The 72,089-nt window shown below is 41.6% G+C and overlaps 1 protein-coding gene across 1 annotated transcript; it reads right to left on the bottom strand.

Moving 5' to 3' along the window:
• Positions 1-13,504: 13,504 nt before the first annotated feature.
• On the bottom strand, positions 13,505-53,467 carry TSHZ3 (teashirt zinc finger homeobox 3). The gene is made up of 3 exons (XM_053448653.1): positions 53,302-53,467; positions 51,575-51,752; positions 13,505-18,347 (listed from the first exon to the last, which is right to left on the bottom strand). Exons 2-3 carry the CDS (start codon positions 51,612-51,614, stop codon positions 15,151-15,153), a joined length of 3,237 nt encoding a protein of 1,078 aa, XP_053304628.1. The 5' UTR covers positions 51,615-51,752; positions 53,302-53,467; the 3' UTR covers positions 13,505-15,150.
• Positions 53,468-72,089: the final 18,622 nt, after the last annotated feature.

The raw sequence follows: 72,089 nt of genomic DNA, 5'->3' as shown, positions 1-72,089 counted from the left end.
ATATCGTTGGCCGTTCTCCTTTTCCTTTTTCTGTACCAAAGCGGCACATCTATCTGTGCATTAGACGGAAAAAGAGCCAGCATAATATATTTTAGAGTCAGAGAGGGATTCAGCCATTGGTCCAAATAACAGGGCAAAAAAGTTTAGGTCAACAATAGCTTAAACCTCCTCGAATTTAACGTGTGGTGATAATTACATTAAAATCCCCCTTGCTATTTCATTGAAGACGGAAATGGTGCAACAAACGGTGAGCAGTAAATAGAAGGCCCTGTGTGGTTTGGACAGCAGCATGCGCCGTGCCGGTGTAAAACACCATGATTTACATGAAAGATTTATAAATCTACTCCTCTGGCACTTGTACTGTGACTCGCGAATATTTCTTCCAGTTTACCAAACTTGCATTTATTTTCAAACCACAAAGGTTTGATTTGTAAATCATAACGTTGGCCCCGAGGTTTGTTGATATATTTAAATGTTCCATAAGTTAAGAAATCAATTTCGGTATTTTGCTCTAGATATGCAAATCCAGCCGCAAATCTGCAGCCTCTGTCAGGTGAACCTTAAACTGGGAGTTTTGATTTACAAATCTCAGCGTTACACAAATGACAGGAGAAGTGAGTTTGTAATACACCACTTTACAGCATTAAACTTTGCCAAACCGGTTTTCATTTTTATTAAACATTCTGATTTACGGCTTGATTTCGACATAGCATTTTCATAAACAGCAGAGAGATGGTTTTATGCCGTTCTCTCCTCTGTGCAGAAAACGGAGGACAGGGAAAAATATAAAAATATTATTATAAAAAAAAGATTAACAGTATAAACTGAATTCTGCCACAGCACAAAATATGACCTGTGCTCACATCCAGCATCATGGAGCTACCACCCCCCCTGTGTATCCGCTCTGTGAAATGTTGGCCTTCTCAAAATGATTATAAATCGAAACGAATGCTAATCTGTGTATACGTCACGTCTTGATAATTCCTATCATTTAATGTTTTATATAGTGCCATCATATTCTGTAGTGCTGTACAATGGGGGGGGCAGGCCATGACAAGTAGTATAGAACATAACAAGTAGACTTACGATCTAGAGGCAGCAGCACATTGCTTTAGGTGACTGATAAATGTAATTTCAATGATCTCGAGTTTATTTGACATGATTGGAGCTCGCAGCCAATAGAGAAGAGGTTGATTTGAAGGCTGAGATGGTCAATGATAAGGCATGAAGACAACAGAGAAAATGGGCATTTGCCCAGTCATTTGAGACCCACCATTTGTGGGGTTGATTGGGCTGACCGCAGAGTCTGGTGCTATCCTAATACTTACTTTATTGTTTGAAGTAATTTGGTGCCTTGATGTGTATCCAGATATCAGTGGTTCTGAACAGAAGGAAGCCTTGTCCGTGTCTTAAAGCGTAGGGCTAGATGTGTTGTGGAAGAGCAGGACGTGTCATTGGCGCATGTTTTCTCTCGCTGTGTGCCCGTTAAACTTTATAACACATCAAACTAAATGTGTCAGATCCCGTCCGTCCTTAGTTCAGGAATCCCAGAATTCCTGTGAGCTGTCATTTTCTACTGAGCATGTGCTACAGACAATGCTTATTAATGTACGTTACGCCAGCGCACGTACTGACTGAGCCCCCTAACTCAGCACAATGCTTTATATTGGGGGTACACCGAGTGTGAAAGCCAATGCAACGGAGATTCTCACTTCTGATAGAGAGACGCTTTAGAGTAGAATGTCACAGTCCATCCCTACAGTTTGCGCATGATTTCTGCCCTGGAATACGGGTTCTGCAGGTTAGATAGCGAGCAGCCTCCATCGCCACAATCTGAGGTCACCGAGAAATCACCTTACGTGGGCCAGGCAGTCCCAGGCTTACTTCACAATTCCTCCAAGACACTTTAGCATCGATTCTCAGATCCTATTAGTCTGGTTCTCACTCATGGCCTCTAATCTCTGTTGCTTATATCATTGCAGCTGGGACAGCCCCAGCCAGCGTACAGTCCCTAATTGTAACAGTATATTGCTGTTTCATAGAAACGTACGGTCGCAGTCATTGAGGTCACAACTCTGGTCAATGTAATATTGAATACTTTTCTTCTCAGAGTGTTACAGCATATCCCGAGCAGATCAAATGCTAAACAGCAAATGTTACAAAGAGACGCATTTAATACATACTTGAACTTATCCTTTCAAGCCAATAACAGAATAATACACGGTTACACTGTAATTATGTTCAGAATGTGTGCATGTGTCGAGGTTGGACAACGGTTCACTAGTACAGATGGGAACTTTGTAACAAGATTTATAAAATGTGCGGAAAATATCAGGATGTCAAATATCACTTGTACATGGATCCAGCTAGGCTTAACCCAGGATATTACAGACACCTCCAACAGCCGAGACTCGAGAGGTTATGTATGAAGCCTTTCCAAGGCCGTCTGTGAAAATCAGACAAGCCTAACCAAGTAATTGCTACAGAACAGCCCTGTCTGATAAGCATTGGCATATGTGATATTTCCTTCTGTGTATATGTAGGTACGTGTAACATGCATGTATGTGTATAACCAGAAGTATGAACGTGATATGCGTTCGTACAGTATACGAGTCATTAAGTTAAGCACGGGAGCATCGGTTTATATATTTTTGTAAATATGGCCTTAAATAAGCAGGAAGTAGTTTATTTTATTACAGTTTAGCTGGGTTATTAAATCTTGGCTGTCAAGCTCATTTTCAAAACCGTGGAAATGAAAGATATGACAAAATCAGCCTATTAGACAGTGGAAGAAGAGTGATTTCCATAAAACTAAGGAGATGTTCCTCAATTTCACACTCCGAGTCTTTTGGGTCAACTAAATTTTTAAATAAGTGATAAAATTATATTAGTGCAATCGCATTTTTATAGATATCTTTGGTCATTATTCTCATTTTTTTTTCTTTGAGCTTTCGCATAAAGAGGGGATCCTGTATCTTATATTTTTAATTGATCATCACAGGTCAGATAATTTTGGCAAACGCATGGTGCGCCGCACAACACTATTGCCAGGGAACCTGCGTCGAGAAATTAGACTGCCCACCGGATATAGTTACAGGGAAAGCAGTGCCTACTGTCAACAGAATATGTAAAGGAAACAGAAGCTTCTATTTCGGAACCTGCCAGTAAATGTAACACTCCGCTAAGAGACAGTAAGGACGTGAAGATTATAGGGGCGGCCTATCAAATAATCCAGGCGAAGAGACAAGCTTCATGTAAGCTCATCTCTCCTCTGCATCTGATGCGTCTCATGTTTTCATTTCTTTGATGAGGGTTGGAGTCTCCAGCGTTGATACACAGCTTGTGACATGCTGTTTAAACATTGGCCTCTTGTAATTGGCCATGTCACTGCATATTAGGTTTACGACGTAGCCAGGACTTTTCTCAAACTATCACGGTCCTTCATGTATCAAAAAGCATCCTATCAACCCTCATATTCTGTATCAAGTCTAAATCAAATGTAATGGCTGTCTGCAAAATAGCCCGTTTAGGGTATTATTATTTTAGGCCAGCTTTGTCAGAGACAATTCCTTGTGTTTAATAATAATGGCAGCCAGGAGTCAACTACAACATTAACCATAATCAGTTACACAGTTTTTGGCTGCTTAATAAGAACCATCAGCCCTTCGTTAAATCAATAATAGAAGAACTCTTACCAGAAACAGATTTTTGGAACAATGGTTCTAGATATACGACTATAAAAGGTGCTTTAAAAAAAATGATAAGCCATAGATCAAAAAGCCCTCTTAAATATCTTCATGGAAAACAAGTACATTTCTAGCTGTAACATAATTTGCAAAATGGTTTTCTAACAATCAAGTATCATGTAAACTTAAACTTAGATAAGCGAACACAACGTGCCATTGGAACACAGGAGTGATGGGAGTGATAAAGGGCCATTGGAACACAGGAGCGATGGGAGTGATAAAGGGCCATTGGAACACAGGAGCGATGGGAGTGATAAAGGGCCATTGGAACACAGGAGTGATGGGAGTGATAAAGGGCCATTGGAACACAGGAGTGATGTGAGTGATAAAGCGCCATTGCAACACAGGAGTGATGGGAGTAACACAAGAGTGATAAAGGGCCATTGGAACACAGGAGTGATGGGAGTAACACTGGAGTGATGGGAGTCATAAAGGGCCATTGCAACACAGGAGTGAGTGATGGGAGTGATAAAGGGCCTCTGTACGTCTATGAAGATATTCCATTATTTCCAGAAACAATAGTCAATTACAACATTAACCCTGTCTGCGCTGGGTTTCTGATCCATTTCATGTTATTTTAATGGGAAAAATGTCCGTCGCCCCAAACATTTGTGTAAATGCAGATTTTGTGTCTTGTAGATGGTGTGGAGAGGACTGATGTAGAAATTTATCTTAGAATACGCGTTGCCAGGTTTTGGTATTAGAATAATCGACATAATATGTTATGTGCCAGGCCAACCATCTGTAAAGTCAGCTGTATGTTCAACAGCAGTCCCCCCCCCCCGTTAATGAGAGGCGTTGGTTTAAATGTTTCCCTTGCACATACTGAAATTAGAATGCATTGTCCCCATGTGCTTGGGAAGCCTTTCTATTTACACTCTCCTTTTACAACAGATCAGACTTTTTGCTGAACTGCCACAGAATGCAAACCCTTCCTGGCAGAGTCACAGAGGGCCGGGAGGCCGACGGCCTCTGAGAGAGCGTGGAACTCCCAGCCTCCATGCCTGCAAAACCGGCTGCTTTAAAACGAGTCACTCCATTTCTAACCATGTCTTTCAGCAAAAGCAGACAGAAAGTGTTTCCTTGGGCTTCTGTTGCACACTTTAGCCAGTCAATGCAAACCTTTATATATATAATGTGTCATTTACCGTTTCATAATTTAGTATGTCTTCTGTTTTAAAGAAACAAAGTTGCTCTCCATGAAGCAGAGAAGGCTGGAAGGCTTCCGGAATTAAATCGAACTCCCACTTTGCTGTGTTACGACTTTGTCATACAGCACATTCAGCTCTAATGGTGTCTCCTCCAAGCATAGACTGTGTTCACTTCTAAATCCCCCATCATCAGATACCAGCAATCAGCGCAGCTCCGATCTGATGGACCTCATTTCCACAATCTTGTCTCTGGTTCCCCTCTTCATAGTCTCTTGTAAATCTGACACATCACGTCTCATTATTTCATTCCCACTGCATGCGGTTGACATGGATGGAGATACAATGATTGGCACGTGATGTGTCTGCTTTCCCAGCTTCCGCCGGTAGGAACGCTAGATCGCTCTAGCTTTGTGGGCGAAAAAACCCTGTTATGTTGCAAAAAGCAAGATTACAGAATAAAAAAAATTAAAAAAACCCTGATACATTTTACAAAAATTAAAGAACATAAATAGCTTCATAAATTCATATAGTGCGGGAGACGTAGTGTCAGGATACATTACACAATCACTGGTACGTTGCTTCAGAGACTTCCAGCACAATGACTAAAGTCCCACTTATTGCTCCCATGAGCCGCCTTGCTGCTCCCTAGTCCCCCTACGGGCAATTTTCCGTTTAAATTTTTATTACGGCACTTGTATACTTAGTCGATCACTGTCCACCTTGTGCTATTGGAAGCCTTAATTGCACACCAGCGAATGGAAGTAAATACCGGAATAGACTTCTTTTTGCATAATAGACATTATTGCATAAATGTATTTTACATTGTTTGGCGTGCGGTTCGCCTGTGTTCCTCATTACACGTCTCTCGAGGATCTTAATACCATAAAAATCTTTATTTTCTTGTAGTGGGGGGGAGAAAAAGTTTATTAGATGCTGGCAAATTTAATCAGGAATAAGTCACATATACAGTATTTATATTTTAATTTGTCAAATGCATATAAAGCCAATCCTATACTTATGTTTTCCTGGGGAAGAGTAAATGCTTAAAGGAATAAAAATACTATAGGTTTTAATGTAAAATAATGAAACAGAAGTGAGTGTCTGGTGTTAAAACAAATCGGAACCTTAGAGCATTAGACGCTCTTGCGCAGGGTGAGCGTGGGGTTAAGGAAGCTCATTCCAAGAGCAAAGGTCACAACACAAAATGACTATTTTAAACAAAATGTTGTACTGCAGCGAGGACTCTACGCTAAGGAGACTGGAGCCAAGACACAGTCTGGCCCCTTGTCCGTTTATCGAGGCTCCAGTTAGGACATGTTAACTAAAGAGATGCATAGGCTTCCTAATGGACCATTTGCACGGAGAAGCTTGCGCTTCCTGTGACGTAGCAGCCGACATATTACATGTCGGTCCTGAGCTCCTCAATGGCGTCAGCTGCTGCCTTGGATGAGTGGAGGATGGCGCAGCATGCAGCACCGTGAATAGGTTGTGCTGTGAGCTGTGCAGCCACAAGCCGCAGGTGCTGACATTCCCACCGCGGCAGAATAATGATATTAATTCCATTTTAAAATGGCAGTAATGTTACTGTGATTTATTATAGGCCGGGCCGCACTGATTTTGTCACGGTTATGGCTTCTAAGGCTGTCACTGTAGTGTAGTTGCCATTGTGCCTCACGTACCCCCACCGTCAAAAATCTGATTCCTGCCACGCATGGTTTATGGGCAACTAGGTGATCATTTTATAAAAGGGGCATTTATACCCAGTAGACTGTCTGTCTGTCTAGTGCCTATTTTGCACATCTGATAAGCAGACCAAGCAGCTTGTCTTTTCCCCAATAATGCTATTTTTGGCTAGATCATTAACCCCTTTATTGACAGCCCCTCAAACAGTAGCACTGAGTGCAGCACTAAATCGGTTAAGGAGTCTGTCGGGAGCCCGTGTGCAGGGAAGACATTGTCCCGCTAAGTCCCCAGCTGCACAGAGTGAATGCAGAGACATGGAGCTGTTAATAAGGGTATTCATCATGACACTGGTTATTTTTGGCTTTGTCTTTGACAGTTTCCAAATCGTGGAATTGTCCCTTGAATGTGAACTTATCAGTTAATTACGCGCAGAGAGACGAGTTAGTTAACGCAGAGCTATTCTCTGCGTGTTCCCTGTGTGGCCGGATGCCTCCCGGCGGCGGAGCCTGGTGTGCACTGTCAAGGAGCTTTTGGGTTGGCTACTTGTTTCTCCATCGGAGCCAATGGCAGGTTCCAGAATGGTGTATTTTAACCATTGCAGTGCCATAACTGCACACATATATTCATGGAGACCTGTAACTACTTGAACACTTCCCGTGTGAGCTCTGATCGTGTCGAGTGCTTGCGCGCACACCCCAACCTGCGTGGCATATTGCCGAGGCACAGATGGGGCCATGCTGGGCACTTTGCTAAACCCAGCCCCTAGAAGGGCATGTGAGAATGTGTGCAGGACTGTGGCGGTGGCAGTTTGTTTGGGGGCGCTGGGGGAGTCTGTTATCAGACTGGCGGGGATCTGTCGCACTGCATTGTCTGAAAGTCTGTAAATGTCAGTATGTTAATTCGCTGTCACTCGCTGATTGTTTATATAAGGTGTTATCCTTTCATGAATAAACATGGCAGGAGTTCCTTTCAGCAAATAGAATGAGCCAGTTTGCTACAGGCAGTAACTGAGCAGTAATGGGAGGTCACGATAACATCTGCAGCACACTGTGCTTTTAGGTTGTGGACGTTAAGATGTGGGAAATTCTGCGCTAGATTCCAGTTACTTTCACCAGAAAATATTCATTTAAATTGTACAGGTAGATGGAATACCAGGCAATCCAGGTGATGGATGCACTGGGATGTCCAATCAGGCGGCAGAAATGCAGTCACTGGAATAATGGGGCAGGGGTCTCTCCGCACTGGGACTGGTACTCATGCTCAGAGCGTTCACAGTAATTTGGCTAAGGATGTGGACTTGCGGTAATCAGGGGATTCTGTGTGGTTTGAATAATATTAATCCCCTGTCTAGCGAAGCTTTACTGCGAGGTATACACTTTCACAACACACTATCAGGTGCTGCAGGGATCTCTGGGTTGTGTAATGGACAGGGTGATCAGCCGCTGGTGGAATCATCTCATCTAGACGAGATGAAGCCTGCCTGACTTGACAATAACTAAAACCTGTTACTTGTTTGCCATATAGCTAGATATGCCCTCTTCACCCAAACTGTACCCCGTGCTTCACCTCTAAATGTGAGCACATTGCCCAAATACCCCCATTCATATAGAACCATCACTTTAAACTTCCATCAACCGCCCCGCTATTGCTACAAGGGCTGTAAATGGACTTAGAGGGGATTTAGGACATACACAGTACTGCTTTATAACTCTGCGGCTCTTCTGCATATCTGGGCTCTTGCATCACCTTTTGTCCTTCGACAAACACACAGCTCTTTGTCAGAAACCCAGAGAGGGATTTAATACAGCCATTACAGGAAAGTGGAGCAGGAATTTGTATTTGAATTATGAAACGCACTTCATTCTGCTACCCTGGTGGCAAATGGATTTCAGAATTTCGGCTGAAATGCTTTGTAAATTTTGTTATGCTGTGCTGATAATAAATCATTATAGTCCTTAAACACTTCTCTAGCTCGGAGCCTCAGTCACAAATTATCTTGTCATTCTGACCAAAACATTCTCCAAAAAAGCCTGACAAGTGCTAAAATCCAGAACATGAAACCATGTGTTGTTGAAAAAGCAAGATTCAGAAATGTCAATTAATTAGATTAAGAGGCTTCTTTTAGTTTTAGCCTTTGTTGCCAAATAACCCTTAAAATATGCATAGCTGTGAGAGTCTACCTCATTGTAGCGAGCGCGGCCCCGGCTAATAGGAGGAATTACTATGTGTGTCAGTTTACGCTAATCATCTTCCAGCGCCAGTTCACGGGGACCACGGAAGCCACGTTCGAGCCGTGGATCCACCTAACCATTAATGAGGACAAAGAATTATTGTTAAGGGAAACAAGCAGAAAGTGAACTAAAACATTCTTGTTAAATACCCCTCACCAAACAGCTAGTGGCTGCGGATCGTATAACCATTGATTATTGTTTAACATAAAAACAAAAAAGTCCCAAAGTATAGGAAATCGATGTGTGCGGTGATCTTCTTGCAGCGGTGTGTAAATTCCCCGTGTGCACGACCCCTGCCCCCAAGACATTTGGGGTGTAAGTGCAGGTGCACTCGCAGTCAGCAATATATTAAACATTCAAATTTAATATCTGACCTTCTTGGTTTCGCCTCCCAGCAGAAGGGGTAGAGGGTAATACAATGAGGGGATTTAAACACACATGGGATAGACATACGGCTCCTGAATCTAAGACGAGGCCAACGACTGATTAAGGTTTGAGTCTTTACAGCACGAGAAACAGGCAGACTAGACGGGGGCCGAAAGGGGCCGATCTGCTGGCAGGTTTTATGTTTCTATGAAGGATTCCAGACGTATTTTGTAGCGGTTGGTGGGGAAGCGCCCGATTCCTGATATTACTACAAGATACTCTATACATCACTCAGCTATGACCTTGGAAACCTCTCCTCGTCTTTAGCGTGTTTTAGGGCCAAAGCTGAACATCCAAAGTGATTTCACTGCCTCACCAAACAGATTTAACGTTTTCTCCGCAGCAGCTGTGAGCTTGCCAGGTGTTCCCCATATGTTCCCCATTACAAGGTCAGGTAAACGTTACTAGCTGGAATAATAGCGTCTCTCGTCGGAAAGCTGTGAAGATGTGACGTGTCCATTGGGTTCTCCAAGTCATTAGTTACTGCCATGTTAGCCGGGGCTCATGCATTATAGCCACCTGTACAGCAGCATTTCTCTACCCCACCGACTACTGAGTAACCAGTAGGGTCAGCTCTCTGCCAGTGTAAGGGGCATTCAAGAAAATAGATAAATAACTAAAAATAAATGTATTAACAGGATTACTCAAAACATTGCAACCGGTCTAGTGATGGAGGAGTCTGTTTTATAGAGGTAACTGAGTTAATGGCAATTTAATACTTGTACCAGGGCCCTGATGCACTGCCGGCAGGGCTTTATATTAATACAATATATACATTATTTCCCATTTTTTTGCCCTCTGTCCTCATCCAGCATCATTTGAAGTGATGTTATCTTTCCTCTCTCCTCCCTCCTAAAGGAGAAATATCTATCATTTCCATTATCTGAGCCTCTGCTAGGGTTTTGCTCACAATGTTGCTTTAACTCTACAAACCTCGATGAAAGATAGTGACCATTAAAGCCTAACGGGCCCATCCAGAGCTGACAGGGTTAATAGCTCTGTCAAAACAAGCCTTCAAAGCAATTTGATCGGGATGGGGTTTATCACACTGTCACCAACTCACTTTTCATTAGGCTGTTGCTCTCCGTTAGCCTAGCCAAGCAGAAGAGCTCAAACACATGCACAAATTAAATCGACATCCAAATTCCACCAATATACAAAGCAATTTAAATGATATTCATTAGAGCAATGACAAGTCCTGATGAGGCTTTCAGAAGCCGAGTCCTTCAGCTTTTGCCGACTCGGTTTCATGGTCACTGAGGCAGAACTGCAATGACTGTACCTCCCGATTTTAAGACAGAATCACAGTGTCTGTATCCAGGACTCATTCCAGACCCACCTACCTCATCCCAAACCTTAACCCCATCGTTTGGGCCCTGACCGGCTGAGAATCCTTTCTGCCGTAGCATAAAAAGGGATGTCACATCATAAAAAATCATTTTTTCTTCTTTTAGCCTTTTATGAATTCAGCAATTAAATAAAATTTCATTTTCAAGAGGTTTTCTCTCTCTTGGCTAAAAAGGTCACTAATTTATCGTTATGGCGTTATAAACGTGTCCCCGGTTTCCTGTAGCATAAAACAGATCTGCCAATATTACAACTAAGTGGAATTAGGGATTTTTTCTATGTTAAAATTTAATGATGAAATGAAAAATGCTTATTTTGATCCGCTGCCCACTCTAAAGCCAACTTCCTCTTGTAGTATTTCTGATGGTCTCTTATTTTTACGGTTAAAATAAAATAATCAGAGTAAAACTCTGGATATTTTCATTATAATTAATATTAGCCGATGCTTAGGTCGTCCTTCTATCACCCGTCTCAAGGGCGCTGGTGTCACTGTGACATTACAGTGTGATGCTGAGACCTCCCAAGCTTTTTTTGGGTCACATGATAATCCACCATGTTCCCGCTATTTTTATACCCTGATGTTAGCTGTGAAAATGGTAAGGTAACTTGGGGCACTTTTAATCTTCATTTTGTTGTTTCTCCTAGTTTTGGATTGTGGGTGGAGGGATAACAATGACCTGGAATACTATGAATTCTGAGCCAACAGTCTAGAATGCCAAGTCCAAACGATAGAGATCTGGAGATCAGAGAGATCTGGAAGCACCACAAATAGGGAACTTGTCAACTTGAGGACACGTTCCTGAGTTATATTTTGACACTAAGTCTTCTTCTTCATTGAAATGTTAAGTAATAACATTTGTGTAAAGTAGCTCAAATTGTATCTGAAACACATATATGAGTAGGATGCTAGTGGATAATATATGATACCTTCTATAGAATAATTCAGACATACACCGCAGCTCTGTGTCACGAGAGCAAGAGAAATCGTGGAAGACATAGGAAAACTTATCAGGTTTGAATCGGGCACTCTCCATGACTGCAGACAGAGGAAGAGAGAGAGAGAAGGGTCACATGTGACATCGTGAAGTTTCTGGTGAAGATTCTTGTCAGTTTGACCCCTGGATGAGGATATCAGTCGCTCACTGTACTTTGTAACTCGGAACCCCTGTAGCACTGAGTGTTGTTTGTTCAAAGGACTTGTAGCTAAAATCCTGTTGTGTGAGCCCAGCTAGTTTCATCTGTGTTTCTGCCCCCGAGGTCTTTTGTCAGGTCACATGTGAACCTTATAGACAAATTAAAGCAGGCCTTTCTGAAGTGTCCTTTCGTAAAGGGGACACTGTAGATACCCATTATCTTGGTGGTCTTCTGGTAATCTTATATTATATCTGCAGTTCTATCCCCCATAGGGGAGCAGGGGAGAAGAGCACTCAGAGGGATCAGAACCTGTGGCTGAAGGAATTACCTAAATCTCCTGATCTTATTTCTCAAGTTAATAGGCGAAAAATGTAACTGCTGATATTTTACATGCTAGCCTCGGTGACTAGCTCTCTAAGTCGAGGCATATTGATTTCTTGTTGTGAACTGAGCTGTTCAAGCTTCATTTAAGATTTTCATCTTGCGTGTAGCCCTGAGCACATCTCAGAGCCATAAATTAGTTAAATTGCACATTTATCACAAATGTTATTTTGAGATACTGCATAAGCAGGATGACTGTGAGATATACGGTGTGCTGCAGGAAGAGATCCGGAGTCAGGGTGGGGTTACGTGTAGGTCACCTTTACTCCAAGCACATTTTCAACCTGGTGGTTCAATTTCACATTAGAAGCTGTCAATTCCTGCATCTATCAACAATAATTAATACTTAATTGCTAAGGTATTTGTGTTATAATAGATTGGGTCAAATATATAAGTGTAATAATAAAAATATACACTAAAACATGTAAATGCACATATCCTTTTGTCATTTCTCATTATGACAAGCAGGGAGGAGATCCGTCTGACAATATATTGGTGTGTTTGAGGGGGAAATGGGTACATCTCAATTATTCGGGGGGGGGGTCTCTGTTGTATTCTCCACGTCGTGTGGATACTCTATTTGTTACCAGATTGTTGGGATGTTTCCCTGCGATAATAAAATGTAGCACCTCGTTATCTCATTAGTCTGTTACACGGAGTGTATGTTAAACGTATGTTTTTGGCGACAAGCGGACACAGAATTCATCAGACCAGGGTTTTTTCCGCATGTTATCAAACAGGTTTTGGTAAAATAACATTTTGGGAAAAGCTGAAGTAATATCCTGGTATGGATACCATAGTTTGAATCCATATATATATATTTATATATATATAGTTTGTAAACATAGTAGTTTGTTCTAGCGGTGAATGTCAGGGACAGAATTGTGTTCATCCCAGCCTCTGAACCATTTCTTTTATGTAAACGCCAAAGTGTTTTATGTTACCAAATAAACCCCGACATCCAACATTAACGTGGAATTTCCGCAATCTGAAAGTATTCTTTACCTATATTTATAAACAGCACGTAATGTACTGACTCCGTGGCAAAGTTCTATTATTATTTCAGCGATTATGTCAGCTTTTATATTCACTTTGTGTATCTCTTTGTATCGATGTAGGCAGTTTTTACTTCTCTTTTTAGAAAACTAAAATCAAGGTGTTCCCCGTAAATCCCTAAGGCACTTTTATCCTGTCTCTTCCTCCCAGACACAGAGAATTACATTGTAACGTTTGCTAGAGGTGCCACTCGCCGACTGCTGCGCTCGATTTTATTTTCCTTTTAATATCCTGTAACCCCCCGCTCTCTCACTCGTGTAACTTTCACCCGTCACCTGCTAGATCCACTTCTGCAAATCCAATTCTAATGGGCTTGTTACTCTGAAGGAATTGGGAAACAGACACAATATTTTTTTAGCAAAAGAAAACAATTTTAATGCTGTTGTAGAAAAAAGGTTATATGAAGAATCATATAATGGAACTTCATTGTCACCAACAAAAGGAGGACACAGAGTGCATTGCAGTGTCTGTGCTGTTTACATGCCAATACTTTATACACAGGTTCCTTGTATGTGTCAGCTGTCAGTTACTTCTGCAAATTAACTGCCAAAAAGGAGACGAACAGAACGACTTAGTGCGCCGGTAACCACGGGTTACCTTTCATATGCCTTAACATAATGCTCCAGTATGGCATCTTGGGAAAATAATTAGGCAGAACAAAACCTGAAAAAGTTAAAGAAATAAAAAGGCATTCTACAATAAGCAGAACAACCATAAATAAGTAAGAGGTTATATTACAGAATGCCTCTTAAAGTTACGCAAAGGATTCTAATACAAACATTTCTTTATTCTTTTTGTTCTAAAGATCAGCAATTCTTGGGAAATACAGTACTTTTTTCTTGAAATAGTTTTAACCCTTTGAGCACTGAGAAACGCTGAGAGTTTCTTTGTGTTGCCATAATAAATAGTTTTGTTTGATTTTTTTCTTTTAAGTCACATTGTGCAAAATCGTTAAGAGAATTAGCCAGGCCGGGAGTCCCGCAGCTTGTGTCCGAAACACGTGATATCGCTCCGCTAATAAATATGTATAATTTAAACATGAACTTCTAACAATATAGATGTAATAGTAAAACAACTATAGCTTTTTTGTTTTAGAATAATAGTTTTTTGAATATTTTATAAAGACTATTTGTTGTATTCATCGAATAAATTTACAATGCTCGGGCATTTAAAAAACAAAACAAAACATTTTGTCTGGCACTGAAGAAGTAAAAAGTAAACCAAATCCAAATATACACTATACATAGGCACAGATTATGTAAAAGAGGCATACTGCATCTGATACCAAAAATAAACAAAAAGAAACACTAGTAAAAATGCCAAAGGGGAAATACAATTCCATGAACATCAACCACAATTTTCATAATGCAGTTCTATACATTATATACATCATTTTAACCCCTGCTCTGGCATAGGAGCTGGCAGCACACTGCTTGGCAATGCGCGGCTCACCCCTGTGGGAGGTAAAGGCTTCTGCATTGTGAATGGAACTTCTGTAGGGCTGTTTGGCAAAGTTCTTAAGCGGAACTCTACCGAGTACATTTTATTTTATATTTATTTATATATATATATACACATATATATTTACACGTATTATAAAAGACCGTTTAAGGTAAGAGTGCTCCAAAGTACTCAGAGGGCTAAAGGCTGAAAAATACTAGCACACATTAAGTCAAATGAAAACGTGTACCAGCTGTAAATAGAAATGCGTGTCGGTTAAATCATGCAGCTTGGCGCATTAGAGAATGCACAGCTCTGATCCAATTTAGATGAGTACCAAACACTTTCCACTGCATTGTAACCTTCATATTATACCAGCAGCCACAGCTGATTATGCTCCTCTATTAAACTGTTTTACAAATTAAAAAATCAGATCCCAGAGTGATTCTCCAGAGATAAAACATGTGCCAAAATGTACACTGTAGCTTTAAGGCTTTTTCTTGTTGGTTTTCCTCAAAGCAAAATACAGTTTATTGTGTTAAAAAAAAGCAAATACTACTGTTTTTCCAGTTCGGACACATAGAGGAGGTGATCCTCTGGAGACTTTCCGTGTGTTTTACTTAAATGAAGTTTCACGGCGTGCTTGCTGGCAAATGTCCGATTGCAGAGTTTGCATTGGTAAGAAGTCCCCGTCTCTTCTTCTGCAGACGATACCACCAGTTTATCAGAGGGGGATTTTGTTTGTGCTATTTGATTGTGTATCTGTTCGCTGGATAGTTTAGACAAATCCCTTATCCGAAAACCTAGATGAGATTCAAGGTGACTGATGTACGTAGAGGGAGTCCTGATTTGAGACGCACAATCGTTACAAAAAAACACCGGGTGCCCAGTGTCTAAATTCTTAAGGAACTTTGTCCCCCCGGTCCTTCGTAGCTGGTACTTCACATTGGCGAGCCAGTGGCTAATTGTGGTCATGGAAAGTCCCGTGAACCTTGAAATGTGCATCCTTTCTTGAGGACTCAAGTCTGACATGACATATTTTCCCTCTGAGGTCTGTCGCAAGCTGGCCGCAAACTGGGCCTGAAGAATCAGCAAGTGCTGTGGGTTCCAGTTGGATTGACGACCCTTTCTTTTCTGAGCTGGTGTGTTTTCCTCTGGTTCCTCTATTGTGGTACCATCAATGTCAGACTTCTCAGATATACTGGTAGGTGTAGAAGACTTTGATGTGTGGCTTTCTGTCAAGTTCCTCAGCATATCAGAAATATCTGACAGGGCATTCTCGCGCAGCGGTGAGTTTGACATGAATGACACGACTGCAGATGTCTTTGCCGTTGTCACAGTAGATGAAGAAGATGCAGACGATGTCGACGTAGATGACAAAAGCGCTGAAGCCAAAGAGCAGTTTTTGTCACTCTTCCCTTTCGTCAAATCTATGGGCTGGTCATTGTTGACATGATAAAAATAACGGTCTGTTAAGTGGTCTGTTTTTTTGGCTTGGACTGGTGGAGTAGCCACCGCAGCCTTTTCCGCCAAGCTGTTACTCATTTTAAATAGCATGCTCATGGGATCCAGTGCCGGTAGGGACGGTTTAGCTGCCTTCCCCAAGTGGATATTCATGACGGACTGCAACGCGCTTAGTGGATTGACGAAGGGCTGCTCAGGAGGATGGTCCGTTATTATGGCAGTACTGCTACTTAAGGTGCCTATTATTGAGTTTACGTGATCTTTTCCGTTTTCCACCGGTTCGAGGACTGTGTTTTCCTTAGAGGTGTCTTTTTGCGGCATGGGACTGTTCTGCTGGCTTTTGAAGAGCGTTTCACTGGATGCATCGTCCTTTAGCGGCTCGCTCATATCGCTGTCGCTGGGAGATGGTGTCGCTCGTTTAATCGGCGAAAATTTCCCATCTGGTTCCTTCATTTTTTCTTCCACCTTGGCTACCTTCTCTGTGACTTTCTTGACCAATTCCTCCATTGCGTGGAAGTTAGTTTTTGGCACAGGTGAGCTCTGATTGCTGAGTGGCGACACCAGAGGCTGATTTTTGGTAGGCGACAAAACTTCACTGCTTCCATACGGCGGCTTTAATGGGGTACTTTTCCCTGAGGAACCTAATGACAACTTCATCATATTAGGAAGCTGGTAAGCAGCATGTATGCTAGGGTATCCTCCCCAGCTCGGGGTGCCATTCTGAGCTTTGTTTATAGCAGACGTTACAGTGTTTTCCAAGGATTTGAGTATGTCTAGTCCGCCCTTAGGGCTCTCTTCTAAGTCGTTTTCAGTCAGGTAATGGTATTTTGAAGGGACATCAAACTTTTCTTCTTCTTCGCTTGACTTCTCCTTATCTTTGATCTTGTCTTCTGTGACCCCCTTATCTTTATCAACTTCCTTTTTAATGTCCACACATAACTTAGGGGAGAGAGACAAACTGTTATTAGCAGGAGGTGTGAATGTGGTGGCAGCCAGTGGCACCGACTGTACCTTTTCATCCAGCAAAGATGTCGGGGTCGCCGGCGCCTCTAAAACTGGCTTTCCTTTCTTCAGTGCAGAATTTGTCACTTTTATAAAGTGACCCGTGACCATCATGTGGGCCGTGAGCTCCTGCAGAGTGTCATGGGAACTGCCACATTCCATGCACTTAAGTATCTGAGACTTTCGTGCTTCAAAATGCCAGGCATAGCTGGCACCGTTTTGGTGCCCATAGCGGTTATTTGGTGTGATATATGGGTTTGAATTCTTTTGCAAGGCATCATTTGCATCTGAAAGTGTTGCTTTTGGCGTCCCCCCTGCAGAATCAGGAGAACTCGGAAGATCAAGTTCTAAAGAGAGTTTTTTTCTAGACGCTGGGACAATTTTTGCTGCTACGGGAGTGACGGGTTCTTTGAGAGGCACTTTTTGGTAGTGTTTTGTTTTAATCATATGAACACTCAAGTCCTGCAGAGATTCAAAAGAATGACCGCAATACATGCATTTTAATACCTTTTGAGCATCTTCCTTTCCTTCCATTTCAAGTAAAGAGCGTTTACGTGGCTTAGACCAGCGTTTGGGGTTATTGTTATCAGTTTCGTGGTTGTCATCTCTGTAATGTCCTGTTTCATTCATGTGAACGGTCAGTTCTACTAATGTGTCGTAAGCAGCGCTGCAATCTTTACAGCGAAACTTACTGGCCCCAGTGAAGATCGACCCGTACAACTTACTGCTCTGTCTGTATAACTGGACGGTGCTGAAAAGGCTTGGCTCTGGCAGAGCCCTGCTCTGGGACACTTGTTGCAGCGTTTTAGCCATCGCTGTCTGATGCCAGTCGAAGCTTCCGCTTCCACAGCTGCTGCTACTGCTGCTGCTGCTGCTACTGCTGGCATTGTTCTTTTCCGAAGTCGACTGGTGAAGATTCAGGCTAAGGTTGGACCAGTATGAGTTGGAGAGAAAGTTGTTGTATACGGCTTTCATCTGTTCCAAGCTGTCGGAGACATTCGAATCTTCGAGGGGAACCAGCGACTCTTTTGTTTCCTCTTCGTTTTTGATGGAACCGCTTTCAAAGTCGGCCATGCGGTCGCTGGTCTCGCTGACGTGAGAATCACTGTCCATTTCATGGCTGGAAAATTCCCCCACCGGTGAGTGTTGGTAGCTGGGGGAGTTCTTTGCGAACTCTTTATCAGGACACATGTACTTTGCAGACGGTTCGCCATCCACCGCGCCGTCTTCCGTCTCCACATCATCGTCGACAAGTACTGCCGCCTTCAGTTCGTCAGACACGTACGCTAGGAACATAAAGAGACAGGCATTAGCGACGGTGACCTCGATAAGACATCAGCAGCTGTTCGGATCTTTCAGAAACCAGAAACAGCTGCATATTTACTTTTAATATTAAATAGTTAAACTGTAGTGTTTCTTCTGGAAAAAAAATGTAAAGAAACAAAAAGGCTCTTCAAACATAATTTGCCACCTTATTCTTCTCAAGGGGCAACAGCTTGAAATTAAAACTAAATTTGAAATTAATGAAGCACATTCTAGAGGTGGCATTCATTTCTAAAGTAATAAATTACTTGTATCAACCTTAGAGACAGCAGTTCCTGTCTGTCAATTAATATGTCTTAAGCTTTTTCTACCCCTAATGCATTTCTTGACAGACAGATTCACAATTTAAATTAAGCCCACATTTTTTTTTTACGCATTACATTTCTGATGCTCAACCTTTAATAAACATAAAGTAGAGAACTATCAATATAATTCCGACAATGGGAGAAATTTACATCAATTACAATAAATTAAAAAATGATTTAGATTTTCCATGCCTCTCGAGTGTGAAAAAGAAAATGGCTTAAAAGCTTATAATCACTTTTATTTTAAGCGAAGTGGGTGCTGTTCTTGTGCCACTAATTCATTTCCATTAACCCTCTGGTTTCCAGTTAGGAGTCCTGGGTATCTAATCTGAGTCCTGGGTATCTAATCTGTCCCTTCCTATGGGAAGTGGGAGTTTGCCACACTCTGCATGCTGTATTTGGTTTGGCGCAGTCACCATGGAAACATGCAAAATGTCTGATTCAATCATATACCTAGAAATTAAAGTTTACATCTTGCTAAAGACTGCATTTTGGCAGAATGTCTCACAGACTTCCTTGGAGGGTACAGAATGAAGTCAGTCAAGTATCCTATTACTTGGGATTCTGTACACAGGGTGATAAAGCGCTACGGAATATGATGGCGCTATATAAAACAATAAAATAATAATGAAGCACCTCTACCTAGGAGCAGGGCTGTTACAGTGCATTCTGCAATCCATTGTTAATATAATAACCTGTTCAAACAACGCAGCTTCGTTCAACCCTCTAGTAAGAAAATAGTTAACGTTTTACTCCTGTGTATAGCAAATGGTGTGGAAAGTGTTAAGCTGTAGACCAGTATCACAGGTAATTAACTGTACTGGAAGTTGGCTTGATGGCACTCGCTGGAATTCCCTTTGTGAGTAAGCAGCAGGCTGCCCCTTGGTGTCTCATAACACTTTCACGATGGCCTGTTAGAGCCCAGAGCGAATACCCTGTGACTAGTACAGGCTGCGGCGCTGGCATGCACATCGTATGTGGGGCTTCCTGGTTCCCAGTAACTGACTTGCCAGGTCGGCAATCTATAGTCTATAGATGCCTGTATCCTCTTCTCTCAGCCAGGGCAGGCTTGCCACCTAAACACAGCTAAAGAGGGGGGCCCATCTTCGACGTGTCATCTCTCCCCGGCAGTGATCGAAACCAGTTCTCAGACGTGTATTATTTATAGAATTTGCATGCTATAAGGACATTCCCGGGGTCAAACTCACACTCTGTGTTAAATACAGCGGCCGAGCAGAATTGACAGGATTATACAAACAGTAAAATGTGATTACAGTTTGATGGTAGGGCGGCTGAATTCTTTATATTCGACTCTACGAGCTGGCAGGGATCCAAATGCTGAATACCCGTGTCACGGCAGAAAAGACAGTTGTTGAGAGTCGTTGCCTTACAGGAACCCTCGTCCTGACCTACGTTAATGAAGTTAATTGAATTTAAGATCAATAATGGTTAATTATTGCAATTTGACATTGCAAGATAAATGGCTCCAAGACAGGGAAATGTGCGTGTTTGTGGATTCTTAAACACATTAGTGTGTAAGAGGGATCACACTGCTTCCTTATTGATCCTGCTAGAAGCAGATCGACCTGATCCGCGGATGAACGCAAGATTTTCAGAAGTACAAGTAAATGTTCAACAAGACTAGCCTAACCCTGGTGACGAGCCACAATGAGACGACTCCATAGAAATCCACGGAGATAGGTGACGCTGCATATTAACGGAGCGCATAGTCATGGAAAAACAATGCTAAACAGTAACAGCCTAACCTTATGCCCTACTATATCCCTAACTACATCTCTAACCATACCCCTAACCATACCCCCAACTACATCTCTAACCATACCCACTAACCATACCCAACCATACCCCCTAACTACATCTCTAACCATACCCCCTACTACATCTCTAACCATACCCCCTACTACATCTCTAACCATACCCCCTAACTACATCTCTAACCATACCCCCCAAGTAAATGCCTAACCATATCCCCTACCTATATCCCTAACCATACAACTAACTACATCTCTAACCTCATGCTATGTGAGGAATATTTAGTAATGCAAAAGTGAGAAATCCCCACACTGTGAGAGTGAGAGGACCGGGTTCGTTAATATACGAACCGGTAATATTAAAGCTTGCCCAGTCACCATGTACCGGGCAGTGAGCCAATATGGAATATGAAGTCTGTGTGTCTGTCTCCAAATCCTCTGTCTGCACCGGGACATAAAGCCAAAAAGCAGACAAAAGACTTCACTCCCTACCTTCTTTAACCTTGTTTACAAACACAAAGCTTTCAGGTAAACACTGTGAAATCTATACAACTAAAATAACTTAGTTTACCATCAACAGCAATGCTGTCCGCTCTTACACCGCCTGACCTCCACCGCCTGGCACGCCGAGCCGGGAATATTTGTTCTAACAAACCTTCAAAGACCTCTCTTCAAATATTTTGCTAGGGCTTAGATAAACAGCGGAGATGATCTGTTTTGATTGATAAGGAGGTAAACCGGTCGTAAAGTTGTACCGCTTGCTTACCTAGGACTCCTTAAGCCCCAGTGCCTTTTGTTTAGACACAGGTACCAAACGGCACTTTTGTGTTACGTAGTATCAGCTGGGGTTACTCATATCAATATGCTCGAAAAGGCCTTCTGAAGCACGGCGTACACCGAGCGCCCGATTTTTTTCACAGATACAGCAGCATTGCGCCCGCCGGCGATCACTATAATCTCTCGTAACACAACATATAGAGTGAACGCGTGTTCATGGAGCTCCTGGACCAAGCACATTTAAACAGAGTGACGGAAACGATCACCTTAACTTCTGATATTTCCCAAATAATATTTAATAGATGCTGTTATAGTGTTAGAAAATGTAAACTGACAATCCGACCTCACATTAGGCGTTAATTGCAGAGCAGTCGATATTCCGACATATGCTGCAGCCTTGTACAAATCCTACACAATAACTTGCGCCTGACGTATTGTTGAGTAAAGCAGCAATAGACAAGGACTGACACTATAACAGTGTGTGATGTTTCCGCCGGTGCGTACGCATATGTATAGCTTCTCAAATTGTTTGGTGAAGAAAGGGGAGTTGGCAATGCGCATGTTCACATACCTACGTGAAAAACCTGTATTTGTTCCAGCAGTATTTGGGTTTCACAATGTTTCACCCCCTTGCACTGATGCATGTTATTTAATTCCCCGCCATACTGTGATTGATACACGGATGGGTTGTTGCTCTTTAAGGTGCTGTGCAGAATCACTACTTAAATGTTTAAGACAATCCACACTAAACTGACATTCAGAAAAACTAGCAAAAAAACCCAGAACTATTTTAAACTTTTAGTAAAGCGTTAATTTGCATCAAAAGACCTTCAATGGCGCTAAATCACAGAGCAGAGAAAACAACCCCCCCCCAGAACTCGAAAAACCATAAAATGCACAGTTAAATTTATCATCATAAATTACCTTTTACCGCGGACACCCAGATTTATTATAGAATTTCCACAGCTCGCTAATAAATATTTTATTGCATATATGAATCGGATAGAATAGTGTCTAAAGGTTTAAATATCACAGAGCTGCGTAAAGATGTCGGGGGGAAAGCGGAAAAGAAAAAAGAAATGCCCGTACACCAGTTTCCAAGGTAGTTTGTAAAAATTATTTATTTGCATACTAGTTAATTATGATGGGAGTCTTTGTTGGATGCACGGAGTGATTTTTTATGCATCCTTAACTGTAACGCGCCTCCCTGCCGCGTACGGGTAGATCCTTGACATTTAACATTCACACAAAAAACTCTAATAAGGGGTTTGATTGCTTGTATCGCGGATGTGGTAATTTAATAACTCTGATCGGTTGCATAAATTTACTATACAACATCTTAAGTTAGCCACATTGAAATTAAGCAAGATTCTAATCTGTTGATAGATTGGAAAAACTGAACAATCCTAAGTGAAAGCGATTTTCTGCTTTACAATAACAAATTAAAATTGCGCTGGATGATTGTGGTGATTTTGCAGAGATTTGCCATCTCGTCCCTGGCGTAAGCGTGCTAATTAACACATACAGTCAGAGGGAACGGAATGAACTGTGAGCCTCTGTGGTGGGCAGACTGTTACATACAAACCCCCGTTACGGAGCTGACACTATACAGGTACCCAGTTTCTATTGCTCTGTCGGGGTAGTTTTGGGGCGTGATGGTACGGGGCAGGGACAAGCACATCCACTCCCGTTTCCGACTAAGTACCAGCGGTGTAATCAATGCATGCAGCCGCACGTGCCGATCGGGGTCTCCCACCTTTGTTTGATCAGCTTTAGCAGAGTTACCCAACCTCATAAAAGGTACACAGTGTCTTTTGCTGCAGTTTTCCCTCTTTATTACAGAGCTTGGTATATCTGGATAGAAGCACACAGATGGCATTTCCAGATATACTATAAAACCATGCTACATGCGATAAAATGTACTGCCTCTATTCCTGCTAAAAAGAAAAAGTTCATTTCACGAAGAGGGTATATTGAAGGGTGATGGAGATCTGCCCATTTACCCAGAAGGCTCCCCAGAGATACTACCAGCAAAAGTCTGTGAGTGTTTGTAGATACAACAAAATCCTATGTGAGTAATCACCCCCCAGTTACCCTGCACCCCTGCTCCATCCTGAGAGAAGCTGTGTATTGTACCCCACTGGCAGGGTACACCACAGGGGCCCGTGCACTGAAACACTGATCTGGTGTAGAGCGTCTTGGCTTCCCCAGTGTTGGTCTGGGCCGTGTTTTTCAGCTGTTACACCCTTGTCTGTTTGTACACAGGGTATGGCGGCTGTTGGTCTAATCACTTTTTGGCTGATTTTCGTGAAGTATGGAGTGTTACACAGAGTTAATGCCATTGATACCCACCTGAATAAAGGACATAGAAAAGAAAATACCCCCAAAAAAACCACAAGCACTTCTTGCACCCAGACTGGCCAAGTGTTACAATATTAGGAGATACTTAAAGGGGGCTTCCACCAATTATTTTTATAACTAGCGCGCAGTTAAACAAGTTGGAGTTTTTGTCTGGTAATATACTATTTTCAGGCAGCTGCATATTAGCCATTTGTCTCACCCTGACTCCTTATCATACTGCCGGTGGAAAAAAATAGAATGGCTCAGTCTTAAATCCCCCAACTCTGACTACTGAAAGACTATGGAGGGACAGACTTCATTAGCATTGCCATAAAGCATATACCCAGGGCCGGGAAAGTCACCCAAAATATCACATGACCGACAAGGGTGGCCCTCGGGTCTGCAGATAAAGCCATCTGTGTTCTGTATACAATTTCTTCCTGAATGTCTCGATGATCCTTTCGAATTTCCGGCATAATTTGCACCTATGTTTAATATGTGTCCAGGTGTAATACACACACGTAACTTATTATTACATTCATAGGAATATATTCACGTAGAGCTCTGCCAGTATTATGTGAGTAATAGACTTGTTAAGGTTTATAGCTGTGATTTTGTGGCTCATCCAGAAAAGTTATGCAAATAACAGCTCTGGATACAACTGGTGTCCATACAAACAGTACAATAAAAACACTGCAGAAAGTCCAATTTACCTTTATTTCCCACAATTACACTTTGCGTGTAATTTATTTTAACTGCACAAAATGAAAGCCTCTATATTATTAACCCTGTATGTGCTTGTCTCTGGTACTGAAATGGTAATGTTATCATCCTTATCTAGTAGAAAGGAGAGAGAAAAAGTATCCAAAAACCAATCATCGGTTTGTGCGGAATGCAAAAAATCCAGCTGAATAAATGATATTTACACGGATGGAGGGGTGGGTATAAAAGTCAGAAGCCGGGCGGCACATTCTCATGATTTATAACCAAGCCAAATTCTCGCAGTCCAATCCATATCATTACCGCTTGTCACGTACATTTCTATATCGCTCACATACAATGCGCAGGGTATACCGGAGGCCTCACCCCGAATTATTATTCTTCTTTTTTAAATATAATCGCAGTGATTACATACCTACATTATCTGCAACGGGAAGTAGCGGAATGAGTAAATCCCGGCATTATCAGAGCACACGCGTGAAGCTGCTGCCAGACCGTCCTATGCAAACAAATCCCTGACGCGAAGGTTACTGGGGAAATAATAGCCATTTTCCAATGATAATACACAATTTTAACGCTGTCGTCTGGCTGATTTAGGTGGTCGGCGGCTGTGTCAGGAATCCTGCCTTAGTTAGGTGAGCCCTTAATGGGTAACTGGCAGCCGGTGGCAGGCTTATTTCTGCTTTAGATTTGGTTTGTCGTTGGATATCCATTACCTGCCATTCATCTTTGATCTCTTTGGACAGGCCTGATCAAAAGATGTCATTTGACCTACTCTACTTGGCGGGGACTTGCTTGACTCTCATAAAAAGGGGCATCCCAGCTCTAAATAAAATGACATTATTATTTCTCAGTCCTATCATGTAGTGGAGACAATTATGATAATGCGGTGTCTGTCACCGGGAACCCGGCAAATTGCTGGCTCTCTCACCGCGCTTTATCTTTCTTATTTGTTTTTGGTTTTTTTTGTTTGTCGGCTTTTCTCCATTTCAAGCTGGAAATAAAGCCGAATTTAAACCACTAATGCACTTCCTTACACCCTGACAGTCTCGGGATCTCTCCGCATGCCGGTGACGGCCATGCAGATGTGGCCATCACACAGTCAGTATAGTTAGCTATCCTGGCAACCTCCAGTAGTGATGGAATCGAGCCTGCGCGCCATCAAATAACTTGCAAACTAAATTAATATGGGGGGGTTTACACAACACGTGTGACAGATGACATGTGAATCTGTGGAAACATGGGCTCAACTGACAAGAACGAGGAAAAAATAAAAGCTGAACACACCGTGACTTTGATTGCAGGAAAGAAGGGTGTCAGTGTTGCTATTTGACATAAATGTCGTAGTTTTAAAATAGTTAAATTGTACAAAATAAATTTCTAGGTTTGGCAAAAAACATATTTTTTGTAGCCAAATAAAGTTTATGTTCATTTTCTTATATATTTGTTTTTATTATATATGTTTTATTTTTTAATTGGACAGCAGTCCAAGAATTTTTAATAGATGAACACAAATGTATGTTTTTAAGGTAATGAGGAAAAGGACGGCAAGACAACAGTTAGATGCCAACCCCCCAAAACCCCTCTAATTTTTACCCCATGACATGCTAAAGGGGCGGATGTAAGTTTTTGAAATCACAACATGGCCAAATTCTGAGGGCTTTTTTTATTTAAAGAATACGGCTGGCAATAAAGCTGGAAACAGCAGCGCTCCGAGGCAATTTAGACTGCAAAACACAAACCATTAAGTTTGTGCATTATCTTTTAATTTAATCTTGAATGATTTATAATCCATCACGAAGGCTTCAACCATATCCAATTATTCTCTGCTGCTTGATTGACAAGAAAGGTGATTTATTAAGCTAATAAAAAGTGATGTGAGCTGAGCTCATATAAAATATAAGCAGCCGGACAGAGACGTTAAAGAGACACCGTGCCCCTTTTTGTGCGTCCTGTTGTCGGAGAGCCCTGACACTTCCAATAACCGGGAATGGCTGCCATATAATAATTACTGTTAAAGAGGACGCGCCGCCCAGCGCTGGGGACTGGGGTTGGTTTCTGCGGCCCGGTTTTATGTGATGTTGGGATATTGTGTTACAGAGAGGAAGTCTTAGTGTCACATTGTTTTATAGGTCACGGCAGAACCTCCTCCTCCGCTGCCTGTGTAATTAAGGCCAGAATCCTACGCTGTCTGCTAGAAATCTCCATGCAGTTAGAGCACAAAGCCCGGACGCATGAATTACAGGGTGAACCTAGCACTAAAGTCATCTGCTGTAATTGTTTACCTAATGCAGCTCCAACACCCGCGAGAGAGGCAGGTTTGTAAGATGAAGTGCTATATATATACACGAGGCCTCTCTTCATAAACAACAGGACGTCGCTTTAATGTCCGTGATGCTGCTTGTTTCAGTGAGCACAGCACTTTAGGGCTAATGATGCAATCAAGACTCGTGCAATCAAACAGTCTGTGCTCTAGAAACGGTGAGATTCGCCGCAGTCGTATCGCGTGCTAAACATCGATATCCAAACAGGGCGCTGGAAACACGGCGCCGCGGTGTGCCGACAATATTAAAATATGTCTTATGCAGAAAGAAAAGCAGGATCCTAAAGACTATGCTTTCTTCTCCTTTTGTAGTTTTGGCTTTTTTCCGCTTTCTTTTGAGACCAAAATAATGGATGTTATTTAAAGTCTGCGCTATGTTTCCGAGGGCCGGGAGAGATTACTTAGAGCAGACACTGTAAGAATGACACGGGGGTCAGCGCGAGTTCTGCGTCTCTCGGAATATCTGGAGAGCTCTCGAACATTAACATACTCTGCTATTACAGCCCCAGGGGTAATGAAATCAAAGAAAGCTTTGTGAAAGCCGGACTAATGATGCTAAATGCACTTATATTTTGATGTCAGAGCCATTGATTTTCCTTTTGCAAACCTCCTCCACGTCGCTCGTGTTGTAACCATTAGTAGAGCAGGTGAAAGGGTGACTGTGATTACAGGAGACGTGTAAGCTACACGCGGGAGCCGGACAGACATGTAAACAGGATGCGTGTTTAGAACACCACTGAGCCAGACATTATGGCTGCCCCTGTTATAGACTGGCTGCACCCTCTTGCCCCCTGTTGTGAGCCATGGTGCAGGATGGCATTACTTCTCCCGGTGCCCACATATTCCTGAGTCGCTCAAAACATCTACAGAAAGAGTGTACAGAAAGGCAAACCGCGCCTAGCGGGCTCTATTGCGTCCTGACCGATGAATATACATGTAAAACATCTATAAACACATATTTGCTGCAAAATGTTCCAACATAAAACGGTTATTGAAAAGGTTTTTATTTTATCTTCGTATTATTGTAATTTTATTGAATTGCTTATTCAGTCTTTGATATTGTGTTTTAATGGTAATATAAATCTGTTTTATGTCTGATAGAAACCCTCATTGTATGAGAGTATAACAGATAATTTGACAAGTCACCATAAAAATGCTAAACCAAAAAAAAAAAAGTCCTCGCGTATAAGGAACACGCAGAAGCTCTAATAGAGTCTGGGTTTCTCTCAATTTTATTTTATAACCCGACGTAAAGGAATGGTGTAGAGCGTGAGCTCTGTGGGGAAGGTTTCCTAATAGACGGGGAGATGCGTGTCAGCATTTCCTGCGGCCTTTATCATTCCACAACACATTGTGCATCAAATGGTGTTAAGTGACTGTGTAGAGTGGCAAATGTGTGTAAATGTAAGGTTTGTATGTAGAGCGGGGCGGGGGGGGGCTTGGGATGTGTATTAACCACTATACAAAAGGTTGCTCGTGCTAACCTCCATGACTCCTGACAAGTGTGAGTATATATCCCATTGGGGTGAGGGTGAGTTACGTTTATATTTACTTTTGTCGCTCCGCTCACTGTTGGTGGGTTGCACCACCAATACCTCTCTTTTATCTTGTTGAAGTGAGTGGGATTCTCACAGAGTGTTGTAGCGCATGTACACTTTTACCTATTGTTTTTTCAATTTTAAGTGTGAGTATATAGTGTGGCTGTGTGTATGTATCTATGTGTTAGAATAGGTAGATATGTAAGGGTGAATCACAAGACCGGCTGCGTGTACACATGTGAGTCAGAATTCATGGGGTTTAGAACCTGTCGGTAATACACCTCACTTTTATGCCACCATAAAATATGATGTAAATATGATGTTGCTGTGTGTATATACCGTGTATATATATATATATATATATATATATATATATGTGTGTGTGTGTATATTTATATATAGGGTTAGAGTGTATGTACATGCTAGTGTATGCGTGTGGTGTGTGGTGTCATCGGGGCCTTAAACCAGCAACTCTCCATTTGCTAGGTTATACACCTAACCTTTACACCACCAGGTATGTGGACTGTCTACCTCACCATGGGCATATTATGCCTGCCTGCTCCTGACTCGCATATACTTATATGCACTGCTCTAAAACCTTACTTACAGCCGCACCATAGATATGTACACACATCAAGTATAACACAACTATAATACAGGATCCATGGGCGTTTAAACCAGCATCCTCTTCTAACAGTGAGTGTTACACCACCACTTGGCTGGACAGACGATGCCTGCCTGCTCCACATGGACTCACACGCGCCCACTCTAAAACCTTACATATACACACAGCCATTATAACACTGTGTATAGTGTGGCTGTGTGTATAAGTATATTGTGCTTACTTATTATCTACTGTGATAGTTTCTATGTTGTACATAACTTTAATTCAGTGATGTATATAAATAGACTTGAAAAGGTTAATTTTATTTTCTAATTTTCAAATTATTTTTTCTCATTATTTAAACCATACCAGTGCTCTCCCAGTTGGTCCCAATCCATTATATGATGTCATGGATCTCAGTGATATCAGGAAATATGTGTTTTCATATGTAGCTTATTTATGACTAATATGTTTTTTCTAGTATACTATAAAAATGCATGGTTTGTCCCTATTCTGAACACAAAAATTTTGAGGCTGGGACCAGCCATGTGCACAATAACCATGAAATATGGGCTGGTTTTAAATCTCCGTCCTGACCCTGTTCAGAACTGACCAAGCCCTGTGCGAATAATCCTTAGTGCCAGTTTAGCCCAAGTCATTACAGCCCCTGTACACTATGGTTACATAGGAAGTGGAAGTAGGCTATGTTTCATCTCTGCCACGGGACATAGCTTGGGAATTTCTAGATGTTTCTGCTCTTCCAGTGTCCTGATAACAGTACAAACAGATTCCTCACGCTTTAATATCTCCAACAAAGAGAGCATCTTGTAGGGACGCACACAGGTCAGAGGTCACCCTGCAATGTGAGAAGGCATTATATCACTGCAGGGGTTACATGCTCCCAGGAAGAGCCCCCAGCCGAGGTAGCAAATCCAAGAGCTATAAAACACACTCACTGTCAGTGCAAGAATTAAGTGGAAAAGCAGCCACCAGCTACTGGAACCTATTCACAAACTGGTTACATTGAATTACAAAGTATTACATTTAAAAGGCAGGATTTAAACTGAGTGCAGAATATCACGCTGGTGATAATGTGCGGAACGTTAGTAACTTTATGAATATGGTCCAGCAGCTACAATATTGTACATCCTCAGGTCTGTATTCCGTTGCCTATTTATTATATGCACCGCATTTATCATAGTTGTACCTGTACAAGCCGTACGTGGCTCAGACTCCCCTCTGCTTCAGATATTCCTGTCCACAGCACTAAACAGCCTTGCCAGGAGTAGACTAATCTAAGGACAATTAGTTTATGCCTTGAAGACAACACAATCTATTTAGTGTTCCTACCACAAGCCAATTAAGGAAGTCCCAGTATTAAGTTTTTCAGTCACTGCTGGAATGGCCTAAACACATTAACCCGGCACCAATAGTCTAGCAAGTCCCCCTCAGCACAAGGCGCCTCTTGTTACAATATAACTGCTGCTAAAGCACAGTGAATGAAAAAAAATTGCCCCAGCTACATTATTCTGAGATGCCCCCATAACATGCAAGTGGGGGGGATTCACCGCACTGTCCTACCCCAACTCTCCCAGAATTATTTGCACCGATACAGTGATAAGTCTCCACAACTGGCCTCAGACTTACAAAAAACTCCAGCGCGGCATTATAACAAGAAGACTAAAGTCTCAACACGTCCCTGTTAATGGCTTCGGAGGGATTCGCTAAGTGCCCCCAGTACCTCTTACTGGCACCAAAGGCCTTCCAGTCCCAGGCAAGTATCCCCCTAAATATGCAGCTTTACAAATGTGCGTCATTAAGACCCCTCAACACCTACAGAGAGTCTCAGGTTTTAGCCTTTGCTGAAGTTACACTTCTGCCCCATTCAGCTTCATTCTGCCCCAGAAATACATAAAGGACACAAAACACCTATTTGAGTTCGCCCAATACTAATGGTTTTAGGGTTTTTGCAGAACAAAAATAAGCCGTGAAGCTCTTTAAACGGTTAAACGGCTGTAGATGAAAATATCACTTTAATCAGCGGGCTCCCGCAGAAGAGCAGCGCACTGTTTCTTTGCGAAATCTTTTGGCACGGTTCCGACAAAATGATATTAGTTTTCAAACGTGAATCTCTTATCGTAAACACCTACACTGAGACAAAAATGAAATGGCGACTTTTTATCGTAAAATTATGCGTATATTGTAGTATGAAGGAGCAAATTTTGTGCAGGGAAAATGAATGTCTCGAGGTGAATGATAAAAGTCAGACGAGCCACTCAGCTAGAACATTGTGAATGCAGGAATATTAAGGGGGCTCTGATGGTTCTCAATCTCTGGCTCTGTAATTACTTCTTCGTGACGTCACACAATCAAGAATCCCATTATCATTTTAATACTCTGCAGCATATTGCAATAATTCTGTCCGGAATTAGGCAGCGTTTGGCTTCCAGAAGTGAAATTGCAAGTAAAAATCCCTCTGCATTGTTGTTCTTTATAATAAAACTCAACACCGACGCAAGGTGTAAAGTGTGAGCGCAGGTGTGGGGCGGGCGACCTCACCAACATACGCGGTGGATTCAATCGATTACAATTACAGAAGTACAAGCGGGTTGTCGCATCATTTTCCATGCCCTTTGCCCTCCTCTGACTCCCTCGGAGGCAAATGTAGCAGAGAGGGATGAGATTAAAGTAGCCTTTATATGTCTGTCTGTTACACCTATTTCCACCTTGAGCACAGGTACGATATAGACATACCTAGGACGCTGCCTACTAGAGAGGTAGAAAGTGGGATCAAAATATTTCTGATACATCACAAAATTGGCAATTTCTACTGTCCTCAGTGCCCCCCAACCATCTGTGGGAGGACCGAGAGGTCTCACCCCCTTGGTACCGCTGTTATGCTTTACACACACCGCTTAGCTATTGTCCTACTTACAGAATGTAATCAAACAACTTTCTCGGATTCCTTTGATGATTTATGATGTTAAATTTTAAGGGCCTGGCAGAAAGTGCTCCTCGGTGTGACGATCATACAGCAAACTGCGCTTTCAAAAAGTCCTCTAATATAATACATTTGGAAGTGAGGCATAAAAGCCTTATTGTGCCCCAAATATATCTTTATATATATATATATATATATATATATATATATATATATATATATATATATGGATTTAGTATATAAACCGCTGTCTGGATGCTCTGGGTTTGTGATGTTGGGCATCTCCTGGAAACGCGCGGCGCACGTAACCGTATACTGCACATCCAGCACTGTACTGTTACTCTGACAGAAGTTACAATACCCCAGAACCGGCAGCTGCTGGGTCATACATTACAGGGATCCGCGCATGTACAAGTCACATAATCACCCTAGCTATAGATTCCTCCCAAGACAGCCAATCACAGGCAGGTTAGGAGCCAGGCGCCAGCTAGAACCAAGTTCCATAAAGTAGGATGAATGAATCCTTGTCTAGAATACCGGCGTCAGTAACATTAGTCTACTGTTGGGGAATCATGGATACACTAGAGTCAGCATTTAACACACACGTAAAACACACGTGTGAAAGTATATGCTTATGTATGATACAAATGCTCTGTTAGCACTATCCTGTTACACATACGTGGCGTCGTGTTTGTACCCGATAGGATATTTTCCTCTGGAAATTGTGGACTTCGGGTATTTTAAATACAAAAGGAGAGGAAAGCATGAATCGCGCATTCTGTGTGTCAGAAGACAAGTGAAGAATCGCTGCAGGTGTTGGGTTATCGGCAGCCAACGTGATCCAGCAGAGAATCCATCGCACTCCATGTGAAGAAGCCTCTCCAAATATGTCTCAAACAGGAGAAATCTTTAATACCGCAAAGCTCTTGTATAAAGATCCCCTCAGGACGAGGCACAGATTTCCTTTCAGAGCGAACGCTTTTCACGGCCGCTGCAGTCCCAGAAAGAGCAGCTTTGATCCTTTTATTAACAGAACGTTCTTTATGATGTGGACGGAAATCCACTTCACCTCCTTTCTGTACACAACGTGATCCCTTGTCACAGAAACACAAATACAAAGAGAGGAGGACACTCACGATGTACGCGCAAGTCTGCAAAGAGCTAGCACTCAAATCTACACGTGTGTCTGCAAAGAGCTAGCACTCAAATCTACACGTCTGCAAAGAGCTAGCATCCAGATCTACACGTGTGTCTGCAAAGAGCTAGCACTCAAATCTACACGTGTCTGCAAAGAGCTAGCACTCAGATCTACACGTGTGTCTGCAAAGAGCTAGCACTCAGATATACACGTGTCTGCAAAGAGCTAGCACTCAAACCTACACGTGTGTCTGCAAAGAGCTAGCACTCAAATCTACACGTCTGCAAAGAGCTAGCATCCAGATCTACACGTGTGTCTGCAAAGAGCTAGCACTCAAATCTACACGTGTCTGCAAAGAGCTAGCACTCAGATCTACACGTGTGTCTGCAAAGAGCTAGCACTCAGATCTACACGTGTGTCTGCAAATAGCTAGCACTCAGATATACACGTGTCTGCAAAGAGCTAGCATTCAGATCTACACGTGTGTCTGCAAAGAGCTAGCACTCAAATCTACACGTGTAAGGGCTGTACAGTCCGCTGAATGTGAACTGGGAAATATTATCATGTTTTAGGGACCTAATGATGAATAATCTCCTCTAGACACACACTATACAGAGAGTCTGAATGCTGTTCACTATGAAATTATGCTGGGTCCTGGGCTCCAGTCCTGTACCAAGCATGGTTCCGCTAGGTAGATGTCACGAATAGCAACCCAATTATCTCGTTGTCTGGGATCAGGAAATTAACCTGCCGGGTCCCTGAGCCATGACAGCCCCAACCAGCCATGTTAAGCGATATCCTACATGGGCCATGCAGAGTTTAAAAAAAGTATTATTAACACATTCCCACCCATGCAGTCCAGCAATGCTAGGCCACAGATAGAATCATCCCAGATATATAAAGGTCACCTGTTGTTTTTTTAACCCCTCCCCTGCCAGAGGAATACATGTGCGCAAGCCCGCTGTCTGAAGCTCAACTGTCATGTGAATACTATATTTTTGTCAATTGAGTAAAAAAAAAAGCGTATGTCATTTTGGTAAAAAAAAAGACATTTAGATGCAAATTACCTGATCTGCTGCCTGAAAAGTTGTGCTGTGGTTCCTAAGGGGACAATTCAGGAAAGAGCGTTGAATAGTTCCAAGCACTGCCTCGGCATACATTTTAAGGCAAAAATACAGGTTACACGTCTCCCTCTTATTCTGAAGCATTTTAACTCGGTATTAAAGTGGTACTTAACCCCCGCTTAACTACACTGCCTGACACTCCATGGGTTAAAGAGCAGACATTAAAATAGAATGTAAGTCACATTTAGATGTACTGGATCCGAAAGAAACACCAATCACCTAAATCTGACTACGACCCATTACTAACTGATCATTACGGCATCGTCCGGAATATAGATTATTAGGGAAGCCGCAGAACCAAGCACCGGTTTAATACGACCCTGAGAATTACCCCATAAAGGACCACAGTATACTGATACAAAAAGAACAGCATCACATTGATCTCAATCATCCTGATTCCTTGGGACACACAAAGGGTTAATGCCACACAGTGTGTTACCCGAGCAAGCAGGTTTAGGACACAGACATGGCCAAACCACGGCTGCAGAGAGCTGGGCCGCGCAGGGCCACTCGTACGGAATGTCTCCATGTGCGCTGTATGAAGTGCTCTCTCTGGCTAGATATTTAGCCGTGTAGCTGGAGCTCTTACATCTTAAACCATCTCAAAATCCGAAGCAGCTCACCCACTTCAGATCAATACTTCTAATCGCTGGCGTCTCGATACACCTCGCTTACACCTACTTGTTACTTATCAGATAGCCTCCCATAAAACTCACGCAACTGTTTCCAGTGCATTTATTTTATTCCTCTTTCTTTGCGATGTCTGTATGTTCAGTAACTTTGGGGACCAGAAATAGAAGCCATTGCAGCAAAGGGGTAAATATATCATGTCTGGTTAGGGGTCAGCTTTGTGCATAGCCCTGGACCCCCTTACAGATCATAATTTGAAAGAGGTACGTAGTACGTATTTGGCATTAAGCTACCCTGAATCTAAGATGAGGCCAAGGACTAATTAACATTCGAGTCTTTACAGCAGGAGAAACGGGCGGACTAGATGGGGGCCGAATGGGGGCCGAATGGGGCCGATCTGCCGGCAGATTCTGGGTTTCTATGAAATCGTGTATGGAAAAGGATTAAAGATTTGAATCCTAAGTTCACCTACTCTGCTTCTGTAAGTCCTGGCCGGCTCCTCCACCTTTGTGGCAGACAGTAAATTTGTCATTATGAAAATATAATTGGCTGGCGTGTTTTGCTGCTGAGCTCTGGCTCTTTACCTATTTACGACCATCAGACAGGGGAATTTCTGCTGCGGAATGAAGCAAAGTTTCCTTTGCTTGTTTACAGAGTACGAAAATGAGAACAATTGCTGTGGAAGATGTTGACACTTCGCCAGGTTTCTGTAAGTCTGTGGAGACATCCTGATCCTTATGTTTCCTCAATGCCTACCGATTAATCAGAAATCCAGACGTGTCTTATGATACTAAAATAGGGCAGTGAGATTAACCTGCGAGCTGCCGGAGACCCTTGCAATTCCAGGATCCTAGAAATACAGAGGCTCAGGGCACAAGGCCTTACGTCTCAAAGGCACCAGTACAATACAGCACCTTCTAAAATACATTAAAAGATACCTGCAGCAAATTCTGCATATAGTTCAATTAAGAATAAGCATTTCTAACTCTATCCACAGACTAAAGGAACTCACTGGGTGGGATTTATTAACATCGATTAATCCTAAGGATGTATCACATCTGTGAGTAACACAGGAGATGGATACTTTGGTGATGATCCAAGCTGCCCTCTGGAAGGCCAGAAGTATTCAAGGTCTTCTCCAGTGAATATTTGTCAGCCGCCAGGTATGAAGGTAATACGGATTATCTCTGAGGTGGTCTCTATTACCTGAATGACCAAGGACAGGCCTTTAAGGTTTACAGTTGAATTGGGGTGAACATCTTAAATCAGAGAGGGAAAAAGTCTGCATATGTCATGATGAGTTATTCAAGAGGCTATTTCTGTAAAATCATAAGACAAATTATTCAGACACAATGTTTTAGCTGACCGCACAAACATTCGAAAAACAGGGAAAAAACTTTGTGAAGAAAGCTAAATATTAGTCACATACGAAGTTCCTACATGGAATCTAAGAGCGGGTGTGAATGTGCGCACACACAATACATCTGCTCCATGACAGGAACATACAGGAATGCAAATTGTAATGTGACGTCTCTAGTCTGAGTTTCACATACATATGAGATGCTTCCATTCCAGGGGGACCATTTTCAGCCCCAGTCTGTGAGAGGCGAGGGTGCCGCTGGTTTCTCAGGTAGAAGCACAGAACCTTTAGAACGTTTGAAATATTACTACAGGAAGGTGATTAGATCTGTCTTTTCCGGGGTTCCTGCGCATCGAGGAGCATTAGTTACATTATTACTAATCTGAGAATCATGATACAAACACACTAAGTTTGAAAGTTTGGGCAAAACACATCAGGCAAGTCAATATTCCAGAGAACAGAGAAATGAAGCTGCAGAGCTGAAAACAGACTCCATCATGGCTTAACGTGCGGAGGGAGGTTATCGGGTCAGGTACAAGCACAAAAAGCCTTGTGTCCGTGTATCCCCGACAGATAACAGAGCCACCCAACACCAAGAATGTGCTCAGCGCGCCGTGCCAAAAGCCTCTCCTAAAAACAGTCTTAGAAGGATAAAAAGCATCTGCCCACAGAATGAATGGTCAGCGAATTCAACATGGCGGAGTTCATGTTTTAACATTGCAGCAGTGCGCACTGAAAATAAATGAGCACGATGGGGCCAGACGCATTTTGTCTCACCATGGAAATGCGTTACTAAATATTCACACAACCTACACGCATGCGCTCAAGATTAATGACGTGTCCCTCACCTGTCATCTCATGGGTATTGTCCATGTAAGGATGCGCATATCATGTATAGACTGGCCAGAAATCTTACATACATGACTAGTTCTCATACAGCTTACAATTCACCCACCCACAAGGTAATCTCATGTGATTTGGGGGCAAGGCTGGCCTTTGTGTAAAAACTTATTTTTCACTAAAAGCATTGGGTATAAAACTCTGTAATAGCTGGGAAGTGCGATGCAGAACTCGTCACATTTCAGATGGCGTTCGGGGCTCTGGGACTGTTTACTCTCCGGATGGTTCTGTGAGATGCCTCTGTGTGCTGCGGGGTAAATGTGAGCCAAGTTATGTATGGGTCAGTGACCCTAAACTGTAAGTGGAAGTGAATACATATCCTACGCATATACATGTCAACACTAAGTATACCTCAAGGCTCTATTAACTCCTTCACTGCCCACAGAACACACATTTCCAAAGACTTGAAGTACAAACACAAGATAGGAAGTGTATGAATGCGGCAGTAATGAGAAGCAGGCCCGGCGCGGCACGGAAAGCACCTCTGGCCAGCGGTAGATAGAAAGCCATGTACAGTGTATTTATTACATGGACTAAGTCATTTGGATTGATTAGCATATTTACAAAATATTGTTGTGGTGAGTAGTTTGTTTTAGTGCAGAGCAAATGTATCATTATCCAAACGCAGATGGGAAACAGTGTGTCATTTGCATGTTTTACATTTTGCTTCCTCTCTTACAATGCTGAAAATGTGATTAACAAACCCGCTGAATAAGGAACAGTCCTGAAATCCTGCTCCGCGCGTGCAGAATAAAACGTCTGTTATTAAAACGCTGCTATGGCAATGTTTACCAACAGCGAGGATCATGACAGGACAGACTGCGTACACCCCTGCTTGAGCATAGGTGAGCGTATGACAGCTATCTCCAGTAAGCATGTCTTTAAGATGAGGCATGTTGGGCCTAGACCTACATGGAGACCTCTCATGCATTAGCAGGACTGTCCAGGAAACTTAATGGATTGTTGGCCACTATAGGTGAGTCATGGGCAATAGACACAAAGCAGATCGCGATTACACCCTAGGATGATACAGGGTTAACATTCTCCATGCTGGGTTGGAAATCCATGCAAGTAAAAGCCTGTGCCGCTCCTTCCGCTAATTCTATGAATACATGACAGTGCGCTTAATACACGGGTTCTCTACCCGCAGGTTCTCTACCCCCGGGTTCTCTACCCGCGGGTTCTGTACACAGGGGTTCTCTACCCCCGGGTTCTCTACACAGGGGTTCTCTACCCGCGGGTTCTCTCGAAAAGGTTGAATCAAAGTTCTTGAAACGCTTCCTCTCTCGTTTTTTTTTTTTTTTTGTTCTTAATGCAATTCCAAAGTGAAGATAGAAGCTTGGAAGCGACTTATTGCGAACTATGCAAGAGATTTGTGACAGGACGTTAAAACTTCATGTCAAGCCTTTCATGCAAACAATAAATATTACTTCTGCTCATAATCAGACTTTTCTCCGGCTTCGTCTTTGAATGTTGAACCTTTTTCAATTAATTAAAAACTATGCACTGCAGAGTGCATATTTTATCAGCTCTCGGCTGCTTAAGTGTCTAGAACAGACCAGGCAGGTTTTTTTCTCTTCCAGGCAACCAAGAGCAAGTACTTGCAAGGGTCATATCTTTTTAATTATCTTTTCTCTCTTTGATTAATTATTCCGTCTGACAATAGAGGGTTTCTAATGCTATTCACCTGCCTCTGATGATTGACAACTTTTCTGTCTGATTCAAAGCAAGCAGCTGCTGCCATGATCGCCTAGCAACGGGACTGTGATGGATGAACCCCAAAGATGGATGACTGTAATAAATCATGTCTTCGCCTATAAAACTAGGGTGGGGGGAAAGAATGAAATGAAACAAAAACAAAACAAGGTTTCTTTCTCACCCAACACCCCCCCCCCCCAATTACACCTGAAATGGACTTTGTGTGTTCACGACAAACTGTGTCACAGGGGGAGAAAAAACATTAGGCGGCTGAACGTAGACCCCTCGCTTGGGCTATCTTAACTTTCCTGCTGCGGAGAACACAGGATGAGAACCAATCCCACTAGATTTGTATTCTGTTGGGATCAGGGTAAAAACAACCATTTTCCCAACATAAACACATACATAAATAAATTAGAGAATTATCATCAATTATACCCCCAAAATATCTTGTTTTGTACTTGGTCTGGATGACTTTTCCCACACAGGGACTTATACATAAATCACCTCCAAAAACAGGGCCAAAAACACTTTATTGGCAGCGCGTAAAACTCTTTTTTTTCTGCGTGTAAATCTTGTGTTTTTTTTGGTTGCATGGCAAACATAGAACCTGCCAGCAGATCGCTCCCCATCTAGTCGCCCGTTTCTCCTGCTGTAAAGACTCGAACCAGACGTTGGTCTCGTCTTAGATTCAGGAGCCGTATGTCTATCCCATGCATGTTTGAATTCCCTCACTGTATTACCCTCTACCACTTCTGCTGAGTGGCAGCTCCACTAACCCCTCTCAGTAAAGTAAAAAAAAAAAAAAAAAAACTTAAACCGAACAGACATGAAATGCTGCCTATTAGTGCAAAGACATATCGGAAAAGGCTCTATGCTTAAAAGATCTTTGCGCTGATCGATAGTTTTGGAAATATATCCAGTTTTTCTTTCAAAGTTCAGGGCTGAGTGACTTTTGATTAAACAAAGAAAATAGTTTCCAGGTAGAAGTGTGGCTCCGAGGGCTCTCTGCGGCAGATGTTGGAAAGTCCTGGGCTGATTCGACTGGGGCTTCAGATCCACAGCTGTTTTCCGGGGCAGCGGGAATATCCAATGCTGGCTATTGTTTCATCGTTACAGCACAGACATAGTGGAGTCGTATATTAAGTTAATTAAGGAGTCTGCAGACAATATCTTAAAACAATGTATTTCTGGTTTCCTTTTAAAGCCTGAGATATTTTCACACAGTGAATCGGGTGAGGTTTGAGCCTCTCACTTAAAGTGTTAAATTGGAATGGTTTGGTGCCCAGAACTTTTCTGTTAGCATTTCAGGGATGGAACATACCTTTGGGCTCACAGAATCCTGAGAGGAGTATAGAAGGTACGTCAGGCTTGAATAGTTCACATTAAGCCATGATAATCGGCTGACTGACTGATACAGACACCCCCCCATCACCATAAATCCAGCGGCACCAGAAAAGAAACCAATGTAGAGGTAAAAAAACAAACGCTTGGCTTATAGGATGGCCCATCATATACAAGCAAAGGGCCACAAAGCAATGTGACAGATCCCGTGCGGCGGGCAATGTGTATCTGCACCGTCCACTCTCAGCCAAACCCTCAGCCGGTAAAATTAAAAACACCGCAAAACATGTATGATACGCAAAACAATGGTAATAACATGATTGGGACTTGGTGCAGCTTATTGTAATTATTTGGGAGCTGGATAAAAAACATGCTGATTTCAGAAAGTGTTACCAAAACCTCAATTAAAAACCAACACGTAAAAGTGCTAAAAATAAAAGCAATATACGGAAAGGAGGAGAATTCTAAGGCGAAGCTCTATCACCTGATGTCAAGTCCCAGCATTGACCAACATTCAAGCCTTGGGAGCTATGGGAAAACAAAACCCAAGTACTAGGAATGTTTGGTCACCTGTGGCACTCAAAAGGTTAAAGGGAAAATTAAACAAATAAGGTTTAATTCTGTGTCAGTCACCCTGTTGTATTGTACAACCCTGTAGGCACTGTTGGTGATTCATGGGAGACAACATTAATAATATTCCCATAATAAACATCACACAAAGCCAAGCCTACTGTGACCTTAGTGGCAGAGTCTATTCTGTACAACTTTAATACTACAACGTGTATAATATCTGCTGGTTTCTTAGTGAGGACCATAAGAATGAGGCGCTTCCACACATTGCGCATGCAGACCACTGATTAGGCCTTTCTGCCCTGTCACTTACAGGGTTAATACAAATACAGATATCCCTCTGAGTGTCAAATGTAACCCCTTTGGTCTATGTCACCCAACATTAAGAACTGGATCCTTATTCTAACTTTCCCAACATAGAGATCCTATTCTTTAGGGTAGCTACGACAGTTCCATTAACTCTTGCGTAGCTGCACAGGATGCCAATTACAGTTGGCGATATCTGCCAAGAAACAATACAGAAAGCAAAGCCATTCATCACGATGAGTCCGTCCAGGCCTCCATTCTGCCGCAGCCTGTCCACCTCTCAGGTTACTGCTCTACACGGCGAGTCGAAATAATATTCACAGTGATAAATGGCACCATATGCCTGATATCCGTCATCAATCTTTCCAAAAGAACATCCATCTTCCATAATGCATGTTAGAATCACGTGAATCACATGTGAGCTCACGGATTCATTTACAAAAACCCCTGCAAGCCGCTCCAACCTGAATGATGTCTGTCACCGGGTTTGCTTTACCTCCAGTGCCGCAAACTAGGGGGGATAATAACACCGCTTGCACATCAAACACAACAATAAGGATAACAGTAACAATAAGAACAATCGCAGTAACAATAACATCCTAAGTGTTTGTTCACAGTGACCGTCTTCCATTCTACAACTCTACGAATCTGTGCGAATCTGTGCACGGCTGTTCTAGTGAAACTGTAGCAGAAGGGAAAAGGGACAGCGTTTCACTAAACTCGCTCCTTTCCTCCCCTGTTGTCTGCCAGGGCCGATTTGATAAATGACACCCGTCATTCTGTCAGGAGAGAAGGGTGGGTCAGTGATACATGACTCTGCCGAAAAGGAAATTGACTGTTTGGCACAGGAAGATTTCTCCTCCACCAGGATTTAGTTTCACAACGCAGAAAATCCTCAGCGATACTAAACCACGGTGGGGACAGCCTGGCATGCAGGCTCAGAGCGTGCATGCTACACAAACCTCTATCTATCTATCTATCGATCTATCTATACACACATATATACACACATTTCTGTAAACAACTATCGTTAAAACCGGTATTCCGACTTGATTCTAGGCACCTTTTGTACCGTAGGGGTGACACAGGTTAAAGATTACGGGGTTCCATGTCAGACACGTAAAACACAAAAAGCATGGTAAAAATTAGCATGTTTTAAGTAATCATCTTGCAGCTTGACATCTGCATAGTAAATTTTAAAAGAAAAAAAATGTGTCAGACAGGCATGAGCTGCTCCCCTCCCCCGCTTTCATTAGCTCACTGGCAGGGTGGCACTTTTGAACCTCATTACCGAGAGAGGATTTATGAGGCTGAACCCAATGGCAAAGGAAAGGCATCTGTCAATAATTGTAGGAAGCTGCACTCACAGCTTTGAAATCTCATTAAGTATGCAGTTATCAGACATAAAGATCAAAAACATTACTCAACTCAGACAGAATCTTATGGAGGAACATTAATTAGCAACAGGCCTACAGTAAAGAAAGAGAAGAAAGAAAGAAGACGGAAAGAAAGAGGAAGGAAAGAAAGAATGAGAAAAGAAAGAAAGGAAAGAAAGAAAGAAAAAAAAAGAAAGAGGAAGGAAAGAAAGAGAGAAAAAAGAAAGGAAAAAAAACAGACTTCCTCACACCTGCCCAGCCCACAAACCCAAAGCAACACTCTCCCTCCCGTCACACGCAAAAAAATAATTCCCGGCATCTGAGACTGATCAAGTACATGAAATGAGAGAGAAAAAAAATTCAGTTCAGACAATCTTGGCGGTGAAGAGAGAAAAGGAAGAAGCTGTCAAACTTGAGAAGATGTCAGTACTGGCCCTGATTACAAGGGCCTATACATTTCCCAGGCCTTTTATCATCCCTGCCATCAAAAACAGGCTGTGTGTCACAGATGCCTGACTGATGGCTGCCAGTCTTCGGCGGCAGCCGGCAAGCTTCCAGCGGCCCCTGCCGAGAGTCTGGCCTCCAGCAACAGGCTTGACCCAGTGGGAAGGATACTTTGGGCACACAGCCCGGACCCCAAAGATACCGAAAATAATCAGGGATATTGCTTTTCGGTTACATGCATCAGACTAATCTCTTCCCTCCCCGAAGGAAGTGAAGATTAAAGAAACATGCTGCATATATACCGTGTATATATATATATATATATACCATATATATATATACTATATATATATATACATATATATATATATATATATATATATATATATATATACACATAATCAGGCACCCTCGCTTATACACTGCAGCCAGTTCACTCCCAGTGGGCAACATGAAGGCAAAAAAGAAGTTTCAGCCATGCTGGTACAAGGTGTCTACGGAAGTCACAAAGCAAGAGTTGAGAATTAAACAACCCCAAAAATTCAGCAAGAGGCACCGATATCATGGGCCACTCTGCCACATGAACCAGTGGCATCCAAAATATTTCTTATGTTGTGGTTATAAAGTCATTAAAATGCAATGTTATTTCTCGGCACGACCTAAAGCTAAGCGTTTGTGTTTGTCAAAAGCTAGACCAGCGCATAAAAAGTCTTAAGCTGCAAAATACATCGAACTCTCAAAGCTGGCTTCCTGCACCCCTGGCCACAGCAGCCAGGGTCCTATCGGTACAATACATGTGATGCGACTTGCATTAGGAGCGATGACATGGTGCTTCGACAATATCACCTGATTTCTGCCATACATACACATTTTATGCAAAAGTGCACAAACCTGTTAAAATACTAAACCAAAGAGCATGCTCTATGGCACTTAGACATGAATGAATGCACAGTGAAATATTGCCTTACAATATATTATTTGCATACAGGGGCACAACAGACAGGTCAGTAAATAAATACCCATCTGCCTGCACATCAAGGCCTTACAATGCCAGCAACAGAAAGTGTTTGGTGCTCTGTCACTGTGCCGCACATTGTGGTGTGAGCAAGCCCATGTGCCACATTATATGCAGTGTCACTGTGCCGCGGTATAAGGAGGGTCACTGTGTCGCATGCTGCAGTATAAGCTGGGTGGCTGTGTCGCATGCCGCGGTATAAGCAGAGTCACTATGCCGCATGTCGCGGTATAACCAGGGTCACTGTGCCGCATGTCGCGGTATAACCAGGGTCACTGTGCTGCATGCCGCGGTATAAGCAGGGTCACTGTGCCGCATGCCGCGGTATAAGCAGGGTCACTGTGCCGCATGTATAAGCAGGGTCACTGTGCCGCATGCCGCGGTATAAGCAGGGTCACTGTGCCGCATGCCGCGGTATTAGCAGGGTCACTGTGCTGCATGCCGCGGTATAAGCAGGGTCACTGTGCTGCATGCCGCGGTATTAGCAGGGTCACTGTGCTGCATGCCGCGGTATAAGCAGGGTCACTGTGCCGCATGCCGCGGTATAAGCAGGGTCACTGTGCCGCATGCCGCGGTATTAGCAGGGTCACTGTGCTGCATGCCGCGGTATAAGCAGGGTCACTGTGCCGCATGCTGCGGTATTAGCAGGGTCTTAACTTCCTCTTCCGCACAGTCCAGTCTCTTTAATATAACACCCAATTCCATCCTTAGCGCAGAGATATCTTACGTGTACACATACCAATTTATTAATTAAAAATACCGGGTTTTCTGTAACATAAGATTCACTTATTTGGGGAGAAAGCATCCTAAACGTTTCCTGTGTTTTTCCAAACACGTCCTAATACCAAGCGATTTTGTAATGTTTGCTTTTAAAGCCTCGTCGTATCATCATCCTATGTTCCAAAAAAATACATACAGGACCCCTAGCAGGGTACGTTGGCTCATCATCTCCGCCAGACTTAAGTTTCTTCTGAGAGGTTTCAAAATGGCAATCACTAGAACGAGAATAAAACGTTGTCTTTCCCTGTCAACAACTTAGCGATTCGTGCCACATACAGAAGCTTATTTGGAGAATGGCGTTTGCGGCATGTTTCTCCATATGCTTTAGTGCCCTATCTTTGCTGTGTGTAACGTTTAAGCGATTACATCAATTACATCTTGGAGAATTAATTATAAAATATCACATCATTTGTGGATTCGTTAAACATTACCAGAGAGGAGAAAGAAACAAATTGGCTCTACATTTATTGGATAGTCCGTCTTCACCAATGAAAGAAAAAGGGGGAAAAAATCCAAAAGGTCAGCGCTGCTGCGTACGTGAAATCCAGGTACGCAGAATGACGTATTGCCGAGCACATATCCAGCCGAGGCCGTTAAACGCTGTCCATTCACAGTAATTAATTTGGCCTGTCTCTTTACAGGAAATGCAAAAATCCTATCAAAATAAATACATTCTTAAATAATGACCAGAATTTTATTAATGACCATAGTTAATGGAGGAAAGGGTTATACATCTTTACTTATGCAAAATAAATTCATCTGGCTTCATTAATATTCATTTATATTCAAACAGCATTTAAAATGGAATAGTGCATTATGATAGCCAACAGCTAATTGTATGCATATTGTAATCTATGAAGAAAATTCAAAACATTCAAGTGGAAATTGCTGGATTAGCAAACTGAAAGGACTATGGCATTTTAAAATGTTCCCTGCAAACATATCTTTTTATTTTTATTGTTTTTATTCTGATTTATTTTCCTGACAAATTCTCTTGTACAATATTTTACAAACATATTTTTAATGTGCATGTCTTTTAATAATTTGCTATATATATTTTTTAGATTATTATTGATAAAAAAAAATCAAATGTTAATTTTTCTTTTGTAAAATTATATTTAGATGAATATATATTTTTTTTTAAAAAAATGTATCAAGCCTACAGTATAGATTTTGCATATGGTTTTAATATTTAACTGGAAATTTAAAATGCGTTTAAGATACAAAGTTCAAATCTTTATTTGGTAATCTCCTCCCTACAAATTTACAGGGGTCCCCTTATTCCCAAACAGCTGCTGTGCGTTAAAAAGAAAAAAAAAAGAAGAAAGAAAGTAATAATTAATAACACGTGTCCCAGCAATATAAATTAATTATTTATAATTAAGGGCAAACAAGGAAAAGTTACATTATTCTTTAAGGCTCACGGTGAAAAAAGCGTTTGAGGGTGCAATGGCGCGTTAGCGAGATTCCTCTCTGTGTGTCTCACTCTTACACAACTCATTAATTGTTTACAGAGCGACCCTGATTAATTTACTAATTACCATCCTTTAAATGGGAACAGTTAAACATCACTTAGGCAGCCAATTTACTGTGATTTTCATATACACAAAAATACCATTTTAGAAGTGTTGACAAAATTCAAAAAAAAAAAAAAAATGATAAAGTTAAAAAAACAAAAAAAGATTTATAAATTAGAATTTTCGAAAGGAGTTGTTCTGCGCTTTCTTATCTGCGTGTTCTATGCATGATAAAAAAACGTAAACTTAAAATACATCCAGTTTCCTGGGGGTTAATTTAACGTTCCTTGAACTATACTGTGCAGTATTTTCTTTGTAGAAATCATAGGGAAATTAACAATAAAAATATATTTATTACACCCTTTTATGGAATGCAGTGAAACAGAGGAAACGCTATCACTGTTTCGCTGATTTTTGTAAGTTTAGCGGTCTAATAAGTAAATGAAAATATTAAAGACTGCTATTAATCCGCTTGAATATAGATTTAAAGGTATTTAAATGCATGCATCTGGACCCTTCATCAGTTTTACATAGAATTGTTGTAGTATCTTGTTATGTAATATTACGTAGGTGTGTAATCGAGCTAACTGCAGTAACACATTAAGCTACCCGCCCCAAGCATTGGTACGAAACGCTGCAGTCGGTATACCGTTGAAGCCACCTACTTTTGTGAAAAGTTGGGTGGATAAATATTTCTATCAGCAGATCACCCGGGGTTGCTTTTGGTATTCCAACCCAGGCACGTATTTTGTAGGTTTCCGTATTAATTAGGACAGCAATAAATTGCAACCTTTTAAAAAGGAGAGTAAGCTCTACACCTTGGGAATTTTAACAGCTCGGCTGGTGAAGTAACCCGCAGGGTCACACGCAAAACGACGGTGTCTGCATGTGGGTTAATTGCGCAATGTCCCTGGCATTTTAAGTTAAACATGGGCTTGTGTCTGAGAAGTCTACTAGCCCGGTTGATGCAAAAGGTTAACGGTAAGCTAATTACGACGCTGCGTTCCTGTAAAGCGAATGCTTTCTATTTACATGGCCTTTTTGGAATACAATAACGTTAATGTCACGGTTACATGCGGTCGTACATATAATGTCACCGATGCCGAGCCCAACACACTGCAATCCTGCAAGCAGCAGCACCAAGGAACTACTTTAATCCTATAACGATACAGCAGTCACAATTCATTCTAATCTCTGTACAAAACAATCTTAGGAGGGAGAGAGAGAAAAAGAAGGAAATGCAGACTTGTGAGCCAATTTAAGAAATAACTGCTGATACATCAGTTATTGACTATTTCAGTCCTGTGCATGATAGCGCTCAAGGCAAAACAGAGAATAAGATGACAACATCAACGGATTTCAGTAAACTGTACCGGGGGAGAACACTGGATGCCTAATTGACAGCTGTCAGGATAATGGGAGAAATGGCAGCTGATTCTGAAAATGTCTGTTTTCCACCAGGATTCTCAGTGGAATCTTTCAACCATGCTTACATGTAAGGATTTTTCTTCTTTATTATTCTCATCCTCTTTCTTGCATTGTTCTTCGCTCTTTTGCAGAAAAAAGGGCACAGGACAGCCATAGCTAATCATTTTGTCAGCTTGCTCCTAGAGAAAATCTCTGTCCAACGACAAATGCGAGGCAGTTCTGTAGGCAAATGATGTGCCGTAGTGTGTGCCCGGAAGAGCCTTTCCAGGAGGAACAACTCTGGCTTTTACATCAACACCGAACAGATATAATAAGCACAAGGGGATCCCACACCCCATCAGTCCCACCTGGAGCCTTCCAGCCGTTGCTTGCTTATTTTGTTTTTTCTCTGATTTATTTATAAACTCAAAATCCTGCATTCTATTTTTTTCATTCTATTATTAAATTAACAAGTTATTATTGTGCTTGAAAAATGAAAACATTTGTATTATTGTTTTTATTGATAAATATATGTAATATATATGTATAGTACAGCATGATGACCGCGGTTAAGGTTGGCTTCCATTAATATGGCGTTGGTTGCTGAAAGGAGTCAGAATGAAAACAGGGAGCCTGTTCTTTTATATAATCAATGCGCACGACGATGCTGACTATACTGTATCTAATGTTTAAATGTCGATCCCGGCAAAGTATCCTTTCCCTCTACCTCGATTTAGGAATTTATTCCAGAGGTGCCAACCAGATCTGCGCTCAATGACAAAGCACATCCCAAACAATACTGCCACTAAATGCCCTCCTGATCATCGCTGCGCCCTTTACCTGCTCCGAGACTCCTGCGTATTATATGCCTTATTGATTCCGATTATCGATGCTTTCTGCGCCTGCCTACCTTGGCAGCAATGAATTTGTGCACCTGTGTGCTAGGTCTGCGGGGTCGGCGCTGATGAGAGGTTCTTGCCTATTTTGTTTATTTCCTACAGCCCATTAAAAAGGCCTAATCCCTAAGAAATGATTATCCAGGTACCAAAATCCATTTGTCACCTGCAGCAGAAAATTGAGTTAATGCTCAACTCAAGGCAAGCAGGACTGTGTAATATCAAGTTGATTACATCAAACTAGCTGCAAACCTAATTCTGCTCGATGACACTGCGTGGAGCTTGTCATCTCCAATCATTAAAGCTGTCAGGAATCCATCACGTTTACAGCTAATTAGGTGAACACTAATGAAGCTGGCAAAACAACTTTTCTTTCTTTCTTCTCTTTTTTTTTTCTTTTTACGGCTGAGCGGACCTTTTAGTTGGGGGGGGCAGTATTTTCAAGAAAGAATTTCCTGATTTACCAATCAGATAAAAAAAAAACTAATAATAAAAAAACTAAAAATAATAATAAACAAAAAAGAGTAATCAATTTGTCATCATTCACAAAACGTCACGCAGCTGCAAAGACAGTATAAATCTTCAAGTTCTTAATTCTAAAATAAAATTAAAAATGTTAAGTATCTCTGCGAGTTCTGTTCCGGAGTTTGAAGGATATAATATTCTTTTCTTCCCCTCTCTACTACGTGTGCTCTGGACACATTTCCCCAGCCATATCCATTAGAAGTAAAGCAGTAGTCGGTCTACGAGAGAGACTGAAAGCCCTCACTCTGCCAACTTCTGAATGACCATAAAGCTATTGATGAATGTGCCTGTCACGAAAGAGACAATTAAATCAAATATGAAACAAAGTCGTTTTGACGGGTCATTTTGGTAGAGCAAAACCATTCGCCCATCTCTTATTAGCTGAGCAGTGTAGTTTTTTTTTCCTCCCCCGTGTTAACAGAGTGCTTGTTAACTAACCTGCTATTTTAATAAAAACAAGAACAAAAAAAAAGTTTTTATTCACGACCCTTCCTTACACGGAGCTGATGTGTAAACCACTAAAATGTACGGTCGGAATAAATGGCAGATGCAGGAGAACGGCAGAATAAAAGCAATCGCGATAATACAGAGTCATCTGCGACGCCTCACACCGTGGCTCCAGCGACATCATTCCTTAAACTATGTGCTTAATCCAGCAGCGGAGAGACTCGGCGTAATAAAACCTTCTGCTGACCAATTTCATTCAGCCTGTCAGGGATATATAGATTGGGCTTATTCCTAATAAAATAACATGTGTGCTTTATATTTTTACTGGCTGGAATAATGCCTTCAGTGGCATGTGAATTAACGGACGTATCCCGCATTTATTTCGCAGAAGATACATTTAATTCTGCATTTATTAAATCCTACGTCCGTCTAAAATAGCCTGCGATATCTTTTAATATTTATTTTAAGAGCCCAATATTTTATTTTCTAAGAACTTGAGTTGCGGAGGCCTACTACTTCGTAACACAGAATGCCAGAGCAATGAAAGGGTTTAAAGTTCACAAAGCTGGATCACACTTTAAATAAGAAAAAGGCACAACGCACATTCTATACACCGCTCTACAAAGAACACAGCTACGGCCGCAATATACTATGAATGCAAGTTACCAGGGTGCGTGCAAATCTATAAGTTCTATATGCCTTATATATATATATATAATATATTTATATGTATGAGCGCAGCCTTGTTTTACGCACATATATAAATGATGGATATCACAGCCATGCGATAGAACACAAACGCATGTATGTTTTCTCTACTGTCGGCGGTGCTTATATTATTTTCAGCATTATATCGAAGCTAGCTGGTCTTTCATTAAATGTACATTAAACATGACTCAAGAGACCAGCAAATAAAGAAGAAAAAGTCCGACTCCCAGAGTTACAATTACATTGCGGGGATGGAGAAGGACGCTGCATGCGCGTTCCTGGGAACCCTTTCCTAACTGGACGTGTGAAAGGAAGTGGAGCAGACGCTGAACCCAGAAACACAGCCGGCCTCGCAGGCAAACAGCTGATATGTCAGGTCATCAGCACCCACATGAACGTTGCAACAGGCGAAGTAAGCGGAGACTGCCAGGGCAGGAAGTTGACAGGGCATAACTGACGTCACGGGGCCTGATGTTACCATGGCAAGTGATTTATTGATGTTTATTGGGAATGAATAGATCAAAGACAGCTAGCTGACAGGCAATCAATCAGTCGTCAAATGGTGGTGGCAACAGTCCATAAAATAGAATCCTTTGCCGTTCCACATGTTCGGACTTAAGATTATTGCAAAATAATGTTTTGGCTCCTTCCCCCCCCCGTGCTCCTACCTTACTGCACCCTCCCTCCTCTCACCCCCTGTAGCCTCAGAAAAGATTGCTAAATCCTAATAAGAGCTGACATTTAGAATAAACGCTACACGTAATCGCAACCATCCCAGGGAAAGGATAAAACAACAAATAAAAAACATACGTGTATGCACAAACGCACAATCCATTCTATGTAGATACAGGCACGCACATATGACAAAAAGGAGAAAAACGCAGAGGAAAATGGAGAGCTATTTAGAGGCTGGATCAAAGCTTGGAGAGACAGCTGACAAGAAACAGACCCTTTTTATCTTTTGTGTTTTTTTTCCACAGTTCCTCAGATTGAGAAATGAGAAATCAATAAGATCCCTACATCTTGCCAATGTCAACCATGAGTCCATCTCAAGTCCATGTTGCCCTCTCCCTACAGGAGCCTTGGGTGAACTTTCCCTGGCCCTCTGTTCCCCTTCTAACCTTACAAACATCCCAGCACAGCCTCCTCCTGTGAACAAACAAGCCCTGACCCCGGTGAACGCTTCCTTTCCAGAGGGAGAGTCACAAAATGAATGAAAGTGGCAATAAAAGTAGAGCATAAAGGGAGCGCGCAGCCCCAGGGTGGCCAAGGCTCAGTAACCCCTTGGGAGCACAACTTTCTTGGTTCTGTCCTTGATAAGATATATTGCCACCAAGAAGCAAGAAGACAATTACCTTCTCAGGTCTGCAGATTCACAGATAACCCCACTGCACTGGGGTATTAAGCCTGCAAAATTCACAGACACCCCCTAACATACACAGATTACACCCTTTAAGTACAGAACTAGAGGCACAACAGCCCCACCATGTCACCCCCTCCCAAAACAAACACCCAAAATGAGAGACAAAAACAATATATTCCCAAAGGGGCCAGAAACAAATGGCAAGGCGATGTGAGGGTTAAACTGTGGGGTGGAGGGGTATAAGGCACAGAAATGCTGGGAGGCAGGGAGGGTAACTGGTGGTCGCATGGCAGAACAGAAAGGGATCTGGGAGCTGAGTTACCTGCTGCCCTCCTCGGAGCTTGCTGCTTCCTCCTCGGCATGCTGCTGCTGCTACTGCCCCCGGCTGCGCCCGGCTCTGCTTTCTGGGGTAGGGGCAGGAAGAGTTATTGTGACCCCACAGATCCTCTGAGCTGATCCACTTCTCGTAGATTTCATGCAACGACCAGAGGGGAGGGAGGCTGCAGATCGGAAGTTTGCAATCAAACAACAGCCAAAAATCTGTACACACAGATAGACAGAGGTATAAAAACAATGTGTGCAAAGGCAATGTCCTCCCCGAATTCGCAGACCGGTGGGGAGGGAGGAGATGTGCGTGGAAGGGGGGAGGCTGTGGGAAGAGTGGGTTTCCCCGGCTCGGATCACATCAAGCCATGGGGAGAGACATCCAGACTCTGATCCTCCTCTCAGGCTGAGCTTAAAGGGAGCGAGCACAGCAGCCACACGCACTGTCACTTTAACCCCTTCCTGGGGGAGCGGGGACTGTCACTCGGGGTGGCAGCACATGAGTGTTAACACTGCCAGAGGCTGGTGGGAGCAGGGCAGGTCACTTTTAAGGCTTCCTCGTGGGAATGCGTGGTCTGTCTGTCCCTTTAACTGGCTGGCAGGCTGTTTGCAGGGGCTGTCACTTTGATTCCCTCCCTAAATAGTGGGCTATGTCGCTGTTACCTGTCGTGGGGGTGACATCAGCCTTTATGTATTAAGTGAAGGTGTGGCAGGGGAAGCATTTACCCCAGACACACAGGGGTGCTGTCACTAGGTGCCCCCGCACGTGGGCACGCAGAGAGATCGGCACTTTGTGGGGTTAAAGGGATAGAGCGGTGGCCTGTTAACCTTATGTGATCCAGGAGATCAAGCATGCAAACCCCCACCCCATGCAGGGGGCATCCGCAGAACATGCAACACATTTACCACCGCTCGAGTTAACCATTGCTGCGCCACTCTGACAGTGCCCACACTCTGCTTATATGTACCGGGCAAGCTACGGCACCCGGGGGTGTGAGGAAGCTGCACGGGACGTACACGGTCACTTTAACCCCCGGTGCAGAACATTACCGGACGCCGATAACGCTAGAACCGACGCAAACTGCCATAACTCAGCCTGTGGGACGTGTCGCACTCAGCAGGAACACTTCTTTGGTTTCCATGGTGACTGCTCCACATTTACAGCTTGAGTGTCCCATCTCGCAGTGGTTGCACTCGTGTAAAGCCCACTCACTGTGGAAGGACAGTGGTACATGTGACAGGGGCCTTGAGGGTTTACTTCACCCCACTGGGGCAATCTCAGTGCCCGGCGGTAGATATCCTGCCCCATACAGCTGCAGGCTATAACGCTTCTTCCTATTCTTCCTGCAATGTGGGGCACCGCATCATCTCCATAACCGAAACGCCTCGCCTCTTACTTTACAGTTACTAAACGGACTGATGTTTTTGCCACCTACCGCACACACCGGTGGCAAGTACCACACACCAACTACTCCCCACAGACACACAGCTTCTCGCACTATAAAGGGGCCTGTGAATTAGGGCTGTAGATGGGTCGGCCCCGGTACTAGTGGAATGATACATTTCATGCACAAACATTGTAGAATGATACATTGTTGTGAAAACCACACGGATACATTTCATGCACAGACACAGCACAGAGTGTGATTCTTTCCGCCAAACACTACTACTTGGCTCCGGAGGCCAAGCCACCTTGTTTGCTGCGCTGCGAGGGTTAATACTTACAGAATGTTCTATTGTCGTTGTGTGTTCCATGTACACACACAGATCATCGCATGATGGGAGCACACCTTCCCGTCTCCAGCACAAATCCCCACTTGGCTCTCTGCTTTGGAGTTTCAGGTTTGCTTCTTTGAATTCCACCCTGGGGTGCATCAAGATTTAACTCTTTCCCGCAGACTGGATTTTATATATATATATATGTATATATATAAGTGTTGCTTTCAGTTTTTAGAGTTTTTTTTGGTGCTGGAAATACTTTTCTCCCAACTCACAGCTTGTTGTCACCTTTCCACAAGAGCAGATCACTTCTGCAACAGATTCTGCAAAGCATTTTTTTATGATCACTTTGATGTAGAACAATCACAAGACCCCCGGTGCCACTGATCCCTTCAGATCAAGTGTAACGGAAAGGTGAAAATACAGTCCAAGTTCACAGCAAGGAAACCCCAGGCATGAGCTACTGGTTAATCGATGAGCTTTGGGCTCGATTGCGTATTCCTGGCTGCAAATCCTTTAACATCAGAAGGAGGGTTGAAGTGTTTCAATGCTCTCTGAACATGCAGACTATTGCCAAACACCTTCTTGGCTGCCAATGGCACTTTTAGCCCCGTTTCTTTGTGAGGCTAATAGATATTTCATGACAGCTACAGCAAATCAGAGGCTTTCTTCCAACTCCCAGGTTGCATTGTCTCTGTTTAAAAAAGTGGAGCAGATACCAGTAGCATTCCAGCCCTTATTTTCAGTTTGCAGGGGACAGAGAAAGAAAATAAAAAGAGAGAGAGAGAGAAAGTGATCTCTTCCAAGATCAAAAACCTCCTACCGCCCCCATCCTTCAGGAGCTGGGATATTTCCAAATACCTTCTTAGCTGCAGATGTTTGTCCTTCACATCCTGTAGGGAGAAGCAGAGGATCCTGCTGCCACCAACTTGCAGGGATAGCGCTGCACTCAGGACTGTGAAGTTTTCCTAGGTTGCTTCTTAAATGGTAAATCTGCTGTAAGCAGGGATTGCAGTGAGTTTCCTCCAAGTCCTCTGGAAATGCTGCGGTGGGGATTTGGAACCACAAAATAAAACTAGCAGATCAGAGGAGGAAATGAAGGGTGAGTTTTGTCAGATGTTGTGGATTTGGGGAGCACGAAAGGCAGGCTGTGGTGTCTCCACATCCAGTGTTTGTGTGTCAGGAATAGGTGATTCTCAGGCTGAGCCCTCTCTGCCTCCCAGCTCTCTCTCTGTCTCTGTCTCCCTCTCTGCTATCTGCTGCTATGGCATTGCAATGGCTTTAGATCCGCCCAAACATCTGTCCGTCTAACCATTGGCTTATCCATCAGTGTCACACTTCTGCACCCTGCAAGCACAACACATCACACACACACACCACACATATCACACACACGCACACATTCCACACTGCTCGCATCCACACTCTGGGGGGCATACTCCAATCATCCTCCAAGGATTTTATCTCATTTTTACTTCAATAAAGGGACGTGATTACTCACTTCACCCTTTCGGTGCCAGCTGAGTTAGCCACGAATAGCTCTGGCACTGAAAGTGTTAAATCCAAAAAGGTAAACGCAGAATGGGTATTTTTACATCTTACCGCTCGCCACTGGCTCCCATCTTATACAAAATGCCTTCATTTCTCACTCATTCCAATCGTGTAATATTGATCTTTCATATATTTATTACTGTGATTAATATATAATAACACACACACACACACATATATATATATATATATATATATATATATATATATACTATACATGTATATAATGTATATAGCATGTGTTTGTATATATTATATATATACATATACATTTACACATACATACACAGAGAGAAAAAAGTTTTTCGAGTAGTGGCACTTGTTAAACTATGAATTCATTTTAAATGTTTAAATTAAGTGATAATTTGACTTTCTGTAGTTGCTGGTTATTTAAATTGATTTTTATGTTTAAAGGAATGTTAAGGTTTGCAGCTCCCGATATACATCGCCTGCCGCATTTTAATAATAAATAATATTAATAAAGTCTGGGATAAACAAGTGATTCTGTATTTATGGAATTATCGCTAGTTTGCTGTATTGTTCTAGTTTATTAAGTCGTTCATAAAGTGACTTATTACAATTACTGTGAAATGTAACACAGATTTTTAGAATTGTATAGGGCAAACAGAACCTATGTGGGATAGACACCCCGAGATCACAGCCCAGTTACCTTCTGTTTGCTTTCTACTGGTAACATTTAAATGCAAAAACAGTCAGGTTACCGTAAATACATGAAGTCAAGAGGGCAGCTGGCAAGCTTCTACATAATTATAAACTGATAAATCGATAGTGTATTATATCTACGATGCACTTTATATATAACCCTCTTAATGCTTCAGAGTAACCTTTCCATATAGTTCAGATATTTAAAAAAACGTTTAAAAACAATAATAAAAAATTATGCAGTCCTGCCCATCAGGGGGATTTAAATGTGCAACATAATGTGTATACATAAACAAAAACACACATATATACATATACATATATATATATATATATAATATAACCATACACAGAAAATATACATGTTGTTATATACAGAATATTTGTTTCTAAGAGCAGAATAATTCGTTTCATGTAGACTCGTTTAGTAATGACTTGGAAATAAAATAGACATTTGCTTGTCATGTAATCACTGAAGAAGGAAAGCAGAGGTGTCGATATTGATCAGAGGGTGAATGATTATAGATTATCCCCTTTATATTCATTTTTTATTGGGGCTTGGAGGGTCAGCACCTGCGTGTAACCGATACATCGCCATGGCTACTGCAAGCCTCCAATACCCCACATTCTTAGGATATCCTCAGCCTCTGCCCCCTTACCATTTGGGTTACAGCCTGCTATAGGGAAGGCTGGTTTGGGCACCTGATATTGAGTTTCAGCTAAGCAATGAGCTTCCAAACTGACCTCCTGACATTATATTTTATTTTAAATATAATTCTGACCCTGGAACCTAATAATTTACAGAATATTGCAGCCCCAGAACTCCCTAATCTGCTCTAGTGAAAGAAAACCTGCCTGCTAACGTTTGGGCCAATATCTCGTATTGATCCACAATAAAGTATAATTTAATAAGTGGGGGATCTACACAATATTCCACAGTTCCACGCGCGACAATTTATCTGGGCTCTCAAATTCTAAAATAAAAATAAACACCCAGCAATAACAATTCACTTTTGTTAAAAAATAAATAAATGTAAATGCCTCTATGGGGGCTGTTAGCCCAAACTGTGGCAGTAAGTTCAGAATGTCCCAGACTGTTCCAGGAACCTTGAAACTGCTGATAATCTGCCAGCCTCACAGCAGGAATGGCATAAAACACGGGGCTATTTGGAGTCCCATTCATTCACATTTAGTGATCTCTCCCTGTATACGTCCCATTGGTTAATTGTCTTTTTTTTTTCCTCCTTAAAACCTGTTTTCTTTTCTTTGTAAAATCTGCCCACCGTCTAAATTCTGTCAATATGAACTCAGAAATGGCACATTCTGCGTGTTTTTGTATAATGTATTTAATCATTTATAGTCTGATTCGCATTTAAACATTTCTTATAATATTTCATTCATATTTAAAGAGCTTTCTGCCATTTAGTTGTCGCAGGAATATCCCATCGCAGCCCAGAACACGGAAACGAATGCTTTAGTCTTGGGGTCTGATTTAGAAACTCTGTTACCTTTTATATCATATGTTAAGGATCAATAGAAATGATATTTTGTTTCAATTCGTAAAGCCCTGTTCAATGACATAAATTGCATTGCTTTGCTTTGAGCAGCTTCTGTGCTGGCCATTTTTTACACATAATATTTGTTAGGGGTATAATAATAATAATTATAGAAAATACCAAAATGATGGCTGCAGGAATAGACTACAGAAATGACAGAAATAGACTGAATAAAGAATGAGCTGTAATAAAAATAAATATCATTTTCGAAGAAATAAGTAATGAAATAAAACATTTTTTGAAAGAAAACCGTGCAGGATAGAGCGACTTTTGGCAGTTAGGTGGATGCTGAAGCCTCCCAGCTCCGGTTTCACTGAGGGCTGAAGTCCTGGCTGCCTCCTGCTTCAATGTAAATTGTTTTTCTAAGTGAATTTCTACAGAAGCAAAGTTTGTTTTTTCTTAATTCACTCTGGGTCTCTTGCGAACCAGATGCACTGCCTGTAATGTCTCCAGCACTGACACATTCTGGAGAGAGCACACAGCCCCAGTGTGGGGCATTCTGGGCACCTGGGGACGATTGGGACCGGGGCGGAAAATCCTGCATTTGGAAAATAAAGTAGCTGCGAAAACGAACACTTATAAGAAATCTGCTATAGCTAATATCATGATGCACATGCAATAATAATATTAACACGATGTTCTCAATACTTCTGGGAAAAATATATATGACAGGGACTCTGTATCTTTTCACACTCCAGCCGCAAAGCCCAGCATCCTTGGCAGGGAAGTGGTTAATATTTGCTGGGCATATCACTGAAGGTTTTTCACCTAGGGTCCGGGGTTTGCTTACAGAAGAGATTACCTGAAATACTTTAGCTGTATTTACACCGCAGCCGGTTGGCACATATCCCTGTGTGTTTGGGGGTAAAGTGCCAGCAGTAGATGGTTAGCAGGACTGCACAGCAAAAAGCAGGATAGGGATCTGTCTCGCATTCTGGGCCCTTATAGATCACAGGGGCTTGGGTTGCTGTTATACAGAGCCCTGGGGGATTCTGGCAGCGCTTATAGGGGCTAGGGGGTCTGGCAGGAATACAGGGGCAGGTTCTTGGACGGAAACCCACTTCCCCCAACTCCTTTTACCCAGCAAGCCTGGATACGGTTAGGGGTGAGGGTTTGCTTATTGTACCAGTGTACAGCTAAGGAGCAATTATTATTCCCATGGCTATTAATGTGCTCGGTGCTGCGCAGATACCTGTCCAGTAATACAGCACTATTGAGGGTGTATTAACCAGAGCCAATAATGAAACGAGTTAATTGCCAGTTGTTCTGTGTGTAAAGTTAGTAACTGCAGTCAGTAATGTAATAATCATATCGATTACTGATTGGTAATTGGTTCATTGACTCTCAGTCTGATTATCCCTCTGCATCCCCCATCAATCAACTGAATTCCTGGGTTTGGGGGCTTCTCTATTATAAAAGGTAAATATATATACCCCACGTTCCACAGAAATCTTTCCTTCAACATTTTTTCATGATATTTTTTAATTGTAATTTAACCCTCCACGTCTTTTTATTCTTCCTTCTTTTTTATAATTTTTTTTAGAATTAAATCAGAAATCAAATATGTCATTCATACAGAATCACAAAGTGTCCTGGCATTGGCAGGGTTAAACTTTGCATGTGAAAAAATAATCTAAACACCATGTTATTTTTCATGCAAAACCTATAGGATAATATAAATCATTTTCATAATTAGTGCTTCTAAAAGTATGCAGCCCTGACAAAGCTCCATGCAGAAGATGATAAATGCGTTATTTCCGTGATTTAATTGGCAGGAAGATTTCCTTGACTTATGTGGTAAGGACACATGCTTTTTTCTATTAAGAATTAATCATATTTGTTGTATCTAATAAAATATTTAAATGCTATAATTACAATCAACTGCTTGTGTTGCCTGTCCCTTTAATAATAAATCCTGTCTGCGGTGCCAGGCACCTGTCTTGCGACAAAACAACAGCATTTATTACATATCTGCGACAGACCCAGGGAGGACGCAGCTTCTACATAATATATCGCGATAAATTATTCATCCTGTGTCTTCATTGAAATAAGGTGATGGGACGCAGAGATGCTTTATTCCTTATTGTGTAGGTACATGTCCAGTTACCTGCAGGGGTCACGGGGGCGTCAAACTCCTCCTGGCTGCCTGTTTATGGGGGCTTCATATTACACACAGGCAGGGTGGGGTAAGTGGTACCTGGGAAGCAGCTGTGTGTTAGGCGGAGGAAGCAATTGATACAGATTGTTAGTGTATGGTAAGTGGTCTCTGCCACCTCATACAGGCTGGCAGTGTAAGGTAAGTGGGCAGATTAGACAGATTAGATCACACACGTGTGGAGACCAGCATCATAAATTATTTTCAACTCAACTAGTGGAGTTTAGTAACATAAGCTTTCCATGACATTTGAAAATCAAGGTCTGGGAAAATAAATGAAAATGAAAGTACTCTATTCCATGAATACATCAGGTAAGTTGTAGGTAAGAAGCTCCCTGTCACCTGGTGTGCTCAGTATTTTTCAGATGGATCAAGTGCTGAAAGTATTTTCCAAAGCAACTTTCCAGTCACCCCATCACTGCCAGAAACATGTCAGAGACGCCAGTGCTTTTCAGAAGCTTCCTATATCTGAGGCCTGAGTTTAATGGGTCTACATTTTAAAATGTGTGAATCTTCACACAGGTCTGAGAAGCCACATCCCAGGTTCCAAACAATATGAGCATTAATGGGGCATTTGGCTAGAAAAGTGACCAGTTCTAAACTGGGGCCATATCACTTAATGTGTAAAATACTAAAGACTGGGTGTTTTTCACATTATAGTTTTAGAAAATAATTAAAAGCAAGACAAAAACAAAACTTAAAAGGTTATACTTTGTTAAGAATTGACATAGAAACATCTGGCATGGCACAAAGACTCTTATTTTTATTTTTGCCCTTTTTATTTGAAACTTTTTGAAAGTACTTACTACACCAAACCAATTAGGCTGCTTTAAAAGCTGTATAAGTAGCATGTATAGGGATTTCTACAAAGATGACATGACCTTTAAAAGGTACAGAACTAGCACCAAAATTAGAGGGGCTTTAAACATCCCAGCTCCAAAGATAAAAGTAGTATTATAATGTGGTCTTGTTTCTCAGTATGTAGCTTATCATTTTATATAAATGGTAAGGTCCCACTATTCATAATAAATAATTGAAGGTATAATAAAATAAAGGGACTTGAGAATTGTAAACCAAACTCTATGTTTAATGAGTGTATATATATATATATATATATATATTACAAACAATGATTTATTTGAATCCAAAAATGTATCTATAAAGCAGAGTATATAAAAATAAGTATAATGCTTGCCAATAAAAATAATAATTTGCAACATACCCGTGGGATACGGTCTCTCAGTAAGCGCATTATTCCACGCCCCCCCCCAAACTTACGATTTCACTATCTTATATACCTTTGTCTTAGCCAAAAGTTGGCATTGCCACATGGTATGACCTTGACTATGTCACTCAAAGTTGTTTACCACGAATGGACACCTGCAAGACCTTGAACATGTCACTCAAAGTTGTTTACTACGAAAGCCACCTGTAAGATCGTGACACGTACTTTATACAAAAAACAAAGCGCAAATGTAGACAGTTAACCATCGTACTTCATATCTGCCTGATATCTACTAGTATACTTACAATATTATAAATGAAAGGATGAGTGATGAGTAATAGATGATGATATATTGCATTAATCATGAAGACATTAAAATCTATATATTATCATAAGCCTATAACAGTAGTTTATATGCCATTGTTTAAATATAATCTTCATATTCCAGCCTAGAAATACTCTGCATTTACCAGTGCAGAGTAATGTGTTTTCTGCTTAAAGATGTCACTGTGTCTCCTTAAAAGTATAATCCAGTACTCCTCGAAATTAAATAGATTAACCATTAGATTCCCAGAGCATGTCACATACAGGTGGAACTGGTTATCGTGTGTGTTTCTTTCTAGCTGCGTTAAGTTCAGGTTCACTATGTTGTTTCTCTAGGAAAAGCAAACCGAAAGTTTGCCAACAAAGGGGTTAAAATCGCCAGTCCAGGCCCTTCCATCGCCTCCTCATTAATACCAGTTATGCATAAACCTCCACCTCTGGCAGCATATTTATCATGCAAATTCTCTGTAAACTTTTGCAAAGTGCCTTGTTTTTATGCCATTATCATAACTAATGCGATAAGCATAATATATCACCAAGTTAACATGAAAAAGAGAAATGTAGCTCAGCCTATTTCTATGGCAGAGTTCCTGCTATCTCTAACACACATAATGGGAATTTAGTAAGCACATACTAACTAAAGAAGGCAGAAACCACCAGCTTTTTTTTACACAAAAAGGGGCTCACGTCTCCTAAATTTCAAAACATAATATATATATATACATACTGTATTTTCCTGAATATAGGCCGCACTTCCCCCCCCACTTTAAGTCTTTAAAGTGGGGGTGCGACCTATATTCGGGGTTTAGCGCAGGAATGCGCAATTCGTATTGCCCGGTGCCCGGGACATGCAGTTCTGGGCGCCGGGCAGGCAGCAGGGTTAGGATACAGATCCCCCGCAGCGCTGCAGGGGACCTGCATCCTCTGATACGCTCAGACAGCCTCCTCTGCCAGCACTTCCCACGGGGGGAGTCCTGGCAAGGGAGATTGTTAAAGCACATCGTGCAGACGTGCCGGCAGCGCAGGTTGTTTACGCTCACCGGTGAACGTCTGCGCGATGCGCTTTAACAATCTTCCTTGACGGCACTTGTTTACTGCCTATAATGAAGTTTTAACCCTGACCTGACCAACAGTATTAAACGGGAACATCTATGTAAACTTTAACATGAATAAAAGTGTCTGCAGGCTGTGCTGAAATATATATTAACCAACCCATCATGCAATGTATATTCACTATAAGTAAATATGTGTACAACACATTTCTGTAAAACTTAAAAATAAACATTAATTACGGCTGGCAGCAGATCTCTCAAACTTTACATTTTTAAGCTCTATGCGCAAAATAAACCCAGGTAATCGCGAGTACACATGAAAGTAAGCTAATTGTTAATGTATTGGAACACTAATTTATGCGTAAACTCCCTGTTCTCAGGATTTGTATGGTTGCTGCTCTCTTTTGATGGAAGCTGATGGAAGACTTCAAGAGAGGAATCTGCTTTTATTACAGAGCCAAAGGCCCCAGCTAACCCGGGGTAACATATTTCCAAGACAACTGATTGTATTACGCATATTTTTTACGATTTCAAAATCTTTTAATATATGTTAAAAACAACGACCCTCTTTAAATAATGTTTACCCAACACATATCCAACTTCTTAGTCCTCCTGTGATTAATGTAAAGTGTTTCTCCAGGTGACAGGCCTACTTCACATCTATTTAGTCTGCATCCACGGTGTATTTATCTCTAGATTACTTCTGCTTTTATCAGGAGGCCGGCTGTTACTCTGGGGTATAAGACTTTGCTTACAGGGAACTTGGAACAGTCTTCAACAAAAGAAGTTCAGGTGATAAGGGGGCTTTGAGATAAAAGGCAAAAGATAAAAGTCAATCTGTCATTCGACTGCATTGATTGCAACCTCATGACAGTAAATGTCCAGCCATATGCTAAATAATCAGACCCCTCAGCTTCGCAGCTCGACTCCAGTGCTTTGACGAGATCAGGAAATGTGGGTTAATGCTAGCTTCACTGTTCTAGAGAAGGGGCAATTTATTTTATAAATGCTTGCATAGCTTCGGCCCTCTGCCTGATGAAAGAAGCACGTGCGCTGTCTAGTGTTACTGTTCGTTGTTTGGCTTATACCCGGATATTTGTAGAACACAACATTTTAAACAGTACCAATCAAATCCCAGTGGTTGGACTGTTAAATATCCATGAGCGCCCATGTGTGTTAAAAATATTGACTTTTTAGGTAACCTGTTTTAACGGGCACCAAAACAGGTGGCCTAAAACCCCTGAACCCCTATAAGCACAGCCTACGTGTCAATAACAACGTCAATGTAACAGAAAATAACTCTTGTATCTATTTCTGCTCTAATAATGGATAGCATGGCAGGGACATGCATGCATACAACCGCTCATAACCCTCCCAAAGGCAATCTATTATTATTTATAAAGCGCTAAAATATTCACCAAATACATAACAAAGATGCATTTACACGTGAACCGTGAGCATGACACCTACATTTATCGCACTTTCATACAAAGTTCCTGGCAAGAATGGTGGGCTTCTGAGCGACACTCTTCAGCTAACAATTGAGAATGGTAGAAAACACATATTAAGGAGAAATTGACCATAGGCTTTTTCTAGTTCTCCGATGCAATCCCCGGCTGTACACGGAGTGGCCGATAAGACTGGAAAGCTTTACTGCTCCAGCACTGCGGCTAAGCTGCAGAGATGGACAGATGAAGCCATGAGAGGTCACTTGTGATTAGAGATTGCTGATAAAAAAAAATATGAACCAGAAGAAAAGGAGATCCCACAATCCCATTGATCTGCTTACTCGTGTATGTATGTCACCCGTATATCTGAAATGTGACTTCAATACTGTAATTTAACAAGCTACGTGTCAGATTCCTCTCTATAGACCCCTGTACTGAACAGATAACCTTTCATTTATACAGAAAGCTGATTCTCACCCTGTCACTACAGCAGACACGTGCATACTGAACCATTAGGATATCACTTTTCCTTTTAATGCTAGCTGCTTCTTGCAATATTGTATTAGGTCCATAAAGAATAGTAATTTGTAATTTTTAAAAAATAATAATAATGTGCTTTCACACATCGTGTAACCTTTAGTGTTTTGTAAGTAGATGAAAAGGTCATTTATAGCAACTGAATGTATCACTTCCATAATTGCCCTTGCATATAGAATATACTGAGCCCGGGGTACATTGGATGCCCGGCTTAGGAGGAGGGCTTGTACAGTATTGATTGTTCTAATGAACAGAGAGGGTCTTCGCTTTGTGATCGAATCATGGAGTATAACAATGGTGAGAAGCTAAAAAATGAATAAGTTCCACAGACCTCATTCAAGACTGACCTGAGAAGGCAGGGGAATGGATAATAGCATTGTTTGAAACTTGGGTTGCAGTAAGGGGTCTTATGTCTGAGTTTAAATATATACCGTCCAGGCCTAAAGCTTGGATGGGCTAAAAAACGGGGATATTTAAGTACATACATAAAATGAATAACTGACCAGTATGCTAGAAAATACTATGATACATGGACAGTCAATGTCAATATGTGTGTGTGTGTGTAATATATATATATATATATATATATATAGTGTATCCTGATTCTGTACATCCAGATAGATGTATGCCCACCTAGTTTACTGTTATTTGTACACAGAGATAATGACTCTTCGGCTGAGGTTTGTTAGGTGGGAAAGGAATCTATCACCAGCAGCATTATTCTGCCACAACTTCTGGAGAAAGCACAACTGCGCACATAACAAAAATAATGAATATATATGATTAACTAATAATAATAGTTATGATTTCTGTATAGAATGATGCAAACGATCTGAATGATGTGATAGTGTGGCACTAGCTTCTCATTGTTTCTAATCAGTTCATATCTGTGGACACCAAGGCCCTAATTTGACCCTTGGTTGGTAAATTCCATTGCAGCAGAACAATTTGACAATTGGATTATTTATGATGGCAATTTACTATGGCAAAAAAAGTTTTTGTTATGATACATAAACTGTAAAGTGTTCTTGCAGTTACAAATCTTAGCAGATGTGGCTTTAATATTTGCTGCTGTTATCACAAGTCAGAGATGAAATGTGACATAACCAGAGGGAAGTCTCGCAGTCGGTTCCGAGCAGCGAAGTTGGTGGCTGAGATATGAAGCTCTTTATTAAACTTACAATGCAAAAGGGACCAAGAAAATGTTGTTTTATAATTTCCCCAAAGAAATGAAAAACACTACTAAAGAATTTCACAACCAGTTTTAGTATGTGACAGATTAATGGAGAAAAACAAACATTTTGCTGCCAGAGAAGTCAGCAACAAATCGTACTGAGATGCCAGAAATTACATCAGGACTTCTAGCTGCCGCGCACTACAACTCCCATGATGCTCAAGCTTGGACTGTGCATTTAAAAGGGACGTTACAACCATCGTATGTTCCTATTAGTCTATTTCATTTCACCTACCAGGCAGTATATATATTTTTTTGGGATGAATAGATTTCATAAACATTTAACTTTAGCTTTTTTTTATATTTGTCTCATTCACTCGGCTAAGAAAAAAACATTTAAATCATAACTGAAAAAATACATTTTCATTACTTCTATCATTTTCCAGGTACAGATACGTCGTGATATACGAGTCCTCCTCTTGTTCATTCGTTCTGTACAAGAACAGTTACAGGCAACAATGTTGCAGACATATCTATATAAAACTGATTTAGGTGATGGGGCGTTCACTTATAATTGAAGTGAACAATGTAAATGAGGGTCCAAAACAGGCAAGATGCTTAAAACCGGCGGCAATTTAAAATTAGGGTTTTGGGAGCAAATGCTCATTATTTTCTATAGATATATATTTAAAGCAAGTACCGGGAATCGAAGCTTTTGTGAAATGTTGCAGAGTAAGCTCAAATTGGTTGATGTATAGGACAGCCGTCTATAGAAATAATAGAAAGGCCTTTTCTGTTGCCCACCCCTTGAACAAGAAAGATCCTCCCTTCATTCTCAAATCATCGGGGAGAGGGTAATTTTGGCTGCACTTGATGTAACCTATACATCACTGTCTACAGGACTAGATTTAAAATTAAACTCTGATGTAAAAAGTTAAACAAAAATGAGATCGAAATTGGCAGGGGTTGAAGAGGGTCAAAGTACTGAAAACAAAAGGTGAATCTCTCCTCTTTTGATTTATGTTTTGTAGACTCTGCAAAAAATAAATAAAATGAAATTAGAGCGAGAATAGCCCGTTCCAATAGACATAATGAATCATAATCTGTTATATATCACCCAATCATCTGTGGTTAGAGAATCCCAATTGTCTTCTCTATACACAAATACCCTTCTGTTGGCTTTTTAATGATCCTTTTTTATTGGAAGGCCTTTGCTGGTTAAAGTCCTGGTTCCGTGTGGTTACATGGGGTGTAGACATACAAATCTGTTTGTGTACAGACGGCGAGTGTATTGTTTCAAAATAATCTCAGGCAAATGCTGCAGACAGCCATCGCTGCAGAATGTTTTCCTTCTAGAAAGGGAAACAAAGCTGGTTTATGGCATTTCTCTGCTCCGTGCACAATAGGACAGTTGCCAAAAGCTAACACTATCTTAAACAGAATCCAAGGAACGCTAAGGCTCTGTAACATGCTTCTCGTTTGAGCGCCATTAGTTAGTGGCCCCTGTCCATCTTGTAGAACTGGGTTTTGCTCTCTGGTTGCCCATCGTTTAACCTCTGCGTGCAAAGTAAAGAGTTCCACGTGCACACAAGGTGTTAAATATTGTCTCGCTTCTATGCAATAAAATGGCACTAGCATAATTCTCTAAATATCCTCGTCTGTTCCTTTTTTATGAAATAAAAGGAATATCTATTGAACACTACGCCGGTGCTGCACTTGAAGTTGCATTCAGTTTAACAGCTGAAAGCTCACCAGAGCAGGATACTCTTCTCTTTCAGTATGAGTCTCTCTTAAAAGTGTTAGTTATTGTGCATTTTGTATATTGTATATATTGTATAATTGTTTTTCTCTCTCCTGGTTGTTATCATGGAATCTGCTATCATTCTATAAGTAAAGGTTTTTGGTATTCTTCTCCTATTGTCTGCGTGTCTGTTGTGGGGTCCTTCTCACTGAGAGCTGCAAACTGCTCCACCACGGAGAAGTGAAGGGCACTACATGTGATCTCTCGAATCTATGCTTTTCTGACTCTCTCTCTCTCTCTGTATATATATATATATATATATATATATATATATATATATATAAAATATATATATATCAGTGGATTACACAGTGGTTGAAAAGACACATGAGAGTTTCCTTTCATGCTGTTAAAAGCTTTGTACATGAGGAGGATTTTCCTCCAGCAGTAACCCCTACGCTGCCACAACCACTAGGCCAGATATCACGCCTACAGTCCCGTTGAGACGCGCGGAGTATGGCAGAACAAGTACTGAGTGATTAACAAGTGAACAGTTACAATGGAGAGAAGATTAGAGGGGACCGCGGTTGATGTTCCAGTAAGAGTTCTCTGTCTAAGCCCAGAGTAAATACTAATAGCCTTATTTCCGCGGCTATCAATGGCTGTGAAGGCAGAGACATTCTACCATGTAAACACAGAAAGAGCTAATACGCTTCAAAGGGCCTGTGGCCAGATGGATGCTGAAACATTTAAGGATCACAAGGAATCCTGACAGTTAAGTAATGTATAAATTAAAATTACTCTAGCAGGTGAGTTTGGGAAAGATGGCCAGTTAAATGATCTACCCCCTACTATCTAAATAACAATTAAACTTTAACAGAGACATTAAAAATCGCTTCTATTATTTTTAGCAGAGGGCTTTTTAATATTGTCACAAGACCCTAAGAGAAAAATCATACAAATTTAACTCTTCAGATGTCAGGGGGCACTACCTGTACGGCAGGCAGCCAAAGGGTAAAGAAAGATGTAATAAGAGGATAAAAATCCATCAACATCACATGTGCTTTGCTGCAAATAATGTTTAATAAGACACCAGCCTGAGCGGTTTCAAACATTGTTTCGAGTCGCAGGTAGCTTGGTATAGCAATCTATTATACTCTGAGCATCATTCAGGGACCTCAGTGTTTTAAAGATACTGCAGACATTTCTGTGAGACACTTTTGTGATGGTAATATATTCTTAGGATAGGCACCATTGATTCCCATAAGCAAAGGGATTTGGATTTATATAGCATCTATACATCCCCATTTCCCAGGGCTTTTTAAAATACTGAAAGGGAGAGGAGAGAAAAAAAAAGGAAAATAAAAGACGGATAGGGCATCAATTATGGAAAAAAAATAAGGTTAAGGATTTGGAGAATGTGGAGTGAGAAGATTGCTGGCATGATGAGTATGTATAACCCAAACCGGAAATAGGGGCAAGTTTGGGGATTCACCGCCAGATCCCCCACTACCACAGTTCATTACGCACGTACAGCCCTCCCCCAAAAAATAAACAGATACCACTCAGAATAAATGTTCTGATACCTTTACCAATATTATAATAGCCAAATAAATCTACCTCCACTGTCCAAAAGGAAGTCCAAACTATTTCCCCAAATGGTACAGTGTAGCCGAGAAAATGGCAACCAGACTGCTGTTGACAGCCTGCATAATATTGAGTTTATTAACTCCACGTTTAGAATACTAAGTATTAACTCAAGTGTACAAAATCTCTCCCAAATTTGTATGGCTGTAGATCTGCCCGCCTGCGGCAAGTATAGTTTATTCTGTAATCATTAAAAATGTGGCGCAGCAAACACTTTTCACATGATGGAATGAAGGAATTTATACATTGATAAAGTTTTGATCTGTACCCCTTTCCCTAAGAAGGACTGTAAGGCAGATAAAAATGTATAGGCTTGAAAGGCATCTCAAAAGATCCAGATCTCTGCCTGTTACTTGCAATAAACTCATATTTTTTCTCTATAAATTAATCAGCATTTCCCCTTTTCAATAACACCAGAGGAAGGAGGTCTAGCCGCAGACTGTGTAGGAGACGCCTGTTCCTTTATGTCCAGTACCGTCAGAGATTCATACACACCGCTGCTGTCCAAATACTCCGTTCAACTTTATAATTACATATAATGAAGACCTTAGGGAGACGGTATTTTGTAGACTGCAAGACCTTTTTAATTTTACTTTCAGTGCCAGTGTAATTAGATTATTAATCAAAAGAAATACTGAAAATAAACTCTTGTCACAAAATTTAATCAATACTGCAAAAGGGGATATGTTGAAAACCCAGCATTATCGTATGTTACGGAGAGCTCTTCGGAAAGCGCTGCTATGTTGTTTTTAGTGCCTGCAACAGCTACAAGGAACCTATAGAAAGAGAATGACCAGCAGTAAAGAAACCTGAGCTGTGGAGTCTGGGGACTTTCCATGGGCTATTTTACTGGAAGCCAAGCCGCCATAACAGCAGGCGTCTAATAATCAGTGGGTTAACAACTATTTTATCCAGTGGAGGGATTAGGGGAAGGTTCACACAATCCTGTACAAGGAACGTATGGAAGGTGAAGAGTCCTCACCCACTAAATCATCACAATCTTCATATCAAAGTCAGATATTTAACCGAGCGAACATGCTGATTTCAGCTGCTGCAGAGCCTCTTACAGTCACGGTACCAGTTTCTCCAGTCTGGGCGATCGGGTGTCTTCCCTTGACTCCCTCAGTCATTAGTCACACCAGTACTTTGCTGCAGGTTCCTCCTCAGGCCAGCATTACAGGTAAGCGCTGACCCCTCTGCTGATCCGCTAATCCGATTGCTCGCGAGCTATAACTGGATTGCGCGGCGCTGGAAACACATATCCTGCAGTCGCTGCAAAATGCTGCAGAATTTGTGCAATGGCCAGTCTTTTATAGACAAGGAACAACCATCCTGTATTTCACAAATGCTCCTTGTTGATGTGAACTATTGTACAGGCACACACTGTAATATAATACATTACATATTCTCATATAGTCTGAAAAATTTCAACCACGGAAGGATTAAATACTATTGAGGTGAAGGTCAAATGAAGTATTTCACCCCACTGATTTTTATTTATAGGGATAATTCAACCCTCTGACCAGAGGCACCAACCATGGTAGGACCCTCATAATGCATATCGCATAGAAACATATAAAAACGACTGGTGACCTCTTCCAAACTACAAAAGACATCGGCTGCAATACAAATGAATGAATGAAGAACAGTGTAAGAAAGATAAACAATACAGATAGATACAAATAAACAATGGCTAAAGAAATAAGCAAATAAAAGGAAACAGACGACGAAACAAAGTAACCAAACGCAAACCAATCTTTTTCCTGCAGCTGGAATAGAGCGCCTGTCTAATATTCAATTTCTAAAAGTATGAATTTCCAACCAGCGTGTCTCTCTCTAAACTCTTCCAAGCACCAAGACATAACGCTAGTTTGTCTGGTAAGTGTGCACTCAACCAAAAAATTATTATTATTATTGATTCATTTATATAGCGCCATCACATACTGCAGCCCTGCGCAATGTTTAAACAAGTGATGGGCAGTTAAGAAGCATTTGACCCATACAGTTTGCCCAGTTTCAGGCTGCTGTAAACCTTCTTCGGTCCAGGGCCTTGTCTTATATTCAGAAGGGCCTTATGCCTACCCCATGCAGGTTTAAATTCCCCACTGGATTCACCTCTAGCTCTTCCCGCTGATGCACCCGCCTCTCAGGACATGAAGCACTTTTAAATATCTCTAGAATACAGACGTACCGGCAGATTGTGGCAGGTAGACAGCTGTGTTCCCCATGCTGGAGCGGTTTCTGACATCTGGTGTACAAACTGACCCTTGCCACTATCTTGTAATAGTTTCTGGTGTCTGCAAGTCCCGTGCAAGGAATCACATGCATATTTAATGCAGACTAGACTTATTTGTAGTAGGGAAATTAGCAGAGTACAATAAAATAAAATATTGACCTTTAGGGTATGTCTGTGTTTTGCTATTGCAAGACATAAAATAAATTCTTCATCTGCATTTGCTACTCTTTAATGTTATTATTTACAACCTTAAGGGATTTTAAAGATATGAATTATTCCTCAACGGATAAAAAGGAAAGAAAACATTCTTGTGCAAGGACAGACTTGCATTTAAATACAAAACAGGCTTATTAAAATAATAATCTTTCCTTACGGATTTCTTAACATGATAAATAATCAGTGCTGAAATTGGTTAACACGCCACAGCGTAAGCAGCCACAATGTGACTTCTAAATAATATTGCATTTAGAAACTTTAAGTTTGATTATTAAGAAAGTAAAACACAGTGGAAATTAAATTTAATCTGAGTTGCAGGATAATTCTGTTACTTTACAAAAAACGTTTGAGCAGGAATACATCTCAAACCCAGGTTTTACTCAACACAAGCATGGGGCTATTCATTCAGTACCTGTACATTTTATGGTTAATGCTGGAAGATACAAGCAGGGCATTGTTGCAAAGCAGAGGGCTCTAGACCCCTTCACATACTCGGTATCACCATATAGTATCTTCTGTATTGGGCCTCACTACTACAGCGCTTCATATAGCTTGGCTGATATGAAGCTCGAAGGCTACCAGGCATGGAAAATGAAACAAGGCCATATAGTCAGGAAGCTAATTTACTCTGGCCAAAAATTCATATAAACATGCTTTTGAAAGACAGGATAAGGAGACAGGATACAAGTGGCTGCCATAATTCAGGAAAAGTATAAGTCAGTCACCCTCTCCCTCCCTCTCTTTTTCACTCACCAACAAATCCATTTTATATTGAACGCGTCAACAGCGCACAACACCCCGGAATAAAGACAGGATGTCTATATGACCACAGTCACTCGAAAGAAGCTTATAATCACATTATTAAATGCCAGCAAGCTGCTCCAGGAGAGGCTCACAGGAATCAGAGCGTACAAGTCATTTAAGCTTTAAAAACTTTTCTTCTCCGAGTTAATGCCTCGCACAAGAGCACAAGACAATGCATTTCCCGATGATGCATGTTCTTGTTGGTAAACATCGAACCCTTAGGTCACAATTTGGCAGCGGTAAAGTCATTCAATTGAAGAACACATCAACGTCCCTCTAAATGGAAGCCGTACTAGTGGCGCACTTATCATAATGTCACAAAAACTATAAAATTACAAATCAGTTTTCAGGCAAAGTACATGACAGCCAAAGAGAAGTACACAGGAGCTGCATTTAATATGTGGCTCCATTTCTTCCCACTCTGTCAGCTTACCTCTCTGTAGCCACATGCACAGGCTGCAGCGC

Source organism: Spea bombifrons, chromosome 10 (genome assembly GCF_027358695.1).
Source record: "Spea bombifrons isolate aSpeBom1 chromosome 10, aSpeBom1.2.pri, whole genome shotgun sequence".
Lineage (NCBI taxonomy): Eukaryota > Metazoa > Chordata > Amphibia > Anura > Pelobatidae > Spea > Spea bombifrons.
Note: the sequence above shows the minus strand (reverse complement) of the source record. Positions and strands in the feature narration are given on the sequence as shown.

Excerpts from the sequence above, each read along its gene's own strand:
- TSHZ3 (XM_053448653.1), bottom strand. The coding sequence starts at position 51,614 with ATGCCGAGGAGGAAGCAGCAAGCTCCGAGGAGGGCAGCAG. Across the intron at positions 18,348-51,574 it reads AGCTCCGAGGAGGGCAGCAG|CGTACGTGTCTGACGAACTG; the intron begins GTAACTCAGCTC and ends TTATGTTCCTAG.